Raw genomic sequence first — 72089 nt, forward strand, 5'->3', positions numbered from 1 at the left:
AGAAAGCTCAGAACTGATGTTTGTAGTTTCAGTAAACAGCAAAGATGGATGTATGCCTGCATACATCACTCAGCACACGCAGCTGATATATTCAGCCGGTGAGCGTATGTCAGATCATAGCCTATGGCAGACAGCTCTTATGTAAAAGGAAAATAAATAATACTAACCAATTACTTTATAATTGCCAGTAGCATTGGAAGAGAAACAGGTAGAAATAAATACATACACACACACACACTCTGTTGTATTCAGATTATGCAGGCAGTAGATCACCTGCATTAAATCAGTATGGCACATGGGTGCGGAATAATTGACTTAGTATGATCACAACATAAACAGGTTTTCTGTGCCTCAAGGGGGACTTCAGGTACTGTTAGCTGTAAACAGTTAGTCACACACCATGTTCATAAAATGGCACTCCATTGAGGGCTTTTTATTGTCATCCTTTAAAGCTCGCTTTTTTCCATGCGGCTAGCAGAACGACGGCGTCTGAACACAGTGATCCCTCGTGAGAATGTCTAGATCCCTGTCTGCAGTTAAAACAGTCTTATGGCTCGCAAAGAGCTGCCGTATAACTTCCTCACACTGGAAGTGTACCGGAAAAAAACAAAAACATCGGTGATCGACCGACATATATTTCTGCTATGCATAAACAATGAACTCAATTAAAGAAGAAATGATGAATTTGCCAAATAATACAAATGAGAAAAGCACACCACAAATCTTTGTAGACTTTAGAGTTTATTAAAGTGCTAAACAATATTACTTAATCCGATCATGGAGCTAACCAGGGACAACAAATGAAACTGTGCTGTTAGTAACTAGTGTGATTACATTAGAGTCTGTTATTTTTACAGTACATACTTAGCAAATTCTCTTCTCCCTTTTACAGCACATAACTTGCATATCTTTTTAGAGCTGGATAATACAGCTGGACATTTACTTTATTAAGACTTCCATTACTCAAGGGTTCTAAGTACCCTTCCACCTGCTAGGATCTCACATGAAACATTGGCCATTGAAAATTGGCCATGACAACACGGCCCCTGTCAAATTAAAGACGTAAGCATTTTATTAATATTTGAATATGAGCATAGTGAACAGTCACTGAAAAGTTCTGAAATCCTTACATGTAAGATGTCTAGCCCTGGGACTTGTTCAGAATGTATTACTGTGCTCTGGTGCAAATTACTTTTTGAATATTTCCACTAGGTGGCAGTATTTGACCTATAAAAAAAATCATCTTCTTTAGATTTAATTTACAATATTTTAATTGAATTTATATGGAGTTGCATCCCTACTTACGATTTTAAAATGTCTTTATCCATCAGTTTAAACAGTCATTTTGAGATATTCATTAATTTGTCATGTCTTTTCATGATTGACATTCAGGCCATAAAATCATTTTGAAGTGAATGTTTTTTTTTCTGCTGATTGAAACGACGAAATGATTAATTGGGAGATTAAAAGACAAATCTCAGCATATCGCTCCGAGTTTAGCCATCTGGAGCAGAAGCAAATGTGATAATTTGAGCAGACAAGACTTGAATAGACAAACTGGCTTCGGTTCAGATCAGTAGGCATGTATTACACATACCATAAAATATAAAGTAAACCAGTTTTCAGGGTTGTCTTTTCTCGGCTTTTTCAGCATCGATTTAGATATATTTTCATGTGTGGTCCCCCATATCACCAGGGCAAAGTAGCTACAGCAAACAGCTGTATCAATGCTTGAATTTCATTGCACATAGTCTATGTAACTATAAATGGATGGATTTAAAACTTTTTTTTACAGCAAAGTAGGGGACAAGCCTATTGTGTGATGATGGTTGTGAAGGCAGGTAAATTATAATACTGCCACACTGACAATGTGCTAGGACCCCCAGCAGAGAAGCTCATAAGGTCATAATGAGACTGACTTTCTTGGCTGTGCCTCTATTTAATTACAAAATTCCAAGTCATATATGATCCTCAACTAAGGCCAATCAAACAAATTTACGCCAGTGTGGAATACCAAGACATAACTCACACTGACACTGAGGCCTGTTGCTGATGTTTAAGAACCACAGGTTCAAACAGAGGTCTGCTTAGAAAAACCCTGTATACAGCAGCAAGATTTATCAATTTTTTTTTTTTTTTTTTTAACACATCAGCATTTGCCATCACTTCAAAGAAACCTTGACATGAGCAATGGCCCTGCGGCCCGTTTTATGTTGTGTTGCCCGTTTTGTGTGTATGTGTGTGATGCTGCAATCTAAAAGACCTCAGCCGCTCTGCTCTAAATAACTTCTGATGCATATGGAGCCAACACTGCATACCTCCACTCTAAACAGGGCTACAGTGAGTAATGCTTGTATATTCTACCAGACATTCCGTTTTCCACATACAGACCCAGGATGTAGCAACACAGCTGTCAGGGAGGAATGTTTAGAGGTACAGTTGGTAAAGTCATATTGAACACTTCTAATTGACTTCAGCATGGAGTGATGGAAATTCAAAGCTGGATGGAAGTGGAAAAAGAAAAAAAGACTGTGGGTACAGCAGGGCTGAAACAGTTGAAAAATTTATTGATGGCCACATTCATCTCAATCAAACAGGGAACAGAATTTTCAAAAAGAAGTAATCATTTAGCCAGACCTCGCTCTAAATAAACAGAGGCTGAACTGCATTTTGACATCCCAAGACACATCGCAAATGAAAATGAAGTCAAAATCAACCTGACTGGATTTAGCAGATTTCGGTTCAGAAATGCAGTATAGATGGCTTTGCAGGCTTGATCCAGCTGCATTTTGGTCCCGGCGTTCAGTGATGGGAGTCAGAAATGAGCTCTGCATGTACTTAAGTGGTTTTCCCTGTACGCTGTCAAACACTGTGCTTTCAAAACGTCCTCCGAGGAGCCGGTTTTCTGAGGAATTGGGAAGACGCGTACCAAATTCGCAAAAAAATGATGAGAGATAGATTAAATGCAGTGCCTTTCATATCCGTTAACAGACACTACAAAACACATCATGGAGAGAGAGAGAGAGATACAGGACTGTATAAAAAAACATGTATGGCAAGAAATCAACAACCAACCACAGCTCTGTCTGCTGTTTCCTATAGGCTGGGCGACGACACAGTACCACACCATGCTGTTAGATGGAACTGCGCAGCTCTCAATTCAGTACGCACATAACGTCATGACACAGCACAGCGATCAATACACAGTGATAGATTGATGACAAAATAAATAATCTTAAAATTTAGCATACGTTGATTAATCTTACTAATCTGTGTTTCCAAAAGATGCTTTTTCAAGGGTTTTAGAGGAGGATGAAGACGAACATTGACTTTACCATGGCGGAAAAAAGCCAAATACAGTACCATTACAGAGGAATATGACTCTTGCATAAGCAAGCTTTTTAAACAGGACTGCCAAATAAGCTCATCCTTTGGAAACTGCTGGTGCAATTAACGAAATTGCATTTCCAAAAGACAATAAATTAATTAATGACCCATCATGAATTAGCAATTAGCAACCTGAACAACACCACATTCCTGCTTCACAATAAGCCGTACGAGTGTGTTCATGGCAACATGGAAATAAGATTTAAGCATCAACTCAAAACAGACAGTGCACACTTAGCAGCTCTAATGAAAGTCTACAGATAAAGCCTTTTTTCCTTTTATAAAGCCTTCGGTAGAATCTCCCTGGAGTGTACTTAAGGTCTGAGTCTATATAATGTGTAGAGATGATTCCACAAGGAGTGCTTGATGCTGTCATGATCTATACTCATCGACAGTTTAAAAAAAAAAAGGTTCATTCTTCACACTGCGATACCTAACCTCACAAACACGGTGCAGCCTGATGTTTGAGGTGGTCACGTTCCTGACCAAGCGCAACCGGGCTGGCTCATAACCTTCAGCAGTGACTGAAGTAATGACCATAGTGCCGGGTTTCAGAACCAACACAAGACCCTGGAGGTTCATGAACATTGCAGGAGGACAGAACACTTCATTCAACAGGCAAATGTTGAGGAGATGTGTGTGAATACAAAGCACATATTCAGGAGGTGATTGGTCAGTGATTGTCTGATTGTCCTTGTGCAGGTTTATTAAGGCATGTTTTATAGTTTGGAGCTGTACATGATATAATATTACACACACATATGTATGTACAGTATGTATGCATTCATATGCATCAGTCTTTGTCCTTACAGTGTAATTAAAATGGAAAATGGAAATGATTTGACCCCCCCCCCCCATTTTTTTGTTAATGAACTTACCAATCAATGGCTGTTTTTTTTTTCTACTGAGAACTTTCTTAGAATTATGGTAGACACCACTCTGAAACTGTAATCAGACTCAATTTATATGTCATTTCGGGATTCTACCCCCCCCTGCCCCATCTATACTGGAAGTGCTTTTAGATTTCCTTACTCATGCCTGCACAACATCTCTCCTTCCCGACAGAGATGCTACTCATGGCCGTGCCTGTGGAGTTACATGCAGGGTTAGTTTATCAGGTATGCACAGGAGAAGGGGAGCTCAGAGGAGAGCAGCGCTGAGAGCCGCTGGCTTAGGAAAGCTGAGAGGGTTTATGCTCCAGAGAAACTGTTATGCCGTTGGTCAGCTATAACTGATGTGTTCACTCACAGAGGTGTGACAGGGACAGATTTGGCAACACATCTGATCTCAGGACACTCCCCCCAAAAGCTCGCTTTGGTAACAGGACTCGGGACGTGATAAAGGAAACTACACGATGCAGGTCCATTCTGAAGAGTGTTTAATTGAAGGAGTAATGCTGAGTCAACACCAGCGCAGTGCTGTTTCTGGGCTGTATATGGGGATGGTTCTGAGATTGGCGTAACTGCCAGCAACACAACAGATCTGCCAATCCTGTAAAATGGCGAATGTCATGCTGCCCCTCTGCTTTCAGAAAGCTGCGCTGGGGACTAAATGCTTTTTGTCTCCTGCCCTGTACACTTTTCTGTATAAGCAGTACGATCCATGCCCATGCTATTTCACATGGCAAGGAAAGAGAGCCTACATGACTAAACCCTTTAAAACAATGCATCTGATTTTCAATTTTAGTGCGCACTTAGAAATGTACGCAGCACAATCCATGGAGGTGTCTGATTTATTCTCCTCATTCAACCCAAAGCACAAATGAGCATACGTGGTGGACTGCTTAAAATGAATCATGTGACGCTTGCTCCCTGATACATTACATGTTTTCTTATGCAGGGCATATGCAAAGTATTGCTTTAACACTGTGCTGTGCTGACCCCCTGTGCTGACCCACTTTCCAACAGGAGAGAATACGTGCCGTCCTGTGTTTGGTCTGCAGTCTATGGTTGGCACGCAGTACACAGAGCATAGCCTATATACTGAAGATGCCTTCAGCAGAGTGCCAGGTCCTCACACGTGTCTGTCCCCACATGTGAGTACGTTTCATGAATTTGCCACTCAAAAGTGACACAATGGGGCATCTGAATGCGAAATCTGGTGATTTTAATGTTTTTTGGTTTGCTTCTTTTAAAATCACACCTCTCTCACAATGTGCACTAGGAATAAAGAGAATACGGCTTAACTGTTTGTCCTCTCCGGTCTTATTTTTCACTGCTGCAGTCAGTAATAGCTGTCAATCATGGAGCCTTGTGACCTGTAGTTAATATACAGCATTTAGCTATTCGCTGGCTGCCCAAAAACATGGTGGCAAAACTGTCTTGGTAAAGAATGAATTCACAAAACAATCAAACTTTTTCATATCAAAAAAGGCTGTAGGCAGTGCCATATCCATTTAAACACCACTGGTGAAGACTGAGGTGAGTCTTTGCAAAGACTGGATTGTAGGAGGCTTTGGCCTTGGTTTCACGCCTGCAATGGAATTACTCTTCCACCTAATCCTCACTGTCATCCCACCACTGACGATTTGAAGTCTCTCTAAGTTTGGACTGTGAGTTTTGCCTACAAAGCATGAAGTGTCGCACTGAGACCCTCGTCTGCAAATTCTGTCATGGAACCACAGTGCACGACATGGAGCAGCAGTCACGCTGATGTACCGACGTACAATCAGCTGCTCAACTGCACGGATGCGCACGGGAGAACAGGAAGTACTAGAGATCAGGAAGTGAACACCATCTCCCATCGTTACGCTGTGGACTACCAGTGCTTAGTGTCACAGGCGAAACAATGAGGAAAGAAGGAAATCAGCCATTTCCACTTCATGTTGTAAGTGGAATGTGGATTGGAGAACAGTACAGTCCTCCATGCTGTGGTTCTGATGCCACTGATGAGGTCGCTTCAGGGACTTCTCTCAGTGTGGGGTCTTCCAGCTGCGACTCTGCGCTCCTTGGATTGGCTGCTATCACGCACAGACAAAAGTTGTGACATACAGGGGACAGCAAATAGCCAGTTCTGACAACCAGGGTTTCATCATCACCTCTCCAAGGCCTTTTTGAACGCACGATCACACATTTTAGGAAACAAAATACGGGAAAATAGATTTTTTTTCCCCCAATTGTCACCTTCACTCACAATATACAACATGTACATTAACATTTACAGAAATGATTTCCGTAAGAGAGAAAGAGACCCACTTAAATTTTGCAGGACAGTATTTGTCATACTAGCGTTAGACTGAGTGACATCTGAAGTCTTTTGAGTCCGTAGCCGGGGCTGTTGGTGAAGAAGGATCACCTCGGCAGGGGCGAAGTGAAGAGCACTGATCCTGTGAGAGATGAAAGAGACCCCCGACCTCTGCGTCTTCTGATCCTGCGAGCGTACAGCTACGTCTATCTCCCGCGGAGATGAGCCGCTGCGTGTGGATGTTCACTTCCCGCCCGGCGCGCCACCGAGGCCCGGCCCCAGGAAGGCTACGTGCTGCGGTAGGTCTTTATGATGTCCTTGACGGCCCTCCTGCATATCGGGCAGCAGGCGTCGGCCATCTTTTTCAGCTTGAGGCCGCAGGTGTAGCACAGGCACATGTGCCCGCAGGCGTAGATCACTGTGTCCACCACGTTCTCGTAGCAGATGGTGCACTCGTCGCTCCAGGACCCAGAGGATGATGGGAAGGTGGGGGACTCTGTGAGGCTGACAGGTGAGCTGGGCACCGTTCCTACAGAGCAAAGCAACACAATAACATTTTACAATGTGTGGTCACGGGCACACATAGTTAAGCAAATGCTCACAATTTAAATTAGCAGAGCCAGACACATTCCTGTTAGCCATAATAATAACTGTTACATCTATCAAACACATGCCCTACCCCTTCACTCTTGTCTTTTCCCCTATGCTGGCATTAGGCCATATTGCATATGCATGTAGGGTTAAAGCTAGTGTGGAGGTCATATTGGGGTACTGACCCTCAGTCGAACTGCACAGTATTGCAGGGTAAAAGCTAGTGTGGAGGTTGTATTGGGGTACTGACTCTCGGTGTCTGACTGTATTGTTATATGAAAGCTAGTGTGGAGGGTGTTAGTATTGGGATACTGATCATCGGTGGAGCTGTAGAAAATATTGGGGCACTGACCTTCACTAGAGCTTCAGAATATTGCAGGATAAAAGCTAGTGTGCAGGTAGTATTGTGGTCCTGACCCTTGCTGTCTTTCCCTGTTGTTACATTAGTGTTTAGGGTGTTAGTTTTGGGGCACTGACCCTCAGCAGAGCTGCAGAATATTGTAGGGTAGAAGTTACTGTGGATGTAGTATTGGGGTACTGACTCTCAATGTGTGACCCTATTGTTACATGAAAGCTCGTGTGGAGGGTGTTAGTTTTGGGGTACTGACCCTCAGTGGAGCCGTAGAACGCTGCAGGACAGCTCCCACCGAGGGCGGGGTCGGACCCCCCGCTGCACAGCTCCGTGGGCGTGTTCGGGGCGGACAAGGGAGTGCCGGGTCCGGACATTTCTCTCGACTCGCCAAGCTGAGCTGAGCCTGTATTCAGAAAACAGCAGCGACGAAACGCATTTCAGTTCAACTTTACTCAATGTGCCAGGCAGATATCATGGCAGAAACAAGAGACTGGCAGAGAAAGCTCTGCCTGCACACTTCACCAGACTACAGGAGGAAAAAAATCTCACTTCCTGCGCACTTAGACCCAGATGATGGCGGATCAGAGTGACAGGGCTTCCACCCACTTTACTGATGAATTGTTCAGATAAACCAGAGTACAAACTGCAGTTTTTGATAATCTTAGGATGTGAATGAACTTCCCACAAAGACCTGTGCTGAGAAGTGTAATTCCCTGTGGTGGAGAAATGTGGTTTATTGTGTTCAAGAGTAGGTCATTGTTTGTGTGTCTATTGTAAAATGCATTAAGATGCAAATTCATTGTGCCTCACTTAGTGCGCCCATTGTCCACTGTTAAATTAATGAAACAAATATGCATCCAAAACAGCTTTAATTTAATTAGGTCTCAAGACCATTAAATGGCTGTGTTCAGGAAATGGCGTATACCAACAATGCCTAAAAATGAAATGATTTTTTCCAAGTCTTATTAAAACATTTTTGAAAAGCATTGTAATGAAATATAATTAATTGCATGCATTGCTGCTATTGCTATTGCATACCCAGTGTTTCATTCATTCAGTAAGAAAGAGATGTCTGTGTAAAGAAGTTAAAAGGAATCTAAACCTAACACATGCATTTGGAACAAACAGCATTAACACTGACACTCGCTGACAATACTGGGCGGTATACCCTGCAAAGGCCATGACAGCAGTTTCCACAGCAATGTTCCACAGACTGGCCAGATGCAGCGGCTCTGACTGTTTTCATCACTTACACTGGCAGTCATTTTTTAGCCAAAGGACAAGCAAAGCAAGCGTTCACCAGGGGCATCGAGTCTCAACAGGAACTCTTTTCACCCTCCTTTCCAGGAACAGTAAGCTCACCTTGCGAAAAATAACACTGTCTCAAAACCTGTTTCTTTGTGAGATTAGGCAGGCTCTCAGGTTGTGAGTGTTGGCTGGCAGTGTGTGAGTGTGTGTGTATGTGTGTGTTTGTAAGCCTGAATGTGTGTGTGGTGTTTGCTCCTGTGACTGTGTGTGTGTGTGGTTTGTGTTCCTGTGACTGTGCATGTACGTATGTGTATGTGTGTGGTTGGTGTGTGTTCGAGTGACTGAGTGTGTGTGGTGTGTGTGTGTGTGTGTGCTTGTAAGTGTGAATGTGTGTGGTTGGTGTGTGTTCCTGTGACTGAATGTGTCAGTGTGTGTGTGTGTGGGTTCACAGGCTATCCGCCAGGAGGCGGAGAGGGCCACAGACCTCATTACAAAGGGAGCGCACTGCAGTGAACTGTGTGTGTGATCCGCACTGGGTCTGAACGGCCATTCCTCAAACAGACACATCTAAGCATCCATCACAATGAGGCCAACAGTCTGACACACCAGCAGCTGACCTGGGATGTCCCGGCAGCACCTTCAAACGCGTTTTTTTTTTTTCTCAGAATGGCAAATCTCCCTCGTTTCACTCAGAAAGATTAAAGAGAAGAGCAAACAGCTGTGCCTCACTTGGACTGGAAAAAAATGATTAGACAAAGCACATTCTCTTAAACCCAGTCACTATGAAAAGAATGTACACAACGCGGTACGAACTGCGCGCGGCTCCGGCGCAAGGAAACCGGCACAGCCTGCGCTGTGTCTGCCTCCTCCTGCTTCCACCTCTCCCAGGCCAGACCACCCTTTTCGGTGGGTCTCAGTTTCAGCTACATAAACATCTCTTTTCACCCTGTGCAAACAGCGGATCATATGGTGACCAGGTTGCTCTGAAAAGCCGCAGGAGAAGGATCACGCCTTTCCGACTCGCGAAGCTGCTGAGCTTCTCCTTTCGACACGTGCCGTCGAGCGGCATGTTAGAAAGAGGCACACGGTCGCCGGACGGGTCGCTCGGTGTGTGCGTACAACACGTGTGCCCGCAAGCGTCACGCAGTCTGCCTGCCGATGGTTATCTTGCGGGAGTCTACGCGCAGGGACAGGTATGCACGATGCATTCCTCCAGCAGGCCTGTGTAGATGCCATCTGAACTGACACGATTTACCCATAATTCCTGGTGTTAGCCTTCCGCTTCAGTCAGGAGGGGAGATCTGACAATGCATGAAAGCATAACCCCAAAGGCTGTCCACATCTGCCCTTCTCCTGAGCTTCCAGAATTTAAACACTTTAAAATGTTAATTTTTATTAAATATATTTCTCCTCTTTTCTAGACTGACTATAATGTGTGCTCCTGAACCCCACTGGCAGAATGAACAAAAACCAACTGATTATTTTAGTTTAATGAAAATAGATCATCTCAATCTGATTTCAAAGTGACTGCTCTCGGTCTGGCTGACACTTGGAAAATGTCACATGGCATGCAGGACACATATAGTGTATAATGACAACTTGGTGCACAGATTTACAACCCCCCCCCAACCTGCAGGCAATGACATTGGCAAGCTCTGAGTGACCCAGCCCGGCTGCCTTGCTTTTCGGCAACACCACCGCTGCTGCTTCGGAACATCCTGGTAACCTCTAACAGGAAATCAGATATCCTTCATGTCTTTAAATAACCCTTTTCATCAAGGATTGATTTCAGACTCTTCCGTTACATAATCTCTCACCTCCTTAGTGAGGCAAGGAGAGCGTCTTTGGGCTCCGGACGCATTAGCGGTATGCAGGTCTGTGTGCCAAGAAGCGGTCTATCCAGTGCTGGAATGGAGGAAGAGTTCTCATCGAGCTCTCTCCAGCAGGGGTGATCCAAGCCGTGCATCTTTAAGATGTCCACAGGACAGGAGAACCACATGCACATCCAAATCTGCCTCGGGCGCTGAGCAAATGCAACCTTCAGAGTAAAACTATAAGCCCTGCACAGTGAAACTGCTCCCTAATGCTGGTGGGAATGTATGGTCTAGAACAACACAACGTGTCATGATATCCCCAGGAGGAATTAACATTAGCAAATATGCATCCTGGTTTGGTTCAGAGACCTAGGTGAGAAAAACATAGCGCAGTGTCCCTCGTCTGCACCCAAATTTATCTGTCCAGACCCCTACATGGTCTGGGATTTGAGCAATCGGGGGTTAAAAATGTCTTGGTATACTATTTTCTAGGCAGATGCCCTTCATCATTTACATTATTAATTAATATTAATAATAATTAATAATTAATATGTTTCCATCAATATGGCTTCATATTTTTACTGAGGAAATGTGGGTCTAGTACTTTGCTCAAGAATACAACAGCAGTGCCCTAAATGGGAACTGAACCGATTTGGGTTATGAGCCCTGCTACTTACCACACCACACTGCTCGTCACTAATGAGATAAGCTATCCGCTCCCACAAAACTGTCCCCACACTCAGGCCTTGTGTCTCTTTGCGCTTACCCACTCAACGCTTGATAACAATTCGCATTTTATTTTATTTTGTATGCACTGGCATGTAAATTTAGGTTTCACCCGAATAAATGCATCACTCCACAGCCATATTATCTACTGTTTCAGATCCTTAATCTCAGCTTGCAGTCCCACTCACAGAGTCTCGCTTTGCCATTTTACTGCCTGGCTGCCCTGAGTACGAGGAGAGGAGGTGCTAACAAGTGCTGGAGAAAAGGCGGGAAAAAAAAGCGTGAAAATGTGACAATTAGACAGGAAGATGGCCTGTCTCTCGGCCCAAATCCGCGGGAACACTCGTCATCCGCTTGCCCTTTAAACCTCATTAAAGTCCGCGCGCGGAGAGGAAGCGCCTCGAACAGCCGGCGTAAGTCAGTCCCGCCGAGCCTGCCGCATGTCTGCGGCGCTGACAGCGGGCGAGGGGGTGGGCTCAGACGTCACCGTCGCCCTCCCGGGAGCCCGAGCAAGCGGGAGGCAGACACAGAGAAAGAGAGAGAGACACGCACAGAGACAGAGAGAGAGAGAGAGAGGGAGAGATGGAGAGAGAGAGAGACAGAGAGAGCGAGCCGGGGGTTCGGGGGTGGGGCAGGTTGGAGTAGCAGACCCGCACTCGAGGGAGCCGGCGGGGAGCACTAAGGTTGGGAGAAGACGTAGGTGGCAGGCTGTTCGCCTGAGCGTGAACGAAATGACATTTTAAGGGGATGCATTATACATTCAGAGCAGGCTGCATAATAACCGGCCTGCTCCTCTCCGCCGAGGCCTTCCTCATGGTTCCCACAGAACGCAGCTCAAACCCTCTCACACTCGGCCTTAAAGTGCGCCGATGGTAGCTCTCTGAAACACAATCAATAGTTCGCACCGCTGTTATAATTTCACACCTTTATCTGCCGAAGCTTGAAATAGCTTTAATTAAAAGTGCTGAGACCGGAGGGGGAATGTCTACCACATACCACGTAGCTGACCTTTACGAGGCTTCTACGGGGCTTCTGTGTGCAGAAGATGATCCCTTCTTCATTTTTGGGAGGAGAACATCGGATGCCCTTTAAGAATGTAGGAGGAGAGGGGACAACCACTACCAAGATGTATGGAGGCAGCACTGTGTTAATCCCATCAGTCTAAACAATATCAATGGACCAAGTGTGAACAGACACTTTCAGCAGTGCTCCAGGACACCAGGTGTCAAGCTGGAACAACACAAGACCGCTTGCAAAGAGATTAATAATAGTGTTTAAGCCACATCTTTTTAATAAACAGACTGTGGTGCAGGCAAAGGAACACTAAAGACCTGATGAGTCATTTCAGAATGCAGTCATTATTTAGCCACTCTGCACACAACACATCGTGACCAAATTTGTACAGCAAGTCCCAGATTCAACAACAGTACAACTTTGAATAAAAAAATTTGAGCATGTCGCATTTTTTTCACTTTCATTACTGCCTTCTCACTTACATCATTGCTGAAGCATTATGCTAGAAAAAGTGAAACACTTAAAACAGTTACAGTACATGTGATATTTGCCAGGTTTCAGTACTCCTCTGAATTTTGTGGATGCATCAGGCCAACAATGACCAATGAATGATGCCTTTTCACTTCAATTTGAGACTATAGTCTCTCATATAGCTATCACTGTCTGGCACCTGCTTGTAACTTGTAAAAACTGGTGCAGCCTCCAGGAAACAGCATGGGGCTTACAAATCTACAGCTGCCCAACAGTATTTTAAACAGCAAACTCCCTTTTTCACAAATGATTTCTTGCATGGCATACTTTTGTGAGTTTGCTGCACAGTGGTCCCTGGGAGACATAGTAAAGGTGGAGCTGGAGAGAGAGCTGGCTTCAGTAAAACCCCGGAGTCTCACAGACCGATGTGTGTCTGAGTGAGAGGTCCGTTTCTGTTTTCGTCTCCCTGCCTGGTTGAGCTGGTGTCCCGCTTGTGTCCCAGTTTCTCAGCTTTGCATCAGCGATGCCAGACACGGAGGACCATGGAGGATGCCTTGTCCTCCGGAGAGGAACAGTTGGTCTGCTCGATAATGAAACAAACACGGCGAGCAAACACACGGCTGTTCTCTAACTGCGCCTTTCGCTTCAGCTGAAGGCTGCTCTGAGAGATTACGCCGAGTCCGTTGTGATCAGACGGTTCGCTTTGATGTTCCCCGGGCCAGTGATGTGTAGCCGCTTTCTGCCAGACAGGTAGCACCAGCAGAGAGAGACCTGAACAGGAACAGGAAGGAGATGTTTTTGCTCCAGGAAGAGAGAAACCAGTCCAGTCTGGCCTGGGGGAGGAGCTTTTCTGTCAGACGGACCAGGGCCAGAGCTTGTCTTGTCTATTGCACTGTGCTATCCCCAGCCCTGAGGGATGGTTGGGTAACGGAAATAAAAAAGCATTATTACTAGAAGATCCTCTGACCAGTGATAGAAGCATACATAACTAAGCTTTCTAAGAAAAATAAACTACCTAGAACAGCAGTCACCTGATACTACAATTTCTCAATTTCACAGACACTTTTATATCATTTTGATGTTGGATTATGGCCTTATGTGATGTGATGCATAAATTTCGGTGTTTGAAAATGCCACGTCTCACCGGGTTTGCACTTAAAGGGGTCAGATGCACGACCCACAAAAGATTCAATCTGCTGCCCCCTGTTTTAAGACCTCACCACCCGTGAGCACGACCCTCCTCCCAGTTTGCATCCCATTACTGTGCACCTTGCAGTTTCATGATTACTTAGGGGTCCTGAAGGTAAACACGACTGCCAGTCTTCATTTAATCCGGTCTGAATGCTTTCCACCACTCCCATCGGGTACAGACTGTGGCTTCTGTGGCAGACAGAGAACGTACCGCATCACCATTTGGAGACAGAACACCCACTCTTCCAACACTCAGTGACCTGATTCCATCTGATTCCATTAGCCAGACGCTAACTTAAGCAGGCTTCCCTTGTCAGTCTGATCGTGCGTGCGGATATTTCTGGCGCTGAACCAAACTGCATTTTACAAAATGAATTTATAAAGTGCACGTCGCTTTTTACTGCTCAGGTGCATCGAATCGGAGCCGGAGGAGAGCTCAGCTAAAGGACAGGATATAGCTGCGAGATGTCTGTAGCCGTTACTTCCGCAGATGAACGCTGGCACGTCGATGTGTTGCTTGGGCCTGCAGCCAGCTTTGAACACGGATTGATGTTATCTGAAGAGTGGAAACAGCCACTGGGCAGCCAGCAGAGTTAACGAAGGCTTTCAATTTGTGAGGAAGCAGGTGATTTGTCCAAAGTGAAGTGACGGGCACGGAGATGCTAGCGCCTAGGCAGCAGCTCAGGATACTACTGCAGGTGAGTCAGTCTGGAAGCGCTCAGCGTAAACATTGCATTCAGTGGCACCACAGCTCTGGGAAGGTGACCAAGGCTGATCAGAGGGCTTAAGCACAGGCCTCTCCCCTCTTAATACGGACTTCACAGTTTATGCCAAATCACTCCCAGTATAAACAGCCACGTTAACTCCAGTCCGGACCACCTCCGTTATCAAAAGGCTGAGCGGAGTGGGAATTATTTCTTGGCATTTCCCATGGAAGTAAATGCAAAAAAAGAAGACAAACTGTAATAGCTTTCAGGTTGTTTTGACAGGTGTAGTATGATTTTTGGACGGCAGTGCACTTGGCAGGAGACAGAGTTCTTTTTGTCTGCCCATCAGACAATGTTTTTTTTTCCTCAGACTCTGAGTGCTGTAATTCGAAAGGCTGATGCTAATGGAGAAGTTCGAGGTTCAGAGGGTGAAGTTCTGTCAGTCCTACACTCTGCTCTCAGACTTCCTCAGAGCAGATTAACAAGAGGTGATGTGAATCACGTCAAGATACCAGAATGGAAACATTCAATCTGGATGTAGTCCTCGGTGGGTGGGCAGATACTCACCTTTATGGAATAAGGACCTTAGGACCAAGCAATGCAGATAATGTTACATGTTCAATAAATACGCTTCGGAATAATGGAAGCTAGAAGCATGAGTAATGTGTAATGAAATTGAAAAACTACATAAAGGACAGGCATGGATATTGGATAAAGTTAAAAATATACAGCAGTAATAATGACGCTATTATTGGAAGTCTGGGACCTTGATATGTGACATTTGAGCTTGAGGAACATTACAAATACAGGGTACAGAGCAAAGACCATTCCACTGAAATGATCAGGAGCCTTTGCGATGTTGATCTTTGACCTTGTGACCTGGAAATTCATGGGGAATTCAGGGAAGGGTCAAATCAACATTTGTGTTGAGGTTAGCGACTAGAAATCAAAAAACATATCAGGAGTCTCAGCTGACGTTCACTTTTCACCTTGTGACCTTAAAATAAATAGGGTTCTGGGAACTATCAGGACATTTGTATCAAGAATTTTCAAAATCCACACATAATGGGTCAAGGACAACACTAAACTGGAAACCAATTAGCCTCGCCCTTTGACGCTGTGACCTGAAATTCTACAGTTGAAGGTTGTAGGGACCAGGGAGGTCAACATTCAACCAAAGAGAAACAGAACCACAAAAGGCCGTTCCGCGGAACCACAGAATGATAACCTGAAGACATAACGGCCCTAACAGCAGACCCTGTTAGCAGGGAACAAAGGCTACAGCACAGTGACTGGGTATGTAAGAACTTCCATAACGAGCAACTCTTTTGTCAGTAATATAAATAGAAATAAAGGAATCTATTCAAGCCAACCTCCAAACTCTCTTTCTGTCATTATCCCCTTACCTGTGACACCTCAGTCAGAGCTTCAGTGAAACTGAATACTCTCCACAGTTCTCGACTTCATGAAACAAACCGTTCTGACTCACCCTCCGCCTGGCAACAAAAAAGATCTCCCTCTGAGAGCTGGAGTTACAGCTTTTGCAGAAATATTTTGCATAAAGAGGCTCGGATTCCATCTAACTGCAAACTTAACTTTGAATAGAATATGTAGGTGAGTGTTAAGTTTTTTCAGTACTGACACAGGCCTAGCAGTTCCTGAAATAAGTGTTGCGTAAAAATGGCAGCACATAATTGTTTAAATCTGTCTGTAAAATATAAAGAGGGAGGACACTATTAAACACAGATTAAATCTCCAAAACCAAGGCATCAAAGCTACAGACAGAACACCGAAGAGAACAATGCTCGGTCAGTGCTATTTTTTGGAATGCTGGTTCCTGATCCTATCGATACACCCAGTAATGGGTTGTGAGGGGAAATGGGTGCAGCTGAAATCAGGACTCACCCAGTATCCTGAGCTGTGTGACCGCACCCTGAAGACTGAAGAACATCCACAGCGGCCGGGAGTTGTCCACACACACCTGCATGCCTGCGTTTCTGCCATTGTGACTCAGAGCGACTTCGCCCTCGGCGTTCACCAAAAACCCAAGGATGTCGCCGCTGTGGAGAGGCACGGGCACCCTGCAGACGGCCCAGAATTCCTTGCGGTCCACCAGGGACTCAGGGTCGCAGGGCAGGTCGCTGGGCCGCAGGACGCCGGGGTCGCAGGAGGTTACCCCGTAGGTGAGCGACCCTGAGCGGGCGGGGCCGGACTTGGCGACTTTGACGAAGATGGTCTCGCCGGCGTGAAGTGGGCGGCTTGTGAAGACCAGGGCGCGCTCCTCGCGGGAGTTCTCAGCCCGTGCCGCCGTCTGCTCGTCCACCATCTTGACGTGGGCGCCGCGCAGCTGGTGGAAGTGCAGGTCTCCGCCGTCTAGCCGCGGCGGCAGCAGGTGGGACCGCTGGGAGTTGAGGGAGTTCTGCGGGATGGGGCAGGCGGTGGGTGGGGCCAGCGGCAGCCGCTCCTCGCTCAGGTTGAGGTCACAGAGGCTGACGGAGAGGCGCGGCTCATCCCCGTCCCGCTGCAGGGTCGACATGCGCACCGTGTTGAAGTGGCGCGGCCGCGGGATGCCCGGGGGCACCAGCTCACTGTCTGTGAGGGAGAGACACACACACGGGACACTGCCTCAGAGAACAGCCACAGGCTAACACCTGTGTGCCTGCGTTAACAGGTGCTAACGCTGCATGTTTAAAGAATTAACAGCTTCACACATGCCCTTCATCTTTCCTTTAGAAAGATCCTTCCTTTCCTTTATGTTATTTGTCCCTCTGTCCCCTGCATGGGCACAAACGGCATAAAGCTCCCTGCTCAGGGCTTCACTGTCATTGTCATTTAGCAGACAGTCTTATCCACAGCAAATTACAACTTTATCCATTTTTACAGCTATCATTTTTACAGATATCTGCCGAGGCAACTGTGGGTTAAATACCTTGCCTAAGGGTACAATAGCAGTGCCCCTGCAGGGAATCAAACCCGCAACCTTTTCGGTTACAAGCCCTGCTCCTTAACACTATGCAACACGACTGCCCACTGCTACACTTCACCACGCTACACTGCTTCAACCACATCACTCGGATGTGTAGTATTAGCACCCAGACCACGATCATCTCGGCTCTTAACCATGAAACACTGACGTGCTCTGAGATGGGCTCCACCGTGCATGACAGGCCTGTGTCTGAAATCTCTCCCCGTCCCACAATGCTGAGGGCCGAGGTGGGAGCCTAATGAAGCCGTTCAGCTACGTGGGAGGCGGTCGGCCTCTGGAATGTTCCGGCGGCCCTTGTTTGACATGCGGAATTAACTGACAATCCCCACGGCCCCATCCACGCTGCGCTCTCACCCTGCGCGCGAGGTTAGGGGGCGTCTACACGTCAGCCTGAAAATAAACAGAGGGCCTGGAGATGCCAGCGCTGAGAAGCCCGCTTCAGGACAACACGGCAAAGACCCCGCATTTACTTATACACACAGCCAGCTATTTTTACCATAGAGAAACACAGAGATAAATTAGCTGGTGGACTTCACAGGACAGCCGCAGCAGAGCCGACTATAGTAGCAGCTGGTGCTGTGTGTGTGTGTGTGTGTGTGTGGCAGTGTGTATATACATGTATGTGTATACACATGTGTGTGTTTGTGTTTATGTGTGTGGGAGTGTGTGTATATATATGTGATTATGAGTGAATGTGTGTGTGCGTGTATGTGTGACTACATATGTATGTTTGCGTGTATGCGTATGTGTGTGTATATACAAATGTGTGCGTGTATGTATGCATGTGTTTGTGTGTGTGTGTGTGTGTGAGTATATATGTATGTGTGAGTGAGTATATATGCCTGTGTGTGTGTGTGCACTGTAACCTTAGCCATCTGAAATATGTGCTGCTGCTGTTTATATATAGGTCTCTGCTATAGCAGAAAGGGACAGACATTCCCACTGGTTCACAGAATCTCCTTTCTCTCTGCCGTTCTCACTGCTAATAAATACGGCCCCCCGCACACACTAATTGTGTGTAGACAGCTCTGATGCAGGAAACTGATGCCTGCACCCAGATAAAAAGCACCTCCTTTTGCAAGTAGATCATAGCAAGTAGCAGCTCTGTGTGCAGCCTTACAGAGCTTCAGGAAGGGATAAAATTAGCCCCGGCTCTGAGAGTATCACGCAGAGAAAGAGAGGAGTGCTACTGTGCAGGGTTCCTGCCACTTCAAACCCTCAGTCTATCAAAGAGGCCCGCTCACCTCCAGTCACAGATTAAGAGCTTAACCTCAGTCACTTCACCCAGCGAGGGGTTCCTCGTACACAACAGGGAAAACACTGTAATTAGCACCTCTAACCAGGTCCCAGGAAATAGGTCCAGCTATCCAGCCTGGCTCAGTACAATCATTTCATATTTTCTGTGTGTGTATTTGTATGTATGTATGTGTGTGTGTGTGTGTGTGTGTGTATGTGTATTAGTAGTATCACTATATATGTTTATATATAGTGATACTACTTACTTATTATACTTACTTATTATATATATGACCATTAAGGCCTAATTACTAGATAATGTACGGTGTACCAGGCTGCATGTGATGATACTGTGTGAAAAGTAGCCTCAAAACTACTTATTTGAATGGCACAACAGGTCAAATTCAATAAATACAGTAAGCTATCGCTGTTGGCAATGAAAGCTTTAATGTGCATCGGAGAAATACACTCTTCTGAGCCACTTAAAGCAGTTTAGGGCCACTTAAAGCAGTTTAGGATACCGTTAACTCCTCAAAAAACTATGGGATCTTCTCTATACCGGTAACCATGGGAATCCAATGTTGACAACATAAGGAGAGAGGACTCATCTTAGGAGAGCAGTCCAGGGGAGGGAGGGAGGAGCCAGGCTGCGTGTTTTAACACCATGGCCAGTGTGAGTCTGATATATGGGGTCTGGTATATGCATATGATACAAGGGTCATCCGTAAAGTACAATGATAACTCGTCAGATCCATGTGCTCACAGTGAAACTCTGCTCTTTAATCATTCTCATTCAGACCCACTAACCATGAAAGGGGAAATTCCACTCTCTTATTTTCTTAGCTCATATAAGTAAGTTTGTCTTTTAGAAACTGGACATACCAAAACAAACAAGAGCATGAGGAAATGATACACAGCAATGTCTCCTGTTGCTACAGTGAGCCTGTTATTACAGGAGATAACAGCTCAACTGTCAGTATCCTCAGTGATAAGGGATGGCCACAGCACCTGCTGCAGTACACAAATGTATCTGTTGTTTAGATGCTGAAAAGGATCCAACGACTGGCACATTAAATAGTCTCTAAGACACACCTTAGAAACGTACCTATGGAGTAGAGTGCACTACTATGACACTGTGTTCATAGTGCCACTAAAACCTATTCCTTTCTTTCTTGTCCAAAAGGTTACTGTTGACAAGTTTCATTCAAAACTATCCATTGCTTTTTCAGTTGTTTTTTTTTTTTTTTTTTTTTTTTGAGAGACAGACAGCGGTGAATTGAATGCCAGCACACACTGACCATGCTTAGTGACAGAGAGGCAATGGATGCCCTTGATACTGAGTGAGCTCCTGTATTTCTGAGGCCACTGCTCTGGGGCAGTTTGTTACCTGGCCTTCAAGCCCAAGTTCCCAGTTTCTCTTACTCAAATGCCCCTACTAAACACCCTTTCCCAGGGGCGTGACTGGGCCAGCCTGAGTGAGGTACCCAACCTGTCACCCCTGACTATGAACGGCCTGGTTATTGGATCACACCAGGACTGGATAGAACAGAGAGCAGAGTTAAAAAACTCCCCCCTCTGCATGCCGCTGTTCTTTTTTTTTTTTCCTCACCCTCTCATTTTCATTTGCATGAAACAGATCATCAAAAGCTAGGAGGGGATTTCAGTTCCGCGGTTTGGCTCGGTTCGGCTGATAAAGCTGCGCCGTAGATTACAGCGCAAACACAAAGCCAGGCGAAAGGGCAACAGGATGACGTGGTGCCAAGCGTGTACGGTCTGACATTTAAGGCCCACCTTTCGGTTTTCACACCGATCCGTCGCGCGGGTGTATATCAGCGCTGCCAAAGGAGGGAGAATGCAAGCAGTACTGGCCGCATCCATCAAGGTGAGAGGCCTTTTGTTGAACCTTCTTGTAGAATGCCAGTCTCAGCGTTTAACACGACATCGGCCTTAAACTGTCAGTCATCCACAGCCAGATGCAGAATCCCTTCCTCTGTGCTTCAAACGCTCATTTGTGGCTGTCACGCTAACAACGCGTATCCATCAGATCATTTATTTCATTTTATTGAAAGGCCTATTTTCCCGCTGTACCGGGAGACTCCTGACAGAGGAAGTAATCTGTATTTGCATCAGGCTATTAAAAGACAACACAAAAAAGTGCCAGGTGTTTCATCAAATTCTGCATCCCTACATCGTCCTTCAAAGAAGTGCACTGTGTAATTGGATAAACAGGAGTAGGTAACCAATAACAGAAGAGTAAGTGGTCGGATAAGACAGGAACAAGAACTGTGCATGGTAGCAAGTAAGACAATGCTACAGTCTCATAGGTTGCCAAACAGCAAATACTCACCCCCCCTCAAAAAAAAAGTAAAAATAAAAATAAAGCTCATGTTTCTGTTCATAGGCCAATTATTTAGGGTAAAAAGACAACCAAGACTACAATGAAACTGGGCCTGGGAGAGCATACTGAGGCTTTACACGAAGCGTCAGCTCTCCACTGCACCAAGCCACTTAAATGGAGGTCATTCCTCCTGATTGGTGTGTGAACGAGGGGGGATGTTTGCAGTCTGTCAGCCCTGGCTTGAGGGAATACAGCCTCATCAAGGCCCTGTGCTGGTTCATCTCATGAAGGGAAGGGGAGGATCCGGGGAGGGGCCGGGCAGTATCCGTATCTGTATTCTTTTTTCGGGAGTTGTTTCACTGCCAAGCGGGATGTAGGGGGTGGGGCTGGCACTGCCGTACGCAGTGTGTGTGTGTGTGTGTGTGTGTGTATGAGGAGAACCCTGCTGGAAGCCACACACTGAAAGAGCTCTGTGGGATATAGTGCTGTAATCGCAGGACTTGTGCCAGTCACCATTTCTGGCCTTGCCTTAGAAGACACCACATGGCTCAAAAGAGACACGTAGTTACTACAAAAGTACATTTTAGTCAAGACACAATGGATGGCACCCTTGATTTCAAAACCTCTCTGCGCAAATTAGATCGCCATGGGCTTGTGGTGATGGTCTCATAAGAATTCAGTGTATGATAAAAAGGTATATAGCCTACAGTAAAACCCACCCTGTTACTGGTTAACCCACTCCAAACACATAAAATGAAATTGTATTTCATATGCAGAGAGATGTGACCCCTTGTTCATCTCAGCATCTGAAGAAAATGTCATGTTTTGTTTCCAAGATTAGACAGCCAAACAGCCACTCAGTTATTTTTTTATGCAAACATTTTAGGGAGCAATTATTGTGAATTCAATCTGCTCGAGCTTTGTAAAATGAAATCTCTAAACACTGATTACAATGTCAACAATGAATAAACATGAAATAATATCAGTTAACTCCAGCCAATGTAGCTGCACTTTGAATTATACATCTATTTTAGCATTGACAATTTTGTTGGCTTTTTGGGGCCTCCTGTTGCCTTGTACGTCTTTATAAGAGTTGTATAAACAACCCATATCATCTTCAGCGAAACACAAGCAAAAAAAATGAGCAGAATCCAGGGGTACCGTATGTGGAAGGTAACATTGTAAGTCCTCTGGTGATTTCCCTCTGATCACAAACACATTTCCTGAATCACAGCCTTGTACTGTTTTGGACAGGGAAACCCCCCCATGAAACTTCCAAAGAGGCAGTATGCAATGGATAATACATTTTTCAGCCATACGAAGCTGATTAGTCCTCTCCCAGCGGCTTACAAGCCTGAAACACACCATCGGAGCTCCCCTGACTCTTGGCTGACATGAGGTTTTAATGATTTAAATGATCTAATTGTGTTTCTGTACGGTATCACCGAACTAATTCAATCATCATAGATGTGCACTGCTATACAGACACATTTTTTTAGTAATAAGTTAAACATGTAGAGGTCAGTGGTGATGGAACTTCCACAGTTCTACGGGTATGTGGCCAACTGCTGAAACCAGCACATAAGAGGAATTAAAGGTAATAAATCACTAACTCATTGTGTATTAGTCTAATGATAGCCGTACCAACTTATAACCACGTTCAAGCATTACCGGTGCATGATGATTACCGAAAACTTTCTGTTCATACCCTAAAAAGGGAAAATTGATGCCAACAACTGGTTGGCAATCACCTTGAGAAGATCCTACACGGGACAGGAAGTGAGCAACGGTGTAAACCCGGTTATCCATCAATTGAAAGAGCATTTTCAAAATAACTGAAATCAGAAGTACGCTCTTTGATGAATCGGGTTAAAATTTCAAAAAAAAAAAATAAAGCAGAAGGATCTATGATGTTGGTCTGTCAGTTCAGTCAAGCTCAGTTTGAGCTGTCCATAACTGATGCTGAACCAGACATTTGTGCTTGCGATTCTGCCAAAATCCAAGATGACCAATTAGGCAAATCTTTCTAATATGGAAATGCACAGATCCTCTCCATCTTTCACTTCTCTGATACATTTCCTTCTCCTTTAATGCGGAGTTTCAACAGATGACTACGCGCGTTATTAATACCGTTCTGCATTGTGGTCTATTGTTTTTGGAGCATCGTGTCCGTAATTATCAGAATTAGCCTGGAATTGTTTACGTTAGGAGAGTCTGTGCTCCAGGCCCGTCATACACCTTCATCAATCAAAACCAACAAAATGGATCCATTTTTCTTCCCGTCCCACACTATGAGAATAACACAATTGTTCTTAGGGAGTGTACCTAATGGTCCAGATGACTTTGAATCATAATCTGACTCAGCTCTGCAAATTCAGTTTGATAGCCGCAGAACAAACCATTACATATGTTCACGCTGAATTAAACCGATCCAGACGTGGGCTGCTCTCAACGCACGACAAATTACATCCCTGCAAATGTCCACCCTATGCAAATTCCTTAGACCCACATTACAAGATACATTTACACTACTCAGAAAGAGATACTTGCTGGGTTCTTTACTGTCCTGAACGTTAATGGTTAACGTTTTCAGAAAAACCTTAATGTGCCAGACCAGTATTACCATCAACAATCACAATGTCCATCAGAGCGATTGTGTTTTATTTAAAACTTACATTTATGTGAGAGCTTTTCTTTCAGTTTTTAAATAAACACCGTGGGCTGGTGAGCATTAAGAAATAAATGAAATTCACTCCCGCTTGGATGTGAGAAAGTAACTCGACGTGTATGCATAGAGAATAAAACAAACATTACGGCTATTTGCTAAAGGAAACAATGCAGCTCACTGTGCCCATGGCCCAGCTGGAGAACAGCTATGAAGCCCTTAGGCAAAGAACTCCACCTGCAGTGCCTCAGTAAGAACCTGGCTGTACTGGACAATATGTACAATGTAGGTTATGCACGTTGCCCATCATAAGGCAGGCACTGTGTACAGACCCTACTGATAATACCCTGCTTCTGTGTAACACCAACATCTGTCACATTGGTCAACACTCAGGCGATCATCTGAGTTGTTGTACGGACACAGATATTCTACTGGAACCAGATATTCAACTCCAGTGTTCCTTCCATTCTCCGTCTAGGAGGTTCCCGTTGGTAAAAGGAGGTTTAGGTTTTCTTCCTGTGCTGATGATGTATGTTGTGTTTTAGACCTCACCCCTTCCAGGGTGTTTGAAACGAGCCAGAAAATCAGAACACCTCCAGCCTCAGCAATGGCAGACACAGAATTTCAGTGTGGAACACAAAGAGCTGACTATCCGTCTATATAAAATCGGTGGTGTGCTGATTGAAGTTACCTGCACTGTAGCTGAACACACTCCCTTCACCGGGCATCAACCTCGCTCTGCACTGGAGGCGTTTTCCTTCTCCAAGCCGAATGAAAACCAAATCAAACATGCCTGCTTTGGCCCGGTTTCAGAAACCTGATCTTTCCTGCTTGAAAACAACAATTTAACACCAGGGCCTGGACTCCTGCGCTGCTAAGATTACATCTACTTAAATCTGACAAGTGAGACAAAAGGCCTGGTCAAGTGTGTAAAAACTGAATGCAAAGGCTCTATGTTGCAATCACCTTAGTGCTTTATATACTCATGTGCATATATTCACTGAAACAGAGAGAGAGAGAGAGGGAGAGAGAGAGGGATAGTGAGAGAAATATACACATATGAAACACCAATTATATATATAACTATATAACTATTATAACTATATATATTGGTGCACAAGTATTCACTGAAAGAGAAAGAGGGGGAGAGAGAGAGAGAGAATTAGAGAGAGAGAAACAGTCACATGTACACACACTTACATGAAATATCAATTGCTCTGCAGAACGGTACTTAGGGTGTGTGCTTGCTTCAGAGCCGTGGCCATAAAGCACCGACTAAAAGGCCTCCTTATCTGACACCTTCAGCAGCCGTGGTCACGGGACATAACACACCATATGTCCCCGGTGACAAACCGCAAGTGAAAGGCCTGTGCACAATCAGCACTGCATTGGCCCGTGTGTGCCATGGCGGATTAACCACAGATCACATAGCTCAACCTGGCCCCAGCCAGCCCTCCAACATGAGCCCGAGTGCTCTTCGTATGTTTTTTATATAAATTCTGACATCTTTTACTTTTGCCTCCTACTGAAACTGACACTTTCTATCGGGGCGAAAATTGACAGCCCCATAGACACACTGACGTGCTGTCAGCGACAGGGAGTCCATGGATACCCTTTCAAAAGCCATATCCTCTGACGCTTTTTCAAAAGCTATATTCCAGCTCTCTCATTCCCTCATCCATCAAACTCTTCAAATCCTGTTCAGTTTGCTTTACAAAAAAATGTTTATTTTCACTGAAACATCACGCCTACAATAGGTTCCACAACCACTGCAATTTTTTACTTTAAATAAAGTAGCCTGCCAACTTGAAAAATGATAATGATGATGATGATGATGATGATGGGTAATGATTATTATTATTACAATTTTTTTTAGCTAAAGGTTTAAATGCAGAACATTTACAGAAGCGAACACATATTTGACACTTTTCCTTGTGCTTAAACCTGGAGTAGGGAGGCACCTTGCTCCGTCCTCATTTATGCCTTGTGTTTTGCTCCGTCTTTGTTGGAAAGGTATTCGCTGAGGTATCACACTAGGGTTACTATCAGGTTCCAGTTCTCTTTGCAGTTCCAAAACCCCGAAACATAAGAAACAACAACTTCAAAAAAAAAAAAAGAAAAAAAAACACTGTTAGCTTTGGAGACCTGAACTGAAGCACTTGATGAAAGGAATGGATCCTAAGCCACAAAAAGAGCAAAAATATGTAATCCATGTGTGAACACTGTTGAGGACCTTAACCTCACATAACCACCACTGTGGCTGGAAGTGTGGTCTGGCGGCTAAGGAAATGGACATAGCAGGCAGCACTGAATCATGGGTGGAGCATTACTGCTGTGTCTTTTCACTTGACCTGAATTGCTCCAGTAGGATCACATCCATTGGTATTCATAGATTATAGGTAAAAAAAACTAAACTGTGCAAAAAGTCCTGGACATGAACTTCAAAGCACATGATTAATGAAATCATCATACTTAAGACTTCAGTGCAGGGCATTGTGGCAAGGAGCAGGGCTTCTAACCCCACCCTGTGAAGCAATTCTGATGTACCGTTGGGCCAGATACTTACCCTGAATTGCCTCATTAATTTAAATTTATCCAGCTGTGCAAATGGATATATGGTAAAAATTATATCAAGAAGAGATATCTAAATTGCAGCACACCCTCTGATCAATGCCTACATTATCTAACACCCTGATGCAAAAAGTGATTTCAATTTATATCCAACAGCGACACAATCTCCTCCCGCAGCAACATTATTTTGCTGTGAAATTCACGTGATGCTAAAAAAACACGGTTCTTGTGCTGGCCACAGAGACGCACAGTACTTCTGCCAGCACTGTAACTACCTACATGATGAAGGAGCCGTGCAATGCACTCAGATCTCACTGCAGAGGGGTGGAAGCACAAGATCACGACAAGCTGGCATTCTCAAGCATGCTTGATGTCTGAGGCTAACACAAGCAGCTCCTCTTGTTCAGCCTAAGCAAAAAGGTGTCTTTAAGCTCCAGCATACCCGAGAAACAGCTGGAGCCACTCAGCTTTGCCACAGAGTGTGTACTGGCATTTGTGACAGGGTGCAAGTAATGATGTGAGGGATATTCATTGAACTGCACCGAGCTTGCGTCATTGGTCTCAAATCCCCGGGGATGCTTTAATTCCACCCAGATTCATTTTGTTTCCCAGGTTACATGACCTCGCCTCTCTTCAAGGCCTGGCCAATCCCAGAGGCTTCAACTCACAGATGATTCATTGCAGAGAAGACACACAGTGGCCTTTTCCCGATATCAGATAAGAAAGGAGATTGATTTCTTCATGAGAACAAAAGATCAGTAAACGAGATTAAATCAACACCACAAGGGCATCTGAAAGGCAGCAGGCAAGCTGGGCTAGCAGACTGACCGCGGTACTGACAGTGTGGTGTCCTGCCATGAGATGGACACTCAGGAGGAGCAAATTATGCTGCTCTGAATTTACCCCCCTCCATCTTTTTTTTCTTGTGACAGACGCCAAAATTACAAGGACGGGGGAATGACACCTATCAACACTACGTACAGGTGTAAAACAATACTCCATGGGAAGCCATAAATGATTCTGCAAGTGTCTGTTTTTCAGGCACTTACTAAGACGCCCCTACACTCACGCTGAGCCTCACCATTCCCACAAGGAATCTCATTTTCTTCCACACACCTTTGGAAACTACCCAACTGTAAACTAACCCGAACCTTATATACAGTCCCATCACATCCGTTTCAGTTTTTCTCAATTTCTCAAGGGTGCTGTTTTGCTGGTTTTGTACTGTGGTTTTACTGTTTTGTTTTGCTTTTCTTAGGCTGCACATATTGATATGCTGATTGTTAAACAGTGGATGAAAAATGCAAGAAAATTTTGACAAAGCTTGATATTCTCGAACGACTTATATTTGTGCATTCAGAAAAACAATGAAAATATAATACCAAGCACTGTAACATAAAGCAAATATATGGAAAAATACTTAAAAAGAAAAATTAAATAATGAGTTACTGACAGACTTTGTTAACTATGAACTGTTAATTCTTTCATTATTTACTGTCAGTTTCATTGGTGTTTTTTAATGATACTTGGCTGTTGGACATACCTTCAGCCATTTTGCACCAAACACCTTGATTCATAAAAGTAATTTGCCTGTTCTCAGCTGACGTTATTTAATTTCCTTTCCTCCCCACACTCTTTACTCTCACGGTAAAGGTCACCTTGGAAACACGATGGCGGTTAAAGCAGGTACTGAACCAGCTTGCTAATAACCGCTAACAATCGCAGACAGTGACATCCAGACATTGACAGCACTTATGCACTTATGGAGGAGCTAGCACAAGCTACTCATTTATTTTAGCCTCTTACACAAGTAAAATACATGCTTCCATTGTCATGAAAATTCTTCAGTGATTCTGTAATTCTGTCTGTTTTCCACATAAGGCAACTTCTTTTGCATTATACACATTTAAATGTACTATTTACTTTTACTTTCAAAAAATAAATTCACTCGTAAAAGCAAAGAGTCAGCATGGAGACAGCCATAAACATTAACTAAAATTGTACTACTAGCGATAAATAGTTTCCTTATTATGAAACATGAAAATAAATACTGTGATGACAATATGTAATGTAATGTCACCTGTGGGTCTCTAAGGCCTACTGCATTTGGTATAATCATTGCAATACTGTAACAGCAGCTGTGAAAGAAACAGTATATACCCTCTATGACCAGGTCCAACAGCACTGGATCTCACCGCTTCACCACAGTTCAGGCCAGTTAGCATTAACCCCAGATAATTCCCTATGGCTTCCTCTCTGTGGCTCACTTACCTCTCCTAATCGGAAGCCTGATCCCACATCCCACACTATGCGTAAGAGTACATCATCTCTCAACACACAACATACAGAAACATTAATGTGGTGACAAAATGTGCTTTCTGTTATTAGCAAATACTATGGGAGACACTAGGCTCGTCATGAAATTCTGTGCTTACAGGAAACGCTGGAGGTATTGAGTACAAGTGCCACAGACTAGTTTAGTAGGCCTACAGAAAACAACCCTGCCGTGACGTCCACATAGTGTAATTGTTGAAGTTGCTCGCATAAACCTGCAGGTAAACTTAAACTTAAAAGGTAGTGTAGTCAACTTTGCAAATGCAGGCATGAAGATACTCAGACAGACAGACCTATATCACCCCCGAAAAGCAGCTGAAGGTTGTGTTGCTGATATGCATCTGATCGAGACGATCTAAATTGCTGCAGTCATTTAGGCTGCGATAGGAGAAACTGAGGAAGACCCGGTCACGGCTACCGTTAAAATGCAGTAAGCCGTACGCAATGTCTCAACATGAAAGTTATGGGGCCAAGAGGCTTCAAGGAGGACTTCACATAACTGGTATCCAATGAGAGATGGATAATTTCATCTCTTATGCTACTTTCACACAGGGCTCAGCCAAGGGGAACTTTCTGAAAAATTCACTTATGAATTTCACTTACTATTCATTTTTCATAGACATTTCTTTTGGGAGCTTTAGCTAAGGATGGAAAAACCCTGCCAACACACACATCGTATGCGGTAAAATCATGTGATGGTGTGTTACTTTGGCAGTGTTGACAAACTAGGTCAACATACAGTAAAAGTACTCTTGCTTTTGAGGGTTTAGAAAAACCAGTTTACTGATGAGGAAGGCACGCGATTTGTGGTCTTCTAGGAAAGCCCTACTCCTTGACGGGAAAAAGGGAGGTGGCTCGTTCAGAATGTGCTGTCACTCCATGACTCCGTTTAGGTTATGACGCTACACTGTTCTAGAATAGTTTCAACAAAGGCCATCTGACTTTGGAACTTCCCACCAACATTTCAAGATTAGTAACAGGCAGTTTCTTTCCCTGACTCACATTGTCACATTGTGTGACTGTTCAAGGCACAAAAGAATGCAAGAATAAAAACATGCAACTGTTCATTCTGTTTTCTTTGTTGCGAAGTACTCCTATTATACTCTTATTTCAAGAGCAATGTACAACCATTACATTACATCATTGGCATTTAACACACTCCTCACCAGAGCAACTAACGCAGTGCATCATTTTCAATTAAAAAGTTAAATGACTGCATTGTGGTGAAAGCTATGTGAAAGGAATTTGTATGAAGCAGTAAATTTGCCTACAGTTACTGTCATGATGTTACTACCACAAAATGACGTTTTGTTTGCCAAGTGTGTGTATGTGTACATATGTATCTCAAAATACACATGGCTCATATCTCAATTCTACACCTATTCTGTAAACCTATTTGACCATGATATCCTGCTATGACATTCCTACAGGGATACAGAGGCAAATGTACACACACTACACTTGCCTAACAGCCCTTCTCTGTAAGTACCACGAGTCACGACGAATGAAGGTTTTCTTTGTCAGAGAGGACAGAGCACATGTGCCCGCTCTGCCATGACCTCAGATATTTCTGTGTCTAAGTGCCTTTTGAATTACAGCCCAGTTGTCGGGGCAACGCTACAGCTTTGAGATATACCATGCTCTCGGCCGGTCACGTTCCCATGCCATAGAGGTAAACTGATAGCGGAAGAGCCCTCTGGTTCCCTGCAGGCATGGTGCTCTGAGTCATCCACACAGGAACTTCGTCTCCACCAAGGAACATATGCAAAGTCCTCCATGAAAATGCAGTAGTTACGCCACATACCTATAGTCAATCTCTCATCTGTTGAATTTACACACCCAAAAAACCGGCAGCTGGTACTTTACATTGTCATAGCCCCAAGTCAAAGGCAATCAAATAATCTCATAAGCATATGAAATGTTTTTAAATGGAGAAAGGAGAAATGAGGGCGAAAGACATAGCTGAATTATCATTGTGTACATTTTTTTATAGGACCAGACGAGTCATGTTAAAAATTCTGCATGAGCCATCTCAAGCTCTCAAATAGTTCTGTAGCCAATTCGCTGGTCTTAAGTGCAGGTTGAGCCCTATGGCCTGGGGTCAAACTCGGAGTGCCTTCAGCCGAGGGAGCACACTGTGTGCATGCGTGTGTGTGGGAGTGTGTGTGTGTTTGTGTGTGTGTGTCTGCGCGCATGTGTATGTGTGTGTATGTGGCAACCACCTGGCATGGTCCATGCTAAGAAATGTCTTTTCAGCATAAAGATTACATGAACGTTGTAGACATAGACCAGTGCTCTCCCCATGCATAGGAGTATTAATCCAATAATCAGTATCTGATGGCTGAACTGGCCCAGATTTCATACGCTGTCCTGCCATGGGGCCCCTAATGGGAGAGCTTTCCTGTCCAAGTTGGAAAGCGGGGTGTTGCCAGGAACCGACTGAACCGGGGATGACGGTTTCGAAAGCCGCAGCCAGCGGTGTAGCGGGGAGCCCAGGATCTCCAGAGCGGGTTTTGGCTTGGCGTAGCCTGGCCTGTCCACTTCGCCCCAAGCGTGGCCACAGCAATGTCACTGGTAGCAACTGCCGCAAACTGCATTAGCTGCTTATCTTTCCGGGTTTGGAGAGAAAGGAGGTGGTTCTGGCTTTCCGCCGCGGGTTTCTCCGCGAGCGGACAGAGCGCTGCTGTGGCCCTGCTCTCTCTCCCGCTGTCACCTCTCCTCGAATCTGTCGAGGAACGAGAGCCTTGCACCTCATGTCATCACAGCGAACCCACAGGGCCGGGGAGCTCGAGATAGCACCGTTTAACCTCATTTCGGGCCGTGCCAGTCGAACGGCGGCCTCCGTCCTATCTCCCCATGCGCGGGAGAGGGGCTATCTGTCGAATATGTGACCCCCCCGGTCTATTTTTACCGGACACGATGACAGCACAATTTCCCTCGAGAGCAGAGGGATTCGTCCCAAAATTGACTGCGCGGGTATGACAATATTAGGGGGTATTAATAGCAAAGCCCACAGACACACAGAGTCATATGGTCGAAATATCATAGCAAACAGAGCAAAGATGAAGAGGATTCGCTATGTATGTTTTGGTGTACATTTGAATAGACTTGAACTGAACTACTCGAAGCTCAGCTAATTATCGGCAGACAAACAGGGGGGGTGCGCAAGTTTGCATTTGACATTTCTTCAGCCAGCCAGGGGGAGACATAGTGAGTTTGAGCTGAAGCATTCAAGATGGAATATTTAATGATAAAGTCCAGAACATTTACACTACTTCCCACACAGTATCGAAAACGTTGTAAGAGCCATATTTCGACATACACATGAGCTTATGCATACAGATGGCTACATCAGTGGTGCTCTACAGAATTTATCTGTGGGCATAAAGTCAGCCTTATCAGATCGCGACAGGCAATGAAGTACTGATGATCGTGGGTTCTGCAAACATGTTTTTACACAGCAGGAACGATATGTTCAACGCTATAATACCAATGAACGCGCGGGCTAGTTTCCAAAGAGGACAGGTGCGCATGCATTTGAATGAGGATGTTTCAGAGCATGCATGGCAGGTATGACAGACACCGCTCCAGGGCAGGAAAGGGCTGCAGGCACATCACTAAGGACTGGACCGCTCCGTACCACACACAGGCATCCAGATTCATTCTGTCCCGTGTTGTCACACTGCTAATGATAAAGCTGTCACAGACAAACAATTCGCTCTTTCAGCGAAACAGACAGCATCACTCTTGCTTCTTCCATTTCCGTGCTAACACACGCTGGAACAGGTGATGCCATGTATTGAACAAAAACCTCAACAAATTAATTTACCTGACAAGCTGCCAGATTTAGAAAAAAAAGAATAATAAAAAAAATGATAAATCTTCTGTTTTATCATTTTCATCTTCTAAGCAAGTGGCTTAATGACTACGTGGAACCCAGGTATATTTACCTTAGCGTCAGTCCCTCATTCTATACAAACTCTGGAAGCTACGGTGATTCACTATGGTTAAACAACACTGTACACACAAGAAGCAGGTTCAACAAAATGCACTTTTTCCTTTACCTACACATACCATTATGTAGTGTAGGGTAACAAGCAATCAGATGGCATGTAAAATATGTTCCTGGATTATATTCAATTGTTTGTGGCAAAACTATGGAAACAGGTTCATTGGGCACTCAGAGGAGATTTATGGTTTTCCCCATTCTTTTCTTCCATTCTAATGTCTGTGTTAGCAGGCAACCCTTGTAATCTCTTCTTTCCCATCTCTTTTCCAGTGGAACTGTGTAATGGAAAATATAAAGACCAACCATTCCATTGTTTGCAACAAATCATCGGTAAAGATTTCAACCAAGATAAGACAAAAAAAAAAAAAAAAAAAAATTCTGAAAGCAAGCCAAAAATGTGCCCGAATGCTTCAGGAGAGCATGATCGCCTACAATGTGGTGACTTTTACTTTACACTACTTTCATTTAGCAGACACTCCTGTTCGGAGCGATTTCCAGCACAAGAGAACAGCGGGGAATGAGGAATAGTGTCAGACCCCGTCCAGTGAGTGTGAGCATAACACTATTCAAGCCCTACCACAAGTTAACTTGTGCTAACCTGAAACTAGGCAGCCTAGAAACTAAAATAATTCAAGCACATACATGCTTTTAACCTCTGTTGAGCACATATTCAGAGCTCTGGAGATGAGGGGACAGAAGGTGTGAGGTATTGGAGCGGTCTACATCTTTTTCGAGACTCACCCAGAAGGTGGACTCCCCGGGTCAGGCCGTAGACGTCGATGAGGGCCCACAGAGGCTCGGCGGTGTAGACGCCACTGAAGAACAGCATGGGGCTGGAGTCGTTGACGCGGTAGAAGACCCGGCCCTTCTTGTCCACCCAGAAGGCCACCACGTTGCCCTCATTGGCGAATTCCTCAGGCAGGGCCTTGGCCCAGTAGCCGGTCTGGGACACCAGGTCGGGGCAGGCGTACTTGGGCAGGCTGTCTGGGTTGATCCGGGAGGGGTCCTTGGTGGTGAAGCCCAGCCTCAGCGCACCGCTCCAGCAAGACTGCTTCTTGGTGATCTGCGAGTACACGGGTTCAGTGGCCAGGGGTTTGATTTCACGTGAAACGCTGCATTCCATTGTGACTCTAAGGCTTTCTGCAGAAAGCAGCCCCCTCACTTCACATCAGTGCAACCTGCCGATTCCCACGTTTTTACGTTTTTAATTTAAACCGGTGCTCAGGAAAACTTAAAGTAACTATATACGATAGCATGCTTAGCCAGAGGGTTTCCCAGCTTTTTCAGAGCATCAGCAAAAATGTAAATTCCATCACCCCAAAACTATCTCTAACACTGCAATGACACCGGTGTCTAACACAGGAAAAAGTTTGTAGAAAAGCTACGGATTAAACCTCCACTGCTGCTCAGGAGTGTCAGCAGATTAAATGTATTTCCCAGCGTACATAAACACACAGACATGCATTTAGTAGCATGGCAGCTGCTATTTTTGTGGCTCTTATCGCACTGTAAAACTGGCTGTGCAGGTCGGGAGGCGTTCCTGCGTTCTGCAGACACGGATAGATTCACATCAGCAGCGGGAAACTTGCAGGTCCTCTTTGGCCCACACGTCAGCGTTACCATTCATTACATTACATTATTGCCATCCAGGAGAAGCTCTTTTCCAGAGCGACTTACATATATGTAAGTTCAAATTTAATCCATTTATACAGCTGAATATTTACTGAGGCAATTCTGGATTAAGTACCTTGCCCAAAGGTACAGCAGGAGTACTCCTTTCAAGTTATGAACCTGAAAGTAACCTTTCAGTTATGAACCCTTCTCCTCACCACTGCACACTACTAATAGTACTGTAACTACTATATACTACTACATAACTGATGTAAGTCGTTCTGGATAAGAGCGTCTGCTAAACGCCTGTAATGTAATGTAATCTAAAAGAGGTGAGGGCTGGTGCTCCCGGCGTACCTTGAGCCGGACCTGCTCATACACAGCCACGGGCCGGTTGCTGAAAGTGATTGCATTGCAGAAGCTGGCCTGCCTCTTGACTGCCCGCTGGGTGAGGTCCATGACAATCTGGGAGCCCTTGGCGCTGGGGTGGAAGAGCAGGGGGCTGGCCGGGACCACCCCCCGCTGGGGCGCTGGGAGGCAGCGCTTGGGCTTGTGGGGGCATCGGTGAGAGGTGCCGGGGAACGGACCACCCAGGGTATCTGTGAGGGAAGCAGACGGGCGACTCTGCGTAAGTACAGTGGCTCTCGGTGTCATGTGACAGTCGGAGTGTTTTGCTTTCAGGAAAGAAAACCTGTGCTTTGCAGGTGTGGCAGACTCACTAGAGCAGGTGCATCTTTATTTGGCATTGGAACTGAAATTAATTCACAGGAACACAGAAACACCATGGGTAAATATACAGAACTGTTCTCAGAATTCTTTTTTCTCTACACACAATCACTAGAATATGTATTCTAGGATACTGAGGTAATTAAGTGCTTAAGTCCTGATTATAGAAATGCCAGCATAAGATTGGCAGACAGGTAGAACAGTTGCCTTTTTGAAAAACAACCTTTTTGAATTTTTTTTTTTCGCTTTAGTAGGTCGTTCATTAAAACAACACTGACTGCATTTTAATGATAAAACATTCCCACCTTTGACTGTTACTCATTTACACGTAACTGTTATTATATGCAAATAACAGGTAAATGTCACTGCTTTACCAACAGTCAAACTGTCAACATACAAAAACCATAATGTATGCACAAATGCAGGAATTCATGTGGAGTGCACAGAGAGATGGACAGAACTTTAGTAAACAGTTTGTTACATTCTGCTGGGGGTGCTAAGGTTTTGGGATGAGAATAATTTCCTAGTTCCCACAGAAAGGTCCGCAGCTGTGAGACTCACAGAAAATGAGGTCATTTAAATAATTGGTCACCTCCTGCAACAGCCTTTGTTTTCTGTTATTAGACAGAAAGCCAACTTGGCACAGGACAGGTCATGAGAGAATAGTATAGTATGTACATGGTGTAAAAGGACCAGAAAGATGCACCAAAGGCGTACGATGCGATATTCTGGCAAATGCACAAGGTCAGAGCCAGGACACAGTACTGTTTGGAGAGAGATCTGGATTACTGTTCTGCCCAGAGAATCCATGTCACATTGTACATCCTGTCAAAGAAGAGAACATTCAGGATCAAATTCAAACACGAATGGAATGATGCAAACTAACCGGCCTTTTAAACAGAAGGTTGCCGGTTCAAACCCATGGAACTGCACTGCTGATTCAGTAACTAGCTGTAGAAATATCACCCTGGACAAAGGCATGAGCAACTACATAATACTGTATTTGATAAACCTTTAGCATGGCTAAAGGCTAACATTACTTCCAAAAGCTGTAAAAAACAACATAGCAAATACCAAACCTGACTCAAATGGATACATAGATATTCTTTCACCCATAACTTTTTTGTGTAACTGTATTTTTTTAATATGTTAAAAAATGCAATGTGCTGTCTGCCACATCCCAACATTCAGATTTCTACTATAGGTGACATTTTATTTATGAAAAACAGAACATGTAGCTACCTTTACCTACTGTGTGCCTGGCCGGCTGACAAAAACATATGGTCTTTCTTTCGATCCAAATTTCGGCCCTAATCACAGCATTAGCTGGCTTCTTAAAAAGAAACGAGGAGAAAATGAGAAACGATCCCGTATGAATTTAGAGCACAGCACAGGGACACGGCTCCTTCAAATCCATCAGAGATGCATGAAGGCCCGCTGCACCGCATTCATTTAAACAGGGGACAGCAGTACTTTGTGGGGCCGCCGAACAGTATTAGAAACCTAAAACCATTGGATGTGGTTCACGCTTAATTAATTGCAAGGAGGCAGCATGAATGACTGTCTTTATGAATGGGACACAAGCAGGTGTGTCCAGAGACAAGAAGTCATTTTACCCTGCCAGAGCTGGTGGCACTCAGCGGCTGAAGAGAAAGGAAATCTGACTGGTATTTCAGGCAGCTCTGAACATTCTGTCCACTGAATCGTGAGAGGTTAGGACATTAGAGGTCAGGCTTCAAATATAATAACACCATTTCTAAGTGCCCTGTTACATATTAATCAGTCTGAACTTTCCACATTCCTCCCTCAGTGTAAACTTGACTGTCAGAATCTACTTGTTTGTCTTTCTTTTCTTGGTACTAACAGGCTTGGCGCTTGACTGGTTAAACCAGCTCATCAACCAAGTCATCTGTGCCCATTTACAATTCCCTTAAAAGGTGAGGTAAGACTTCCACAAAAGAAAGGTAATTGAGTGTACAATGCTCATATTATGCTACATGCAATCCACTAATCAAACTCACGCCAAAATCATTCAATCAACACTCACAATCCGCACACATTATTTATTTCATTTGTAATAAAAACACTCCTCCACAAGTAGACTATGATGTTTATTTTAATGTTCACTATGAACTGTTTATTTCTTTAATGACAAGAAGCACGGCTTTCAGCTTTTCCTCACTTCTGACTGGGTTTTTTTTTGTGAAACGCTGATAAAGCTGCACTGGGCTCTGAGCCATTGTTGGTACTGAATCAACACGGCTTCCCATTCCTCGGTGTGCTCTGGTGTTTTCATTCTCGCGTTCCTCTTCAAAGCATCACCCTCTCCCCAAGGATGCGCTGTTTGCAGAACTATTACTTTTCTGGCACTTTCTTTTGTTTTTTTTTTTGGAAATGAAAAATGCAACGGCTTTTTGTTGATGAATAATCGCAATTAATAAACTAAATTGGTACCGAGCTCTAGCTGCCAAGAGCCTGTCTAATGGTCCTGAACGCTGCATCAAAATTATTCCTGCAACAGTCCCTCCGCTCATTATGATTCTCACAACCCACACAAAATCCTGCAGGTCTGGAGCCAGGCTGCCACTCTATCTGACAGCAGAGCCAATCCGCCAGCTCTCCAGCAGAGATCTGTGGAGAGATGTGATGTACGGTACATATGTAGGAAGGGGTGGCTTATCTCTCCCACTGATTACAGGGAAGCGGGTAAGGCAAAAGGTGCACATTTCCATACGGGAACCAATAAAGGGAATTCAGCGCCGGCCTCCCCACTGATAGCACATCTGTTGTTTAACAGCACACAGAACTGCGTGATTGATTCTCCCCGGTTATTACGTTTCTCCTAATAAGCTGGGTGCTAGAAGCTGAAAGCAAAATACATACAGACGATGTGCCTGGTTTCCAAAACCCAGTTTGATGCAGTTTTCAATGATGATGTCATGGCATGATCCATACTGAAGTGATATAATCTGTGTTAAGAAAGTTACGGTCTGCTCTTAAGCTAAAATGTTTCCTCATTACATACAAATAAAACAGATATATATAAAAAAAAACTATTTCATGGAATTCCCAAAATAATGCCTGCAAAAAAAGTGTATGACATGGCAGATACTGATAATTTTATTATTTTGACAATTTAAACACTATGACTGGCATTCCACTGAAATAACATAAACTAAATGCCATTTTAATCATGCGGTACCCCAATGTCTTCCTCAGTATAACAGTGTCAAATAATATTTAATGCTTATGTCTGGACTGAAGTAAAAGTAATACAATCAAATGATATATAAGGCCAAACCCATTTTCTATTTAAACAAAAATAAAAGATAATGAATTGTGTGGTAACAGGAAACATTTAAATCCTTCACTGTAAGAGCTGATTGTTGTCTGGGCCCTAAAGCCACAGCTGTGATGACCACAAATCCATTGTTTGTGTTTATTTTCCTTTCTGTGGACAATTTCAACAGCTATCCAAGTTAGGGTCACAGGCAATAATTCAGCGCAAGTGGTTGTACAACCAAGATAATAACATTTATATAATGCAGTTGGGGGAAAAAAAAAAGTATATTATGCAACGTATGAAAATTCTGTTGCTTCACCAACATACTCTGCAGTAAGACAGCTGAACTGATTACTGAAGGGGAATTTCCAATCAGTTATAGAAATTTATCAGAGTCAAAAGCGCAAAGTATTTATGCAAATACACCCAAAAATAAATGTAACTGCTCTAATGTCATTGGTCTTATGTGATTAGCTCTGGGGGGGGGGGTCATAGAAGCCATTTCAACTACTCAGTGTGTGTGTGTGTGTGTGTGTGTGTGTGTTTATGTGTGAGTGTACTGACGTGTTCAGATGCTGTGCAGAACAGCTAGTCACTCTGAATGTCCTGCTGTTTGATCTGTAGGGGTCTTAAAATACAAAGAAGACTGACATAAAAAAAAAAAAAACCACCAATGTGCCGGGACAGCTCTGGCACTGGCATTATGACATCATCACAGCGTGTCATAGACACTGTCTAAACATCTAACACTGTCTAAACGTGCTTCCAGCACAAGTGTTCAGTTTAAGGCTGGGATACTGAGAATGAACATTAATTTATTCATGTCTTGGGGTGAAATGTTTCCAGTTGTTTAATATGCTACATGGATTTGGACTCTTTCTGTGTGATAGCACTATAGGCCAAGAGCTTCATCATTCTTATCTGGCCTGCATGGATATCTGCCTCAGACTGGCTTCCAGTGTCATTAAAACAACTCATTCTGTAGGGAATGCATCTGTGTGTTGTGAACCCCACATACCTGTGTGGGGAGTTTATGTGCTCAAAAGCAACTACTTCACTACATCAACCCCAAATCAGGCCCAGAGGATGCCCACTGCTGCCGGCCTAATCACTCATGGCGGGGTCATTCGACAGTGTATTTTTACTCTCTCTTAGTATTCTCAATTGGTGCTTTTAAAGCCAAGCTTGACTTTCAAAGTCTAACCTTTAAGTCTAGATCTTAAAGGTATTCATCAGGATTCTGTCAGGATAAAAGAAATGACCTCCAAACACTCAAGACGCAACCGTCTGTTTCCATTCTGTATGAGGACGGCAACTGGCCCATCCCCCCTCCTTGCCACCTACACGGGTGACACGGTCACTTTATGTCATGTTACAGTGATGTAACTGTCCTGGACTCGGTACATCCTTAAATGTCAAACCCTGTGGTTGTGATGTCACTGCCATGTGACGGTGAACATCGAAAAGTCAGTACTGCATCCAGGCACTGACTGGACAAGACCTGCTTCAACAGACACCAATGACTATGGACACAGCTAAATCTGGCTGATCAGATAAGATGACCTGATTAAGAATTAAAAAGGCCTCCCTGAACTGTCATTTGCGTTGAATAAAGAATAAATTTTTCCACCAAGGCTATTTTAAAACCAAACTATCAACTGCTCTTACCATTTTAGTTACATTTTTTTATTCCTTTCACACCACAGATTTTTAAGAACCAGCAAACATGCCCATGCATGAGTGTAACTTCAGTAATTCTGCATTTTTAAGGAGCAGTACATTCTGACAGGACTTATCAATCAGCAGGGCAGAGCGAAGTTAAAGAGAGAAGCCACGGTCATGTTGGGCTCACAGGTTAAAAAAATGCTGCTTCTTCTCAGAACACCCGGACTGGTGTTATCAGCTGACACACACATGCAGCAGAAGGAGCAGGCCCCTCTGATCTCCACCTGGCCTCTCTCCCTGGCCATAACTCTGCCTCTCCAAATGAAATGCTTGATGCACATCCCCAAGGCTTGCCCTGCTAATCTGGGACAAACACTCACATTCACCCCCCCCCCCCTCCCCACCGCCACCCCCAAACCCCCCCCCATGTGACAGACTAGCTGTCAAGTTGAGTCATTGTTAGGCCTGACTGGGGTGACAATGAGTGCTGATGAGAATTTAATGCTACAGAACCACTTTCCTTTCATTCATTCGCAAAGAAAAACAGAATTACCTTTCATTTCTAAACATTAAAAAAAATATGGCCTACAAACACAAGCAGAACTGTGTGCAAAGTTATCAGACTGTCAGGTTTCCCATACAATTTGATGTAGGTAAAGGCTATGTAAACAAATCTAACTCCAGCAGTCTGCAACGGCTCCATGATGTATACTGGGGCTACCAAACAGTAACTTTAAGAAGGCTTGCTTACCATTTAAAGACACCATTATTGTAAATAAATGGTGTCAGCGCTGTAAATTAACATGGAATAGCTTGGAGTATAACATGTGGTTCAAGGCAAGGCTTGTAATCATACACTCCAAATATTTAAAAACTGACCAGCAAAGCTCATAAAGACTGTGGTGCTCTCATTTTGCAGGTAATGCAGTTTGTAATGCCCAATCCTGTCCAGGGTTAGCGATCAACAGGTGCACTATTTTCACTACTGCGTTCTGTAAACTACTGAATTTGGTTTTTATCTCTGCTGGAATTCAGTTTTATGGCTGGTAGGATGTAGTCTATTGACATAGTAAACAGGTTAAATTACATTAAATTAAATTACGTTTGAATGCAGGAATCGGCAACAAAGAATTAACCTCACATTCACAAAATGATCAATTAAATGATAAAAGTTCAAAATCATTTTTGCAGCACTGGCACTGACACCTGATCTAATAGTCAGACTCAAATAACCACTCAGCAGAACTTCAATAGGTATCTCCTAAAGCTGGAGGCCTCTCAAGTGTCTGTTCCTCAACATACCTTTAAAAACTCCACTGGATCAATTATTACACTTAATTAGTCCAGAATTCTGTGAGTACGAGCAGTAGGTCCAAGGTGTGGACCAACTGACCGGGAGAACAGCAGCAGTATTAGTCTAATAACAGGGTTACCTCCCCCCAGTCCCAAAGGGATTCTGAAGGTTCACCTCTGAATCTTGCTTGTGTACATTCACCGTTGACAGTCCACCCTCTGCTAAGTAATGAGTGAGCAATATTTTCAGATGAAGTTGTTAAACAAGGCCAAACTCAGTGTAAACTTCTCTTAAGTAGGAATGCTGGCATATTTTATTTCTTACATTTGTAATGATACCCCTGACTAAATGGATTACTTTTGTGATAAGTGCTTGGCTTTAATTTTAGGTTTTCAATCAACTTAAAACTTGCACCGAAACATTCTGGTTGCACTGCTGACATTCAAATATTGTTCAAGTGTGTTTTCTAGAAGTTCATTTTAAATCTTTATAATCGAAAAATAAAATAATACCTTGTTAATAAATAACAAGTTACTACATTTGGAAAATATAAACAAGAAGTGGGCTACTGTTCATTTTTAAGAGCTAAATTAAAAAAGAGGAGACAATACAACCCTATAACAATGGCCAGCCTCTACCAAAACAAAACGGCAACGAGTGAAGTTATGGGAATTCCACTTCGACGTCACGTCATAGCTATGGGCCAACTCCAACGCAATAAGGCCAAAGATATTTTACACAGTTAACTTTTGAATACTTGTCCGCACTGCCCTGCACTTGACTCTGTTTTCCTCCACCAGCCACCAACCGCCAACTTCCATATTTAAATCCTATCTGTTCGGAAATTTGCATTGAAACAGCTCCGCAGCCGAAAACTACGCATCCAAGTTCCCGAATTCGTCACTATTCGGGAAAATGCGCTGAAGGATTTTCATTAACAATTAATATGTACCTCAATACTACCTTATCACATTTTCAGATAATTTTCACAAGAAAAAAAACAGCGATATATTGTGGAGTATCACCTATAATAGTCTGACAGTTACTGCCATGTACCAAGAAATACCACTTGATATCTTGCAACAGTGAAAATGTATACATTTAAATACTAACAACCTGTATGTGCAGCTACCGTATCTTAGCTGAGTTTTATTATCATCTAATATGAATCGCTTCTCGGCATGCTTTAGGTCACTTCTGTAACATAACAGAAAGTTGAATGATATATCTGTTAACTTTGTTTATAATACACTGTGCATATATTACCCTGAGGTTAATGAAATACAAGGTGCATTAACATTACATTAGCTATGTCAGCCAAAGAGTTCTGCCCTTCTGAAATGTGTTTTCCCTTACCGTACAAGGTATTTCGGGTTATCTGACCTCCCATTACACGTCTCAAGGTGAGATCTTCTCTGCTCTTTTTTGTAAAATAATTACTCTGCAGCTGGCTACGAAGCTGAAATCCTCGCCGACAGCATGGCTTGCATTGACCGCTTTCGATATTTCACACTGCAGGAGCAACTCGGCTCCAAAACAGCCCGCAAGAACAGAGCGCACCGCATTCACGTTGCGCCCTCCGCCACAAGCTACAAGACCACATTGAAATTAACATAAGAAGGCGGAGCCATAGTAGACGGGGTTAACACCATCGGTGCCGCACTCCAACGGACAAGCGCTCCGAAAGGGAGCAGGCGCAACGTAAACGCACTGAAGGCTCGGTAAGGAGGTTGCGCTTTTTTCCGGACAGTGTAGTTGAACGTAAACGTAGCGCAACCGTCAAGTGAATAAACACAACACAAATAAACCCTCAGTATTCATTCTCCCAGTTTATCACATTCTTCGAAGTTTGCGTTAAAATAAAAAAGTAAACACAGGAAACAGGACATTTCAAGGCTGACAGCAACATTAATGTCTATTCAGTCTGGGTCACACAAGGTCAACTAATGCAACCTTCTTAAAATGTCAGCTGATTTTTCCTAATATCCAACACATTTTTCGTATCCTTTTCTTGCTCCTCAGCGCATTTCATAAAGGAAGATTTTAAAATTTTCTCAGAAACCACTGTCATCCAAAACAAGCCTTTGTTGCCATTTTTGCGGTTCTGAAATAAATAAATATGAGTAAATAAATAAATAAACACAGCGTAACCAAATCATGCCAGTGCTGCCAGACCATGTGTCATGGTGAGAGTGGACCAAAGATTAGTTTGCGGTGAGATTCAGCAGCGCTGGAGCCTCGGAGGAACATTCCTCTTTCTCCGTGCTTTGACACACCACCCCTGAAAATTTTACACTGCCACTTGGTCTCGTCTCTGTGGCAGATAAACTGTGTGGCAGCACAGAGCTACAGGCTATGACCTCGCTTGTCAACGCTGATCCAAGACGACCTGACAGCTTCTTCTCAAACACAGACAACTGTTTTTAATTGCCTCTCGGTAACCACCGTCCTCACAACAAACTACACAGCAAATACCTCAGAGTCGTTATTTTGCTAGGTAGCAACAAGACACAGACCTGCAAGCACTGCTTTTTTCATGTGTGGAGATGACTGACTCAAAATGGTAGATGAGATATAGTTTGTCTGCATCCACAGAGGAATGGAGTGTCATCTTACTGACATTTTAAATAAGGCTAAAGTTTTGTCATGTAGGCCGCGTGGAGACAATTAAGCCATTCAAGCTTGTAAAGGAATGCTTTATTTTCTTTGCACTGAAAACGCATCAGATTGTTATAAAAAAGAATCACTTTTTTAAAATGTCATAATGATAACAGCAACAATGATGTATAGATAGCAATAAAAATATCATACTATGCCGTGATTTTGACCCAAATGAGGTCCCTGCCGCAGGGTGAGGTAGGGTTGTAGACCACAGGTCACCCACACGGTCCACACATTGTGAGCAGACAGTGGTTGCCATGGCGCACACGTTTGTGAGTGAACAGCAGTTGTGAGTGCCCGTGCACAGTGAAACACTTATATTTTCTGACAGCCGTTGTCTATCCAGAAATGCTGTCGCCCACGCAGAGATGCCACTCGCTGGGGGCTGAGAGAGGAGGCCTGAGCCCAGCAGAGGAGCAGGCGAAGTTGTGCTGTGTGTCAGAAGTCAGAATGAAAGACTGGAATTAAGCCAGCAGTGTCAGGCCAAAGAATTGTCACAGTTTTATTTGCCTGATTTAAGTAAACGGGCATGAAATGAGTCACTGTTTATGCACATAATAAGACATTTTTACATGATATAGTGTCAGTGACATGTAGAGTTTAACAGCATAATCATATTTAGCGGTGATGTCAGTCAAAGTTAAATATGAATACAGCATTCATGCTGGTTGTGCAGAACAGTGGCATTTTGTTGGTCATTTACATTTACATTTATTCATTTGGCAGACACTTTTATTCAAAGCGACTTACAAGTGAGCCACAACACAAGCGAAAAACCATACAGAGTTAAAATTAGAAGCACTGCATGACCAACTTTCAAAGGTTGGCCAGGCAAGGTACAAACTAGCAGGTAAAGCTAACAAGTGCGTTAAACCATACATTGCGTTTAAAATAAAAAAAAATTAAATACTTTAAAAAATTTTATTTAGTAGGAGCCAGTGTCCTTGGTTCCCTTCCAATGCCACTATCTTTGTCAACATTTCTGTGTCTGTCCCTCTCACCTCTGCCTTTATGTAATGGTCTGGGCCTGGCTGTCTCCACCACTGCGTGATGCACCCCCACTTAGACAGTTGCTACCTAATTAACCCTGGGCCCGTTCCAAATTGCATTACGTAACACACTCAGACAAATGCACTGGCCCCTAAAGCTGGCCTGTTAATGGTACAAGGTACTTATTATTGGTTAAATATTTGCACAAGATGAGCTAGTTCCCATCTCCAAAAATGTATGCACTGCCTTATACATTCACTTCCAGTGTATATGCAGGTTGCATTTAGTCCTGTTAAATGTCTGTGAAATAACTAACTGCTGAAGTCACTTATTTACCCATAATGCTGAACAGAGGAAATAAAGGCTGTAAGGTCTATTCATCACTTCTGCTGATTGCTCCCAGCAGCCCTGTACTATGTAATTACTTTTTGCATAAAACATAGCGATCGCCCATGACTGTTTTAAGATATTACCTGCCAGGTAATGGCATCTTGCACCTTCATCATCAGGAAGACTGTTTCATGATAATGTTTTGTTTTTTTGCCTCAACACTGTTGTGAAGCAAGACACATAAGATTACATCTGGCGTGTGTAAAATGCCTTCATTTATGAGCTGACAGCTGTTTTCTTGGGAGGGAAATAGGTGTGATGTATTGTCCAGGTGCATGCAGCCTGTGTCCTCTCTGTCGTACAGTTCCCACTGATGTCTGCCTGTTATTTACTGTGGCTGCTCTCAGTAGATATCAGTTTTATTGCCCAAAGTTATAAAAACCGCCCATTATTCATTGAGCATAACAAACTGCTTCCAAACCTACGTGGCAGGTGTTAGCTTCTTTCATGGTGTCTAAGGGGACACTTTCAGCAGAAGGGCCTGTTTTGTTGTGATTGTGTCATCAGTACACAGACATGCAGTAGAAATGTTGTGATTGTGTCATCACAGTACACAGACATGCAGTAGAAATGTTGTGATTGTGTCATCACAGTACACAGACATGCAGTAGAAATGTGGTGATTGTGTCATCACAGTACACAGACATGCAGTAGAAATGTGGTGATTGTGTCATCACAGTACACAGACATGCAGTAGAAATTTTGTGATTGTGTCATCACAGTACACAGACATGCAGTAGAAATGTTGTGATTGTGTCATCACAGTACACAGACATGCAGTAGATACCTGAGTTTTTAAAAAGCCACATAAGAGCTGTGCTTGTGTTCACAATACACATACAAGCAGTAAAACTCTTTGGCTGTGTTTGTGCTATCACAGTACATATACTTGCAGTAGATATCTGATGTTTAGGCCTCATACATGTTGTGCTTTTTACATTTACATTTACTCATTTAGCAGACGCTTTTATCCAAAGTGACTTACAAGTGAGGCAGAGTACAACACAGACACATACCTGCAATAGATCGTCTAATTCTGTCTGTGTTACCACGGTACACATAAGCACAGTATATACTTTTTTTCTGTATTTGTGTTCTTACAGTACACATACATGCACTAGATATCTAACTTTTAAAGGCCATGTAGGGCTGTTTTCTGAAAAGCAAAGTATTGTTTCACATGTATATGTAACATGACCTTGATATTACATTGGTGTTTTATGATGTATTTTTTGATGTCAAATTATTTTTTTATATAATCCCCGAAGAAAGTGTTCATTTGAATGTAAAAAAAAAACACCAAAATGTACCCATTTTAAACTCTTTTTTCTGTTAGCCTTTTTACTTGACAGATTGCACTGATGGCATACATATAAGAATGAGGGTATGGTTGTGGCTTTTGCCAAAGGACATGCAATTAGTTCACCCTCTAACTAAAGCTAAAGACATCAGGCTTGAGAATACAAACTACAACTGACAAATAAAGATCTATTGGGAGTACAACTGAGCCAGAGCAAGAATGCCATATGTGAAACATTACCACATAATAATGTACAATTAAACATGATTGAACCACAGTGAAACCTTGGCAATGTGGATTTGGTTTTTGGGACGAGCCTGAGTGATGAAGTTGAAGGTGCTTGAAATGAAACTCAGACCGTGCACACATGTATCTTCTGAAATGATACTCTCTCGCTCGCTCTGTTGGAAACGCCTGGAAGAAGAGGAAATGCCGAGCTTTTCTCTCTCTGTTCTTTTTTTTCCCCTAAACTTTAAACTGCTGAAACATCATCAGGAGTTACAGATGATTCCCAGAGAAAAGCAAGTTAAAAATGTTGAGGAAGTAGTTCTTTTCCATAAACCTTTTGCTAACATTAGTCCATTGGTCCCTGACCTTACTTACCTTACATTCTTGTCATTTAGTAGACACTCTTATACAGAGTGACTTACATATGTTACAATTTTATCAATTTTTATAGCTGGATATTTACTGAGGCAATTTAGGGATAAGTATCTTGCCCAAGGGTACAACAGCAATACCCAAGTGTGGACTTGAACCAGCAACCTTCTGGATTTTATCCCTGCTCCCTACCACTACATCACACAACTGCCCCTACTTCTGTCCATTAGTTGTCCATGACTTATTGATTCAATACTACGGCACAAATCAACAGTAGTCTTACTGGAGACAAAGACCGTGTTCTGAAAGTGTTAGGGATTTTTAAAGTATTGGGAACTCTCTTGGACTGCAGCTTAATTGGAACAGGACTGATTTTATTGTAAACCAATAGATCATTATGTTTGATACCATCTGCACTTCCAGTGCATGTGAAAATTAGTTTCACTTAATAGGCTCAAACCTAATTGCCCAAGCTGTCTTTTTGGCAGAGGGGAACAGACTGACCAATTACCAGTTCCCTCAGTTCGGAGACCATTATACCACACAACAAAAACGTGCCATTTTGGAATTTTCCATCTGCATATTCATACAGTTTTGGTTGTTATACATAATACAAAGCAAACACCTTTGTAATATCTAACATTTCTAAACAAAGCACTTTTCGTTTAATACAACACAAACTGTATTTCAGCTCTTATTGAGTTATTGCTGCATGTACAAATATACTAACTGTGGCTGTGAAAACCTGTTGTTGCCTTGGTGTGACATGTAACCCAGTGATCTGGCCATGAAAAGTAACTGGCCAATTTTGTGATATAGGATGCATATATAGATTTGCCCATGTGATTAAATCTCACTCAGATCAGCAGAGTTAGTGGTTGAAGACAGACCCTGAACCAGCTTTAGAATAATATAACATAATAATAATATAATGTAATATTATTCAAGGACAGCATGCACTTTTTTTTTATGCATGCACTTTCCACTCTTCTGTTTACTGTAAGGCATCGTTCAGTTTCAAAAAGCTTGACAACCAGTGTTTGACGTTTCCAAGACAACACAAAGATTTTTCAGAGCATAATATTACTAAACAGAACTCACTGTTAGACTGGCACACATAACGGTACACAGCCAGCAACCTCCAAATGCAGAGAGTCACACACTCACACTCATGGACACGTGCATGCACACGCGCATGCACTCACGCACGTACGGAAGCATGCACACGCGTACACACATGCCAGATGGGTTATGTGTTTTTCAGCGTAAAATCAAGAACAGAACTCTCTATCACTTTACATGCTGGAAGCCAATGTGAAGTAGAGGGATCTCAAATATGGAAAAATATTACAAGCAGCCTGATCTATCAATCACTTTTAATTGATAACTCATAGCTAACAAATGCACAGATGTACAAAATAATGCAGATAACCAAACTGTATTTTTGAGAGATGATTGATTGCCTCCACACAGTTTATCCTGGTAGTGTCTTATCCACAATAGCACTTGAGGCTTCAATTCAATAAAAAACTTTATTGTCTATCCCACAGGGATAGAAAATTTTCTTTGACAGGAGGCTCAGTAAAATAATTAAAAAACAGGCTTGGGTGAGGTCATGGCTTTTCATGTATCGGCATGGCCAAAGTTGTTTGAACACTGTATTACCTTGCAGCTCATGTGCAAGGAGGAAGGCACAGAAACATGTTTTAATAAATAAAATATTATTGTGTGAATGCACTTTTGAATTCAGGTGTCAGAACAGTATTGCAGGCTCATTATTTCTTTAAAGTTAGTACTAAATTTATACCATATCCTTGAGACACTCTGTACCTGACTGACTGTAATAAGCCTCAAGACAAAGTGGAATGTATTAAACATATTTTACCTGCATTATGATAAATTGTGCCTATTATGTAAATTCACATGTGTGTTAAGTTTTGTGGGTTTTCCACGCAGTAGGTGATGTGTGTAAAGGTGTGCTGCCATATTACATGTAATTAGACAGGTGAGAGGCCACTGTCATGTGAAATGTTCATGAATGAACACCTGGGTGTCAGAACTCTGAAGAAAAAGTCAGAAAACTGGGCACACAGGTTTATTAAGTCCAGAAGGCAATCCAGAAACGAAGTCAAGGCAGACAGAGTCAAAAAACCAGAACAGACACGGCGACCAAAACCACAGGGCAGGAACAAGGAGCAAAGTCGGGAAAAAAGGCAAGAAAACAGAACCGGCAGACAGACACGATGAAAAGACAAACGGCGAGTAACGGCACAGCGAACCGGGATGAACCAGCAATGAGACAAGACACGGGCAGGACTTAAATAGGGCAAGGCTGATGAGAAGACAGGATGCAGGTGAAGACAGTCAGGCAATCAGGTGGGCGGCGACAGGGCGGAGAGCAGGGCAGGACTGGAACACAGGGAAAAACAAAAGCACATGGACAGGGAAAACAAAACAACCGGCTAAGACGCCGCAGTCCTGACACTGGGAGATGTTTCCACATTAAAATGTAAATATGTTTCTCTCTTCCCATCAATGCTCACCAAACGGTATACATATTCCTTCCAAGATCATCTGAACAAACTTTCCCTCCCGGCCTAACAGCCCACAGAGGTCAAGGGTCAGAGGTCAGCAGCCTCGAGCTACCTCTTCTATTTCAGGATTTAACAGGGTCTTTTTGGAACACAGAGCTCAATCACCATCAATCATTGTGTTTCATAATGTAATTAATGCACTCCCTTCATATTTGTTTTTGTATATTTACTTTACAAAAATGCAGTTGCATTATCTGCAATTTTCAACTTGTCTTTTGTGTGTTTGTGTGTGTGTGTGTGTGGGAAGAGTGGTGTGGGGAAAGCCAGTGGAAATAGAGACAAGCTAGGATGGTGCAACTGCGTGCACGTATAAATCCAACTCAAAACAGGTACTGCAGCGGTAGCCAGAGCTGGAGACGGCAGGGGAGAGAAGCACGGCCATGTCTGGTGAATGTGCTACTCTATCACAGTATCTGGCACCGAAAAGCACTGCCCTCACCACCTCAACACGGCAGCGGCTGCCAAGGGGCCATGAGAGGAAGGGCTGGCGAGAGCCCCCGCGGACGAATCGACAAGCGTTGTCAGACGGAGCCGTGCGCCTGTTTGGAGGTCCCGTGGCAAACAAAAACTCTATTCATCTCAGGGTTTGGATCCTAGCCCTCGGGCCATGTGCAAAATATTATAACGTAACATAAGACCAACATATGATCCAAGACAGAGAGAGACACTTAAATATCAATACGGCCTTCCAGCCAAATTGTGAGGCCAGATGAAGAAGAAGGAGAAGGAGAAGAAAAAAAAAAAACACAAAAGCTTGAACATCTTGAAAAATGTTAGTGATAGCCCTAAGTATGAAATAAAATTGGTGCACAATGTTCCAACTACATTGAGATGACAGTGTTTATCACAAGATTAAACAGAAAAACTGCTGTGCTTACTGAACAGTCCCCAGGCAAACTGTATTGGCAGCTTGCTTATACACACCATCTTTTCAGAGGAATTCAATCTGTATTTGTACTGTTTAATTCCAGTCGAGTTGTGCCACATTCATTAACAATGGGTCATCCGTGCCACACACGGTTGGTTATTTTATAACGGCTATTTTAATGTTCATCCATGTTGTACATTGTTTTGTTTCACAGAGAAATGCTTTTCTCTCTGAATTCTGCCTGCTGACGATGTGATGACATGGCAGCCTCACAGGGGACCTGATACCTCTAGTACCTGTGTAGGGCTGGCAGAGTAGTGCAGTGGTAAGGAGCAGGACTCGTAACCAAAAGGTTGCCGATTCTATTCCCCATTGGGGCACTGCTGCTGTACCCTTGGGCAAGGTACTTATCCCAGAATTGTCTCAGTAAATATCTAGCTGCATAAATGGGTAACATGTAAAAATTGTAACCTATGTCAGTTGCCCTGGATAAGAGCATCCGCAAAATGCTAATAATGTAATGCAATGTAGCTCCTTGTGGCACTTCTAATGCAACCCTTAGTGGAATGGCACAGTCACCAGAAAGGAAATCTCTCCTAACGCATTGAAGAATAGGCTTTACTCCTGAGTGGCTAAGTCAGTAAGGCATGTGCTTTGAACACTGAGGCCTACAATGTCCAACAGTGGAACCGCTGGGGATAGGGGTGTGAAGGCTGGCCAGGGTCTCCTCATCTCACTGCTCTCAGGCACACCGCAACTGAGCAGGTGCCTGTGAGCTGCATGGATGACATTGGTGGAGTAGAACCTAGCCTCCAATGAGCACCCACTCCATTGTAATGTTGTGTTATCTGACTTGTAGTGGAAACAGAAGCCATTGTCTACATGCGTCTGTATCTGAAGGCTACATTTGTCTTGCCTCAGAGCTCCTCTGTCAGTTCCGAGGATGTTGCAGTGAACTGAGTCTGGCACACAATCGGTGATTTCAAAACAGAGTTGCATCAAAGGGAAAAAAGCACGCAAAGGAAAATAACCTTGACTTTGGGATGGCTCATGCGTCCTTTCATGAGAAGGGAGAGGACAGGGAGGTGAAAAAAAAAATAAAAAATAAAAAAACGATCTGTCAAGTCCACTCTCCCAGCAGGGGGGCATGACTAATACAAAAGAAAGACATGATTGTCGGCTGTTGAAGAAGGGAGAAAAAAGATTGGGGTGCACCTCCTCCCCTGCTGTGCTCCACCCCGGCTCTGTTCGGTTCTCATTACCTCCTGAGTTACCGTGGCATTGAAAATCAATGCAGTGGATCCGAATGCAAAGCCTTTCTTCACTGGCAACCGTAGACACAGAAAACAGACATGGGCCATGAAAAAAAAAGATATAATTTTCAATGACCATCTCCTCCTCCACGAGGCAGCAATTCTGTCAACAAAGAGAATCAACTGAGTATATACAGCGCACCACTATAATATTGTAATTATATATTGTATAATTATGCTGTGTAATTACAATATACATATAATTATATATCAAAGTCACAACTTCTTATTAAATTTCATAAGGAAGAAGTCTCTCAGACCATCAAAAAATGAGCAATGTCCTCAAACATGACTTAAACATTACAGTATATTAAACTGAACGTGTTCACATGATTTATTCTGAATGTGTAAAGATGTATGAATGTATCAAAAGAGTATAAAAGCTTTTGATCCACAGTTTGATTGCAGTCTTGATAAAGGATTTGTACCATTTATTATTCATTACATTAGATTAATACAAACTCTTGCAAAACTAGAGAGTTGAAAGTGGACTTGCTGGTTGGGTCATATTTATTTGTCATCTTTTCTTCATTTATTTTGTCTGCATACACATTGGGTTTGCGACAGTGAGCGTGTCCCTGCTGTTACCTCAGCTGAAATTTGGGAGGGATCCTCAGAGGGTCACTTTTTAGACCTCTGTGTGAGCTTGTCTTTCCTCACAATGCCATCCATTTACAGGCTTTTCTATCCATAAGATTCTTCACAGTCTCTTCCCTATTGATTGCTGTGATTAGCATATGGTGAAACAGTGCCACAGATTACAAGGTGCTTGTGAAGGTGCTTCTATAGGATGCAGGTAACCTCCACCAAGGTCACTCCTACTGATATCACCCTGCCTCACAGATAAAGCCTCTACAATATGCTCCCACATTTTTAATCCATCTGGCTGTAGAATCACACACATTTATCATGAATAGCACCACTGAGCATTTGAACTGCTAACTTTTTGGATGTTAAAATATCCAAAAATTATTAAAATATGAAGGATATAAATCTTTGGAGAGGTCACGGGGTGCACTCAATGCAGCATGACCACAAGAGAGCCACGACTTCGGTTTGCACACTCACAGAATAAATGTACTCTGTGTGACGGAGTCTGGATATCCTGAGCAAAAATGATAGCAGCCTGGCCCATCTGTTTCCGAGGAACAGTTCTTCTTTTTTAGGAGATAAGAATCAGCAACACGTATCAGTTTCCCCAAAATAACACCCGCTGTGAGAGCTCTTCGCCTGCACGGCCAGAGGGCATTGGGAGGATGGTATGTGGGAGAGTCTTCCTGGTCTGGGCCTGCCCCGTTCGCCCCCAGCACCCCAAAAAGTCCCTGCTGAGCGTTGCGAAACACGCAGGGAGACAAAGAGCCCCGTTTACACTCAGATTAGCAGCGTTTATGCCTTTAAGGGACAGCGGTGGTTGTTCATTTGCACCTTGCTGTTAATGCAGCATCCCAGGATTATTAGGAAACAGGCGTAATGGTGGTGTGATTACCTTTTGGAACAGCTGGGCTGCAGCGGAGAGCCATTTTCCAGGGGGATACTCCAGAAAGATCTGTGTTCTCTTCCTCAGAAGTGTCTTTTTTTTCAGAACTCCAGGCATGTTCTGTCTTTAAACAGCTGCGATCTGGAACTGTAATAGACAGATACCTGGACCACAGCGTGGCCGGGTGAATTACGGCTGGCTAAATCATTCAGAGGAGACTGGGAGTGCGGAGGAGGTCGCTCCCAGCAGCTGAGACCGTGGGAACGTGGGGTGGAATGTCAGGTGAGATGAAATGGGGAGGGTATTCCCCCCTCCCCCCCCCCCCAACCCCCATGGCTGTGCCCTGTAAGCATCCTGTGTGCACACCCCCCCCCCCAGCTCGGTGTCACTGCCATGGGCGATCGCAGTCTGTGTGGGAGCCTGCTGTGACAGCCCTGAGCCATCTCCTCTTCCGTACGCACGCCCACATCCAGGCCGTGACTGACAGATGGCAGCACAGGATGAAGTTCTCCCGAATCAACGTTAGTTCCTATTTCCCTCGCGCGTTCGAGGCCTGCAGCACGGACTACACTGCCAGCGCCTCTCTGGCTCGGCCAGGTGTGGGAATCTGCGAGCGTCCAGGAGTCTGGGAGTATTTACTGTCTCTATGGGTCTTTCACAAATCCACAGACAGCTGCCTTTTCAGTCCCTCTGATCAGAAACTCATAATATGAGCACTTTCTTTAAAATGCACAGAGTGTACTCTAACCTTTAAACACCCTTAATTTACAGCATTGAAAAGATTTAAAAGACTTAAAGGGATGGTTACATCAACATGTACAAGAATTTCAACCAAATATGCAAAAATAAGATAAGCTATATAAAAAAGATATAAAATATATCACTTTTGGCGCCACCTTAAAAGTGGCATATTATGGGTGGACATTGTCCTTCGGAATTGAATGCCACTTATGACCAAAACTAATGGAAATGTAACATTTACATTAAAATGTTGTATAAACTCCTCTGTTCTGGAGAGAGAATTTGGGGGGGGGGGGGGGCATTTCTGGGAACTGTATGAGGTCATTTATTTTCTGATATAAGGATTGTTGTAAGTGTAAATGCTGTGATATTAACTGTAAGCATTTCTATGTAATCATGTGTCTAAAATTGCACTGCACTTTGTTGTGGTTTTGTGTCACATGTTTGAGTCCTTTCTCTTGTGAGATATTTTAAATGATATATTTTCTTTCATAAAATGTGACACATGGGAACTGTAAGAATAATGTGAGCGGTCTTTCAGGGTGAGCAATGTGTTCCTGATAAAAAAAAAAAACATTTATATGTGTCAGGGCATGATATAAAGGCAAGATGAAATTTCTCCACTTTCAGGTTCTTACAAATACTATCAAAAACTTTACAAATGGCATTTACACTACTTGACACTCCATGATTCCACTTTAGATTCTACTTCAAGTTTTATTAATACCAGTTCATTTTACTGGGAATTCATGTGAAATAAGTCCATGCCAATATTTAAATAAGAGACAGATACATTGTGCGCAATGGCGAAAGACTGAGGCCAGATGTGCAATTTTCAAATGTCAAAATTAATTACATTACTGCCCTTTGTGATATTGGTGGCACACGCAGGCAGAATGTGGTGTAATGTTACCAGACCATCTCAAGGCACATTACTGAAAATGACCGTTTTGGGAGCACTGCCATTTTCATGACATGGTACGGTATCTACTTAAATAAATGATCATTTGTTGTGCCTACATTTTCATTTAAAAATAAATTATGAGAACATTAAAGCTTATAAACAAATTTACATTCCCCAAATTAGTAGAAAGTATCCGAGTATCCAAGTATCTGTATTTTTTTTTCAGATGCAGCCACCATGTAGAATGCTACTTTTTATTATTTCCTCTGTTCTTGAAGGAAAGTTCTATGATCTCCTAGCAACTGGGGAAACCGTTGGTTGAGCATCACAAAGAATAAATGAGAAACCTACTCTTGGCAAGATATGTGAGAGAAAAATGAACGAACGTCATATCTTGTTGATCTGGATCTGAATTTAGTTGTTTCTGGTAAAATGCAGTACAAGCAATATTTTATTCAGGTTTCATATGTGGTTATCAGCACTGTTTTGGGGACAGTGTAGAAAGGGGAACTCTGTACAAACAATCTGCTATCCACCTTACTTTTTATCACTCTATCTGGCAAAAAGAAATTGTTTACATGTGAGGTTATGAGAGGGTTGTGGATTTGCATTGTATTACTGTGTTACTGATAAAGAGAGAGGCAGGGACCACGAGAAAATTAAAAAAAAAACTATGCTTAGTATAATTAAAAACAGGCCTTATAAGAGCTGCACACTCTTTCAGCTCTCTCTTAACTCTCTATTAGATTTCACAAATTAAAGATCCATTTGAAGTTAAAGGGAATGGACGTATTCACAGCTCACCTTAGTTTCGTTTTTTTTTCCATTCTCTAAAACGAACTTTTTTGGCTGTTTCCCTGGGGTGGCTATCAGCTTACAGACTGCATAGCAGATGCTGTTACCCAGGGCCGCTGACACAGCATGCGGTGGCCTTTCGGGTTACGAGCCCTGCTCCTTAGCGCCACGCCGCACTGCTGACTGCCGGCACTCATTCCGCTCCCGCCTCAGTTAAAACGTACCCGCCGCCTGCGTTGCAGCGCGTCACAGTTCTGTGCACCGCACGGCCCCCGTGTTTCTCACCGCGGGGGTGGGGGGGTTTGTGAGGTGAAGCGCCGGGGTGATGTCACGCTCACCGGGAGGACGTCAGTCTTCAAAGCGCTCTCCTCCGGGACACCTCTCACACGCAGAGCGGTGCTTAGCCCTGCGGCTCCTCGCACGTTACTGCATGTCAGTGCTACCGCAGTCAGTTCCACTGTAGGGTTTATGCTGAAATTCCACCCTTTTAGCGTTATTCCGGTAATATTAACATTTCTTATCTTCGGGCTTCAAACAGTTCAAGGCAGGGAGTGGCATGGGAAAGCTTTATATTTAAAGTGCCTCTAAGGTCTTCAGTTTAAAGAAGCTATGTTTATTTTAACAAAAAAAAACTGTAGAGACTCCCAGAAGCATGCAATTCATGCAAAAAAAGGGTCACAACATGTAACGCAATGATTCAATGATTATAATATAATAAAGTGAATCTAATGATGGCATTGATAGCTATACCACTAAGTCATTTTAGTAGTGCTGTAGACTAGCTCCTTTTGCCTTTAGTATTTGCTGCCAAACTCATCAACTAACACAAAGACAGTCACATCATAATAACAGTATACCAGAACTCAGTTGACTGATATTTGACATCAGTGTTATCTTGAGCAGGCAAGATATTGAGCTTGCTACTGAGCAATAATATCAATATACAGCTGTAACAGATTTCCTCCCTGAGGTGTTTACTTTCTTTAATCAAAGCAATATCCTGACTTCATATTCATGTTAATCTTTAGTGTTATTCTCATAGTATATTGACACATCACAGGGTATGGAATATTACCTTATTAAATATCACTCCATTAGGGAAAGAAATAATGCTACTGTCCAATTGTAATAAAAAACATAGGTCATTACAAGATGGTGTTTATTGCAGAGTTGGACTCATTTTACATATTGTAGTAAGGCTGAAATTGAGGTTAGATTTACTGTTGAGGTCATGGCTAGAGTAATAGTAAGACTTGCGCGTGAGGGTTGTTCAGATAACCTGAATAGCCCCGGAGCATTTTTCCTGAAAAGCCTGTGATCTCCGACACATAGTGTTTCCTGCTTGAGTTTTACCTCAAGATTCACTTTCAGCCCAATGTTTCCATGCTGTTGGATATAAAAGGCAGGCAATGCTGAGCCCAGGGACTCAGGCTGATCTATGAAGACAGAATCTTATTTGTTGTGTGATTCCTGACTGATTTCATAAAATGTCCACTTTCAAAACATTTCAGAGCACAAATGTGTGTGTGTGTGTGTGTGTGTGTGTCAGAGAGAGAGAGAGACAGAGAGAGAGAGAGAGAGAGAGAGAGAGAGAGAGAGAGAGAGAGAGAGAGAGAGAGAGAGAGAGATGCACACACTGTTCCAACATAAAAACAGGCTTCTCCAAGCTGCCCGGATACAATATGCATGTGCAAATATTAAACATCACACAATGACTTTACAGGACCATAGACTGTAGCTGTGTAAACAGACACACGTAGGTAACTGCAAACATGGAAGCGCACCTGCTTTTTATAGAGCAAACAGTCACTGGTTCTACTTTTAGAGGCAGGGTCAATTTATCTGTGGGCTCAGATGACATCTAGGAAGGTCATAATTAAAGTCCTGCAATCTTTCCACTTCACGTGGGAATCACGTGAGAGAGAGAGCTGGAAAGCCCCGAAAAGTCCCCATCCTTTCTGCTTCTCAGAAACACTGAGGGAAAACAGCACGGGTCTCCCTGCCCCTGAACAGGAGTGAACACGCCCACACCGTAAAGTAACTGCATTCTTTTGGGTTTTCTAGAAAGTGGATATTTATCCGTCTGTACATTGACTTTTTCACGCTGCATGTTTTCCGCAGTGTGTGTCCAGATGTTGGAAAGAACATTTTGCAGGACTGAGCTTATCGTCTGAAGGATGTCTCATTCAGTTTGCATGTCGCCTCTTTGAAAGCAATGGCGACGTGTTTGAAATTTTGTTTTTAGAACAACTCTAATGGCAGCAATTGCTTTTATAACTAGTGGAAAATTCAGAATGCAGTGCGTAACTCCTACCCTTATCTGATAACTGTTAACTGTTTAAGTTGGACTTTCTCTACTAATTTTAGTATCAGGCAAACAGGGGCACCTGTTTACAAAATGCCAGGCTTGCGGCATGTAGCCTTGTACTCCTTGCTGATTCAGGCTCAGTGAAATGATCGGTCATGTTATTTATGATTTATTATATAGTGAGGACAGGATTATGAGGCATGGCAATCAGTTTGTGGATGAGGTCCATTAAGCTTCCAAGAAAAACAGTGCTGGTACTTGATATATGCAGACCAGCGGTGATAGAGTATCGGGATAACTGAATATGATTTAAAAAAAAAAAAACTCTATTCAACATCCTGGAGACCAGGAACATTCTTTGCTTCTGTCTCAAAATCACTGCAATATTGAATGCTTTTCATTCCAGGAGAATTTGATATTATTATCATAACATTCCTTGACAGATGCTTGATTGCTTGGGCCATATTTGACCACATTTAACCACATGTAATGATTTCTTCTAGGTCAATATTTTCAAGACCACTGAAGGCGATGTAATCAAACAAAAGAATGAACCTGCAATTTTCTTTAATGGCTGAACCCTTAGGAATTATTTGAGGTTTGATTGTTTGAGTTCAGTATTCTGCTATTGGAGCCAACATGGAACCACAACAACTGACTCACACATTAAACAGAGATTATTACTTTTTGGTTCATAAGAATTTATCATGTTAATCATGACTTAAACCAGTATTAACTGTGCACACATTCATTTGGGCTTTCATAGGTTTCATTTTTATTTGAAACACGAGCGATATCTTATCTACCTTTCCATATGTGTTCTTCAAACAATGTGTCATTACAAAGGTGACAGTCTGACCATATTATTCAGAGCACTTACAGGCTTTTAAAGCCAACCCCTAATTGCAAAATCCTGTCCCTGAATATTGAGCACTGAGATGATTCAATGATTTCAGTCATTCCGTTCCCACCGTTTGTTTTCAGCGAGATGACAATGACCATACTGCTAGGTTGTATTGATATGCTATTTGTTTTGCTGGGACTTGGAAGACTGTATTTTAAGAGATACCTATTCACCGTTGATCCTCTGAAGCTGAGTGCTGGCCTGCCATCTTTGTGACTTTGTTTTCAAATAACAGTGAACCAAACTGAACAAACCACTTCTGTGGCTGCGAGGGCTGTGGAGCCCACAGGACAGAGCTAGCCTGCGAGGACATCCCCAGAGTTGGTAGGTTCACTTCCTGCTACCTCGAATTGGGAGGTCTGACTCGCACCACTTTTTGGGTTTGTTTGATTGTTTGTTTTTCCACACATTGGCACAGCACACATTCAGGTTTGGCTAGCTATTCCTCTACAGCTACTTTGAGCAGTTGTTATTGAGTTCAGGCTAGTTGTGATGTTAGCAGCTCTCAGACTAAGGGGAAAATGAGGGCTAGGAGACTGCGCCACGCAATCACCCCGGGGAAAATGGCCCAACAGAGTAACAACAGCTGCTGCTGCTAAAAGGCTCTGGAAACAGGGTGGAAATTATGCCACTTTCAGCACATCACATCCCCATCTGAAGCAGAGTTGCAGGGCAAAATCCAAAAAGTATTTGCCCCACAGAAATGTGGTAGTCAGAGAGGTTGCTTTACATTTGCCCAGCAGACGGTCTTATCCAGTGAGACTTACATAGTGATGTCTGCCATTTATGCAGCTGGGTAAGATCTACTTATGCAGGCTGGGTTAAGCACTGTGCTCAAGGGTACAACAATAGAGTCCGTCCTCGGAATTAAACCTGCATGTTCTAGGTTACGAGCCCTGCTCCACATCACCACATTCGGATGGGCTTCAGGCTTCCAATAATGATCCTATTTTCTTAAGACTTGTAGTAAATGTGTCTCTAGTTTGAATATTTTAAGACCTTTACTAAGGCACATGAATGCATACTTGCATTTATGTGAAAAAGTTGGAGTAACAAACATTTTGTTTAAACAGGCACAAGATTAAAATAAACACACGCGCATGTGCGCGCGCACACACACACACACACACACACACACACACCAAAAACACAATTTCCTACAATGTGCACTAAATCTGCTGTCCACTTGTATGCTAAATGTATGTGCTAAAGATGTACTCAATGTGGAAAGAGGTTTGCAACTCCTCAAGTGAGACCAGAAGCCCTGTTTTCATTGCAAAACCTGATTCTAATGGCCAATCCTGTTACCAGCTGAGTTAAAGGCAATTTCCCCCTAATTTCATAGGCAACAATGCTAGCTAACTGGAGTCTCAGGAAGTGATGTCACCACTGAAACTGCTCTACTAACTGCTACCCTGCCAGCTTTACACAGGACTCACACAAGTTACTAATTTCTGCTCTGCTACATAGACACACCTTTCTAAATTTCACTTATCTGATTTCATCATGATAGCATATTGAACATTCACACAATTGATTCAAATGATAAGTGTTCGTAACTCTCAAACTGAACAGATGTTGTCACATACATAAAAGTAGATATCACAACCTGGACATAAATGTAAGATTCATATGAATTATACCTCTGCAAACTCTAAAATTCCATCTTCTGTTTGCATCATGCAGTGAATGAGTTTATTTCTGTTGTTCTGCATAAAATATGTGTTGAAATGAGCCTGCATTTAAAAGAGAAAGGACTGCTCTCACAGAAAATGAAAGCTCTGTCATTAACCCCAAGCAACAAGTTTTAGGATCATACAAATTAAACTCTTGCTTCCCTTTGCCTTTCTCAAATGTTTGTTCTTTGGAAAAAAGCTTAATTTAATTCCAAAACTGAAATGAAATGTTTTGCATCATAATTGAACGTGTGAAAAGGATAATCCCACTAAATGTGTGCTGTGTGAGGATGAGTTTTTCCTCAAATAATGGGAATCAATGTTGATAAAGACACAGCTCATCATTTCCATGAAAGCGAATGAAGAAGAGGATATTAAATGTCTATTGCTAAAAGGTTTGGGTAAATACATGAGTAATGTGGTATCTGAAATGTAAATCAGACCATGGAAGGTTCTATTTCAGTTCTTTATTTCCAGATCAAAAATGAACTGTAATGGACCTGTATGAGTAAAATGACCTTGTGTGCATTCTCCCACAGCTTGTACTCTGGGCAAGAATAGTCTTGAGTTCGCTTCACTTCAGTGTGTGTACTGTATGTTCACAAATGAAAGTGAATGATGATGCAATCTCCCCAAGGACGAATCATTCCTCTGAACCCTCTCCCAACAGCGAATATGGGATTATTCATTTCTGGTTTGTGTTGGGATCCACACTCGTTATATAACATTGACAGTACTAGTTTAAGCCAGAGACGACTGAACTTTTATGTGGTAGGAGCATTCTTTTAACATGGAAACCTTTGAAAAGCTAAACACTCTGCAGTCAAACTTACTTTTTTTGATGCAGTTTTTCCCCCACATTTTCGCATCGTTGGGGGAGGAAGTGAGAAGTTCTGGGAAAACGCTCAGACTGCCTGCTGTGAGAATAAGGCTAACTACACCTTAACTGAAAGGTTACGACTTCTCATTGGAGCAGCAGGTGGAGAAACTGACTCAGTGACTCAGTGTACACTTAGTCAGACTATACTTATAGATTGTACAATACCATGTATTAAAGCTGCCTCTTTACTATCATGTGTTAATGAACAGAAATGCAAGGCCACATTAAATATAAATGTAGTTGTCTAAGGTCAAGCAGAACAGAACATTGACAGCAGAGATCCATTGACTTATAAAGTTTATCTCATTTGTTCAACTGGCCTGAAAATTTTCCTTTTTTACCCTACTAACCAAGTATAATCGTTACAAACTTAATCAGGAGCCTCTAAGTGCAGAGGGCGGATATTTCTAGTGTCCTGCTGTTAGTTCCTTTGCGTACAGGATGCTTGGTTCATATTCCTCATATTAAAATTCTTCCTATATGGACTGAAGTGAGATGTGTCTCCTGCTGTAGTCTGCCTGTGCTGTCAGGGATGGAACGGCTGTGCATTCCCACCCACAGAACCCCATGTGTTTAAGACCCAAGCTCTCTCTCCCCTGCAGTTTCCTCCATGATGACTCATACAGACAGTACTACACCACGGAACATTACCGCTATTTTAATAAATCATGCCTCTTTCTGGATATGCAGCACACGCCCCGGCGTGGGCTTGGCATCAATGTAAAGGACATTAAAAACAAATTAATTATTAAAACGCTTTGAAGAAACTGTCGTTGATTTTACAGCTTATAGCACAGAGCAGATGTAAACTTTTGGCTGATTGGCGAGAGGTGACTGCTATAGATTAGTGCAGATGCAGGGGTCCAGGAATGCACATAGGCTCTAATTGAAGCACATGCTGGGCCTCCCTTCATACTGCGTCATGAATATGGATATAGCCAGTGCAAACAGCCTTTCATCAACACATCTGCCTTGGCTCATGATGTAGCCCTGACATCATCTGAACAGCAGTCCCCCTCTGAGAATCGGTGCGTGTTGTGTGTGTGTGTGTGTGTGTGTGTGTGTGTGTGTGTGTGTGTGTGTGTGTGTGTGTGTGTGTGGGTGGAACAAATAAATAAAAATCACTGAAGTGCAACTGTTTGAAAGCCCTGACAGAAACCAGGAAACCAAGCTAAGCTTGGTGAGACAAAAAGGTCAAAGGTAAAATGAAAAACATAACTCTTCTTTTCTTTTTCGGTGGGATTTCTGGATAACACTTATTGCTGTCCGCCGCCTGCCCGTCATTATCCTCAACAGTGATAATTAGCACTCGGGAACAATCGCCATGGAAACGGTTTACATTTCACGCTCAGTTGTCAAGGGAACACAGCTTTAATGGGATGAGATTGCTCTTAGCCTTTCAGAAATGCATTTGCAATAGGTGTCTGCCCATTTCACATTCTGTACTCTTTGCAGTCACTGAACCAGTGCACAATGTAACCAGTGTTACAGTCTAATAAAAGTCATTTTCATCCTCAAAAAGCCTGGCTTTCAAAAATCTCCTTATGAATCTATGATATACTATCTACAGTAATAATAATAATAATAATAATAATAATAATAATCATAATAATAAAAGAAACAACAAAATATCTTAAACTTTTGCAATTTGCAGTGGCAGATTTTACTTTTTCAAAATTGCAGAAGGAAGACAATAAAAAATTGTTTTTAAAAGATCACAATTTGCTTTTAATTTCTCAGTGACTATTCTATGCAAGATGTTACAGCAGATAATTACTTAAGCACTGGGAAATGCATTTGGCTGATAACCAACTGTGTGGTCATTAATGGGCTGGGGGCTTTTTGCCGTGATCAGCTGCACCCTTTTAATCCAGATGTTACAGAGAGACTCTGGGGACTCTCAAGACACACAAGAATGATTTTCCTGGCAACAGTAACAATCCATGCAAACTATTTCCACTTGCAGTGAACACAGTGGCATCACATTTAACGCTGTTTTCGCGTGGCTCTCAGATGCACAGCACACAACAGGAACGTTATTTATTAAGGTCATTATTGGCCTGCATCTGATAGAAGACATGGATTCAGCAGTTCTCTGCTGTAGATATCACTTATCAGCTGCACTCTTCAGCACCAGTAATCTGCTGTCGTTCATTGACATCAGAGTGTTATGCCTGTCCTCTCTCATTGTAACTGTAGCAGGCAAAAGGGTTGCTTTGTTTCACAGTTAGGCCTAAAAACCCCCCTCCCCATTATGCCCTAATGTGAAATTTGTCTCTTGGGGGCTGGTGGGCTCTGATAATGTTAACGCCATTCTGGGGATCACTATTACGAGCACCTGACCATAATGGCCAAAAATTACGTTGGGGTTGAGAGGGGTAGTTGGGGTGGGGGGTGGGGGGTGGGGGGGGGTATGGAATGGTGGAGGGGTAAATAATTGCCCATCTAATGTGGCAATTTCCAATTAAAGCTTTGCTTTCTTGCTTGTTCATCAAAGAGAGACTATGTGGACATTAAAACTGTTTTATTAAGAAACAAGACTGAAAATGCATCATTGTCCTGTGCACAGCGGTGTTTGGTGTACCTTAAAAAGAACACATTGTTGTCCTACAGCCTTGCTGATGTGCTTGGCTCCCTGCAGGACCGAACGCCAAGTCAAGCCAAAGATCCCAGCAGAATCACTTCCCATCCAATTTATGCTGCACCTCTCGGTTATTAAACACCTTCAAATTAATTTAGGTTCTCCTGAAATTTCTTGCCCCAAGTGAAATGCACTTCACGATTCAGTCTGGGTGAAAATTTATACAGGGTTCAATTCTCAGCTGGTGTTATGAATGCTTGATGCACGCCCCTACTGTGATAGACATTTCTGAGTTCAGCAGCAGCTACTAATTATATAAGGATTCCTGGGGTTTATTACATCAAGCTATAGATATAGGTGTTGCATCTCTTTTCGTTTTTACGTTTTGTTTCCTGCCCGCATGATGTTCAACATCTGTTCTACCACCATGAGAACTGCAGAACTTTTTCTGCAGACTGTGCAAAAAGTTTTTATTGCCCTGTCATAGGCAGGCTTTTTCATTGGTGGTTCTGTTTTGAATTACATATTTGCCGAGTTACCAGGAAGTGAGCTAAACCTGCTAGTCTGGCTGACAATGACATTGGAAGCAGCTTCAGCGTGCAGTGTACATAAATCACAGTGGTTTGTAGTTTTTGATTAAACAGTGTGGCTTTATAAATAAACAAATAAGCTACATCGCTTGGCCTCTCGCTGTCTGGCTCCCTGGAACATAAACTCCCATCACAACACAGAGAGCTGCAGCATAAACAGTTTGACCATTTATCAAGAACATGTTTTGAATTTTCACAAGAACTTAATCTCAACCTGCATGTTGGGAGTAACAATGCCCAGTACATTTTTTTGGGTGGTATAGTTGTACATAACACACTGCATAAAATATTTACGCTGCTTAAAAAATACAGATGGCTTCAATATCTGAGACTGCAACTTGATGTCACACCCAGAGGATTCTCAGAGATTTTCAAACTAATATTCAGAATTCTGTGTTGGATCAACATCAGAATCTACAGAAATGCCTGCCACTGAGGGTAATATTTGCATTTGCTTGAATGATGAGCCAAGTTAAACTGAATAACCAGCATCCTGGGAGGAACCAAGAGAGTTATTTAAACACTGAAATATCCTGTTGCTGAGACTTTCATCACAGAGCAGATACCATGCATATGTTTATGCTGCATATAATAAATACTAAAATAAATAATAAAAATAATAAAAAATACTGTGTATACAGCTCAAATACAGCCTTAAACCAAACATTTGTCCTAAATCTTTTTTTTTATTGTTGTTTACCTGTCTCTTTAATCCAGCTTCTTAGTAAAGTAGTAGTAGTAGTAGTAGTAATAATAATAATAATAATAATAATATAAAGCAGATGTTATCTAGGACAAATTAGCCTGTAGTTGCAATGCAGAAACATCAAATAGACAGGCAAAAACAAGCTGTAAAACTTGCATGCATAGAGATCTCTAAAGTAATCTCAGAAGATCTTAACAAAATGATCAATACTGACTTTAATTACATAGAGCTTTAATTCATCCTGTTTGTATTTCTTTTGTTTCAGTATTGGCTGTCTGTCTGTCATTTCCAGGATCTGAACTCTGATGGTTCCAGAGGCACAGAAGACTATATGTCTGCCATCAGCTACATCTTGGATAGAATAAAATGATCCCTTGTGATAAAATAAATGACACCTCCAAACATCGCCTTTAAGAGATGTGTCTCCTGCATTCACACTACATTGCTACACTGACAGGGTGGGGTGTAGGGTTTGTTTAGGGTCATTCTCTGGGTCTTGGTAGTGACTTAAACGGCCTCATCATCTGGGATAATGGACTACGCAGACATGCATCTAAGGAAGTTAATATCTGAGGAAAATACACAGTGAGGGATTGGGTGAAGTAAGAAAACTGCACATCAGCTCAGGAGGCCAAACCCATGAATTTTCGTACGCTTGTAATAACAGCTATGTGCACTACACACACACACACACACACACACACACACAGAGTATGGATGTATATGTATATCACACACATCTCTGCATTTCACTGGCAAAACGTTTCATTTATCTGGTTATTCCCATTGCTTGTCACAATTTGTCTGTCCCTACCCGTAAAAAAAGCATAGAAAAAAAAAAATCCTGGTAAATGCACAGAGAAGAAGAACAAAAGTAAAAGTGAACAGCACTGGTTCTACTTCACTTGCAGTCGATCTACCACACATAGTCAACTCATGTTAACAGTTGTACTGTATTAGCCAAAACCATACTATACTCTCAGAAGTCTCATCTGACTCAGAAGCCACAATATTTGAACAAAAAGTGAAAAAAGAGTTCATAAGGCATCCTCTGTGTAACCTTCCTTGAGGTTAAGCCAGGGGTGTCCAAACCTCTCCTGGAGGGCCACTTGTCCTGCATGTTTTAGATCTCTCCCTGCTCCAACACAGCTGATTCAAATGATCAACTCGTTATGAACTCCTGAAGCTGCTGAATAACAAACTGATCATTTGAATCAGCTGTGTTGGAGCAGGGAGAGATCTAAACCACGCAGGACAAGTGGCCCTCCAGGAGAGGTTTGGACACCCCTGGGTTAAGCTGTTGCAGAAATCACATGCCGTAAAGACGGGTGAGCTGACGCACTTTAAAGAGTTGTGATGACGTACATAAATTCATTCAAATGCAACGGACATTTTTTCCGTTACTCCTAGATTTTGAGCTACTTGAAACTATTGGTTATATAGGGTCAAACGAGGGATGTATATTTTCTTTATTATTTATATAATACTGTCAATTCATTGTATATTTTGTGCGCATATACTGTTATTGTTTTGTATTTTTTCTCTTACATTTAAGTAAAGAGGGAATCTTTGATTTTCATTTAAAACTTTTCTTAGTGTTTCTGTCCACTTTTTAAGCAATGCGAAACGATAGGCCTACCACAGGTGGAGTTGTAAAGATGTTTTGTTTTGTTTGTTATTACGATATCTAAATCCAGAGTTGATGTTAAGGTGAAGGAGAGATCCGAGTTTTTCCTCTATAGTATTTTTCAAATTAAATGTCACTAAAATTTCATTAAGTGAATCGGGAGAAAACACAAACCACAAAACACAAACATCTGCTTTACATGCGGCGCTGTCCTTCAGCACCACGTTTTCCATGATTCAACAGGTGCGAAGCAAGAAAAAAAAAGACTCGCGGTTCCAATTAAATATACTGTTCGTATTTTTAAAACAGACTTTAGTTTTAGTCAATTTTTGATGCTATATTTATTTTATCATACCATTCAGAGTAGGTGTACTTCCTCAGAAAGTCAAGATAGGGCTAGTTTTTAGGATAAGTGCATTGGCAGTAGTTGTAGTAGGGGAAACACGAAAGAGACCCCCCTCAGAAATTAAATATGGATGAATAAAGACAAAAGTACTTAATATATCACTACTGCACAAGAAACAGCTGTTGTTTACTTCATACAGTTTTAACAACCCCTTAGCAACCAGAAAAAATATACAGTGATAAGCAATGAGGGATACAGCGATAAGCAACACATACTAACCTTCTTGGGAATTTGGAACAGTGAGAGATCTGTCATGGTGCCCACTTTGTACAGCTGGCATGTCGAGACATGACTGCATGATGACTGTTGTCCAATCAGAACCCAGGCCACAGTTTTGCAGTTATCGTCATCGTATCATCCAGATGCCATTCGAAAACACTTCAGATGTGAAAAGACAACCGCAGCAGGTCAGGGATGCGTTGGGCGAGTGCATCACTGTGTGATCGGCCGGCAGTCTTACACGCAGATAGGACATTGAAAAAGCGTATTAAACAACATCTAAGGAAAAAAAAGAACTATTTTCTCAAACATAAACGCGTCTTTGTCATTAATGTCTATCGTTGTTTCATACGCGCTGTAATTAATTACGAGGTGAAGGGGCTGAGGACTTGTTCATCGCTCCCTGATCCTGCTGTGTGTGTGTGTGTGTGTGTGTGTGTGTGTGTGTGTGGGGGGGGGGGGGGGGGTGCCCACGGCATCGCGGACCATCTGCGGCCTGCCTGGTTCGTAAACATTAAACACCCTGCTCGTCCTGTAGTTGTCTGTACCTCTTTGGGTTGCTATGGTAACGGCCGCGTTTTTACAGTGAATAGCCGGCCGGACGCTGCGAATTATCTTAAAAAAGAAGTAGGCCTAGGCGGCACAGATTATATCCAAAATGTAATGCAATGAGCTGTTTTGAATCGGTTATTAGTTTTCTTGGGACCTTTTCCCGCAATATATTGAAAACACTGACATCTTTTTATGTGCAGACAGAACGTTTGACAATTTTTGAATGTGGCAGTACACACAGATTCAAGAAGTTAGTTAAATTAGTGTCCATTCAAATAATGCATGAACTTGTAGGCTTGTAAGTGCAATATGAATGCTGTTTGCCTGTGAGTATGGTATGCTACACAAAGGTTTAGATCCATCTGATTTCAAATAGCTTCCAGGCCTATGCAAATTCAGCCACAGGCCATTAATTTACATTTATTCATTTGGCAGACGCTTTTATCCAAAACAACTTATATAGGTTACAGTTCTTTACAATGTTATCCATTCATACAGCTGGATATTTACTGAGGCAACTGTGGGTTAAGTACCTTGCCCAAGGGTACAGCAGCAGTGTCCCAGCGGGGATTGAACCAGCAACCTTTTGGTTATGAGTCCGGCTCCTTAACCACTATGCTACACTGCCGCCATTAAGCATAATTAAGCATGTGGCTGTGTTTTCTGACTTTTAGCTTTACTGGTGTATTTGAGTAAAAAATTAAATTAAAGCATATCATAGATGTGTATGTCATGTGACATCAAACAATGCATTCTACCCATCAGATGTATGGTCTCTGACTGTCGACCACAGAACCCTTTCTTCATGAAATATTCTGCCTACACAGTGGCAGCGATGTATCAATCTTTGCATAGCATTTGGTCTGAAAACTGAATAACACAGATGTTGTGCTATGACAAGATATTCAGCTGCAGCACCCCTTCTGTCCTTTGTCTAGCAGATTCCATTTGATGCAGGAAGTTTTCCAGTGCTGTCAGAATTTCTATGCCGGGTATGGATACTCTGTTTTAGATCAATGAATCAGAACACTTGTAGATTCAACAATGGCAGGGACAGAATTCTCAAGATGGTGTGCACCAAGATGAGCACCATTCATAAATAACCTGTGGGGACACTTTTCAGTGGAATTCACTTGAGTGGTTCACTAGACTACACTCATGCTTGGAATAAGCACAAGTTTTTGTGACACCAGTCTGTAAAGGGTTATAATACTACTACAAATAAAATGACAAATTGTTATATTTTAGAAAACAAACACTGTTATAGTGGCAGAGACTTTGAAATGGTTTCACCAAAAACACTTTTCATACAATTCAGATTTTGTTCTACCTGAAATAACCGGTAAATCATTTCTCTTGAACAAACTGCTATTCTGAGTGAAAGATATTGTTGGAGGGATAGCATTGCATACCGTCGGGCGTATGAACACTGGGCAGAAAGGTAAGGATTTCCTCAAAGGCGCTGCTGAATTACATGGAAATATTTGGCTATTGTTGTCGAAGTGTTTTTAAATAGCCAAAAATCAAGTCCTGTTTTCTCTTATCTAGCTTGAAATGTGAATAATTTCCTTTAAACAACAGGCTGCTTCGACAACATGAGTCAGAGAAATAGTTACCTCTTATATCCTCTACCTTAGAAGGACATTCGGACTGCACTGCCTCTGATACTTTGGAAAGGCACTCATTGTAGCTGTTCTTAACATGTTCCTACATGCCAGCTGCCCAGGTGGTTTGGACCAGTTCAGCATAATTAGCAAAACCACTTGAAGGATACTGCTTATGTCAATGTGTATGAACTGTAATGCTGAGTTCAGCCACAAGGATGGCTCAAGAGTCACAAAACGCAAAGTGCATGCAGATGATGGAGCAAACACTACACCTCCAGATGTGAAACAGCCATTTTATTCCTTTTTCTGGCTTTGTTTTGAACCCTGCAGGAAGGCAGAAAAAGTTGAGATTACCTGAGTGGCCCAAGTACCACACATGATTATCAGTTCCAATTTGCCATGCTTGCTTGTCATAGAGAGCCATAGGGTTTAAGGAGCAGTGAGAACTCCTGAATTCATGTCATTGGAACATTGCTAAGTGACTTGCATTTCACAACATCCTGCTGACACGAAAGCATCATTGCAAGTATGAAACTGTCACTGGGGAGAGGTAGCTTGCATTATTTTAAGTCTCTGCCACTAGATGGAGCCTTTTCTTGTCGTAAGAAATGAAACTTCTAATTCATCATCATTACAGCAGACAGAAATGAAAGTTGTGGGGATTTTAACACAAAGCATGGGCTACCATGTTAAGAGCGTGCGCAAAGTGCCTTTCATGTCTGGTTTGTGGTTACATAAGGAGATGGGGGAACTGTGAATACCCTTTCAAAAACATCAAAATGGTTTTCCGAGAGGCACCGACACAGCTGAAGGGATCTGGTCCTGGACACTCTCCGTGTGGGCAGAGGGTGCTCACACAGTTCAACAACATCTTAATCCACGATGGACAGATGTAAAAAGATAAGGATCGACCAAGATCCGAGGTCCCAGTTAAGTGTTAATCTAGAGCCTGAGTGTGTCCCTCAGATGCACACATGCATAATGACTGCAGTTTGGACTGTCAGAGTGGAACGTGATCACAGGCATAACTGGCCTCTGCCTGACCACTGTAAAAGCTTTTGTTTTTTTCAAGCTAGAATCCTGTGTTTAGGTGCCATCTAGTGTATAAGCAATAGCAGTTGACCTTTCCATGCTCCAAATCAAGACTCTTTTGGTCATGCGTTACACTGATACAGAGTACTCCACTTGTAAGAAATGCTGATGTAAGAATCAACTGCATATGGTGATCAAAACACTGAGTCAGAATCATTCAATAATCAATGCTGTTTAAAAATGTTAACAGAATAAAGCAGTCTGCTTATAAGAGTCAATATCACTTACATTTAATATGGTACTCAGTGGAATTCAGTGGCATATGATTTAATTTTAAAAAATGGTTAGCATCTGAAAACAGTGCATCTCATATCTCTTGATAATTATCAAAGCACCTAAGATGTAAAATGTTTTGAGAAAAAAGTTATGCTCTTTCACTTTGTACCTGGATGCCATCCAACAGGAAAAAGAAAAATGCTTTTTACAGATGAAAAACATTGCCCTCTTGGTTCCAGCATTCCACAGTCTCTATAATTATATTAACTTAATAGCTAAGGAGGCGTCACATCATGAAAACCAATGCGGACAGGGAAAGCACCACAGCCACAATTATAATGGACACACTCAAAAATAATTAATGTAACTCGAATGATCATTTTATGTTTTTAAATTAGCTACAGCTACAGCATTGTAGCTTGAACAGCACCAGCATCACACATTGACGTTCAAATAATTAATTTGAGTGATGCTTTTTAAAAATTTTATTTAATAAAGGAATGTGTTACAAACACCAAACACTTCATATACATGCTGTTCCAAGTTATGAAACAAAAAAAACAGTTAAATCATCAAAGCCAATGTTGTATTTGCATTTTAATTTCAAACTCCTCTTTTAAGAGTCATTCCCGCATAAGAATGACATCATCTTGGATGGATGAGGTTGTAATTAGCTGAGTATGCTGTATT

At 42.8% G+C, this 72089-nt stretch overlaps 2 protein-coding genes across 2 annotated transcripts; both read right to left on the reverse strand.

Moving 5' to 3' along the window:
- Positions 1-6661: 6661 nt before the first annotated feature.
- On the reverse strand, positions 6662-42951 carry LOC118790122 (E3 ubiquitin-protein ligase NEURL1-like). The gene is made up of 6 exons (XM_036546954.1): positions 42759-42951; positions 34792-35033; positions 33565-33886; positions 16590-17276; positions 7770-7916; positions 6662-7099 (listed from the first exon to the last, which is right to left on the reverse strand). Exons 1-6 carry the CDS (start codon positions 42790-42792, stop codon positions 6858-6860), a joined length of 1674 nt encoding a protein of 557 aa, XP_036402847.1. The 5' UTR covers positions 42793-42951; the 3' UTR covers positions 6662-6857.
- Positions 42952-51296: 8345 nt separating this feature from the next.
- Positions 51297-53855, reverse strand: LOC118790453. Its single transcript, XM_036547368.1, has 2 exons — positions 53605-53855; positions 51297-52221 (listed from the first exon to the last, which is right to left on the reverse strand). The coding sequence occupies exons 1-2, from the start codon at positions 53710-53712 to the stop codon at positions 51424-51426; spliced, it is 906 nt and encodes a 301-aa protein (XP_036403261.1). The 5' UTR covers positions 53713-53855; the 3' UTR covers positions 51297-51423.
- Positions 53856-72089: the final 18234 nt, after the last annotated feature.

Source organism: Megalops cyprinoides, chromosome 15 (genome assembly GCF_013368585.1).
Source record: "Megalops cyprinoides isolate fMegCyp1 chromosome 15, fMegCyp1.pri, whole genome shotgun sequence".
Lineage (NCBI taxonomy): Eukaryota > Metazoa > Chordata > Actinopteri > Elopiformes > Megalopidae > Megalops > Megalops cyprinoides.

Bases quoted from the DNA above. Each gene is read 5' to 3' on its own strand.
- LOC118790122 (XM_036546954.1), bottom strand. From the start codon at position 42,792: ATGGGAGGTCAGATAACCCGAAATACCTTGTACG. The intron at 17,277-33,564 runs GTGAGTCTCGAA...TCTCCCTCACAG, and splicing joins CCGGGGAGTCCACCTTCTGG to ACAGTGAGCTGGTGCCCCCG. The intron at 7,917-16,589 runs GTGAGTCCTGAT...TTCTGAATACAG, and splicing joins CACACAGCTCAGGATACTGG to GCTCAGCTCAGCTTGGCGAG.
- LOC118790453 (XM_036547368.1), bottom strand. From the start codon at position 53,712: ATGCCTGGAGTTCTGAAAAAAAAGACACTTCTGAGGAAGAGAACACAG. The intron at 52,222-53,604 runs GTAATCACACCA...CTTTGTTGACAG, and splicing joins CAGCCCAGCTGTTCCAAAAG to AATTGCTGCCTCGTGGAGGA.